The 72,089-nt window shown below is 32.5% G+C and overlaps 4 protein-coding genes across 5 annotated transcripts; 2 read left to right on the forward strand and 2 right to left on the reverse strand.

The window, feature by feature from the left end:
- The first annotated feature begins 11,261 nt into the window (after positions 1-11,261).
- Positions 11,262-11,825, forward strand: LOC112720948 (uncharacterized). Its single transcript, XM_025772041.1, has one exon. It carries the CDS (start codon positions 11,262-11,264, stop codon positions 11,823-11,825), a length of 564 nt encoding a protein of 187 aa, XP_025627826.1.
- A 22,494-nt stretch (positions 11,826-34,319) lies between these two features.
- Positions 34,320-36,764, forward strand: LOC112720183 (probable serine/threonine-protein kinase WNK11). The gene is made up of 3 exons (XM_025771031.3): positions 34,320-34,456; positions 35,493-35,996; positions 36,177-36,764. The coding sequence occupies exons 2-3, from the start codon at positions 35,493-35,495 to the stop codon at positions 36,573-36,575; spliced, it is 903 nt and encodes a 300-aa protein (XP_025626816.1). The 5' UTR covers positions 34,320-34,456; the 3' UTR covers positions 36,576-36,764.
- A 631-nt stretch (positions 36,765-37,395) lies between these two features.
- LOC112720184 (26S rRNA (cytosine-C(5))-methyltransferase NOP2B) lies at positions 37,396-46,079 on the reverse strand. 2 transcript variants are annotated; one of them, XM_072206445.1, is made up of 18 exons: positions 45,292-46,079; positions 44,665-44,959; positions 44,380-44,558; positions 44,185-44,248; positions 43,946-44,079; positions 43,774-43,857; positions 43,593-43,667; positions 43,430-43,501; positions 43,262-43,335; positions 42,226-42,278; positions 41,600-41,709; positions 41,165-41,233; positions 40,994-41,068; positions 39,108-39,200; positions 38,941-39,020; positions 38,767-38,866; positions 37,939-38,234; positions 37,396-37,796 (listed from the first exon to the last, which is right to left on the reverse strand). In XM_072206445.1, the coding sequence occupies exons 2-18, from the start codon at positions 44,954-44,956 to the stop codon at positions 37,730-37,732; spliced, it is 1,917 nt and encodes a 638-aa protein (XP_072062546.1). In that variant the 5' UTR covers positions 44,957-44,959; positions 45,292-46,079; the 3' UTR covers positions 37,396-37,729. The 2 variants fall into 2 exon arrangements, with proteins under 2 accessions (XP_072062546.1, XP_025626817.1); XM_025771032.2 differs by having other exon boundaries at positions 44,665-45,093; positions 45,292-45,793.
- Positions 46,080-52,664: 6,585 nt separating this feature from the next.
- Positions 52,665-53,382, reverse strand: LOC112720185 (probable serine/threonine-protein kinase WNK11). Its single transcript, XM_025771033.2, has one exon. It carries the CDS (start codon positions 53,343-53,345, stop codon positions 52,671-52,673), a length of 675 nt encoding a protein of 224 aa, XP_025626818.2. The 5' UTR covers positions 53,346-53,382; the 3' UTR covers positions 52,665-52,670.
- Between the last annotated feature and the right edge of the window lie 18,707 nt (positions 53,383-72,089).

Here is a 72,089-nt window from a genome sequence, read left to right on the forward strand (position 1 = left end):
TAATCTGCCCACTATTAATGAAGGAGAGTTATTTGGAAAAGTTAGTGAGAAAATCCAGATAACACAACTGAAAATTACTGCACCGAGGGATTTAATATGGGCTCCAAAAAATTTTAAAGGAAAGAGGGACAAATGGAACAAAGAAATTAAAATACATACCAATAAAACAGGTAATCGGTGTTTTGTAGAACTGACCCCAGAAGAAGAGAACAAGAGAGGCAATGGAATTGGAATTAACCAAATAATTCTATGTTTTGAATGCTTTGTCAAGCCCTATCTGTCGAAGTCTTCAGCACTATCAAGACATATTCTCCTTCATTCGAGAGAAAACGAATTCTTTGTCATTTTCTCTCATGTTTATTGGTTGAGATATTATCCTGTACTGGCATGAAAAGTTAGTTAAAATATCTGAGTGCATATCGTATTCTATCTCATTTCTATATGCTGTCAATTTATTTTCTACTTGATGATTCGCGTGAAATTCAATTACAAGTTCGAGAACTATGAACTTAGAGTACTTGTTACTTGTTTTTTAGGCAAGACCATTATTTAGAGAAAGGAGAAAATTCTCACAAATGGTCAATCCTTTACTTGAAGGTAAATACCCCGTGAGAGGTTTATACCAAGCTCTTGTTATCACGGCGATGTGTGTTCAAGAGCAGCCTAATATGCGGTCGATTATAGTTGACGTTATTATATCTCTGAGCTATCTCGCATCGTAGAAGTAAGATTCTCAAATTCATCCTGTACAGGGCTCTAGAAGAGGTACGAATTCTCCAAAAGCGAGAAGGGACGATGACGGTAATGAGAATGAGTCAGAGAAATATGTAAACTAGGAAAGGTAGGTTAGTTTGGTATATTTGTCTTTTTTCATAATGTGATTGTCGGAAAATCCTTGCACTTGACAGAACTAAGGGTGCTGGAGTGGAGTCTCTACTAGATGATCAAGACAGCAATGAAGGAGATGAGTCCATGAGAAAGAAGGAAGAGGTTTTGGTAGAGAAGCAAAGATGGGATATAATTTGATGAAAATAGGGGCAATACAATGTCGTCGTGCCGTGTTGATACTTAACTGTACATGTCAGCACTATGTTAACGGTCATCCAATTAAGGACTAATGGAGATTCACGTTTTGCAACTTGATCGATTTATTTGATCATTTTAAAATGTCAAGAATAAGCATGTTGGAATTTTCAAGGACTATTTTGGACATTACGCCATTATAAAAAGAATAAATGACCATTTGTACTCATAGAAGATGAAACGCTGACATATGTACCCACACTAGATTAAAACTAAACTTGTACTCACACAAGATGCCCTCCGTATGACAAAAGTACCTTGTCTTGTATCTGCACTTGGTTCGTGGTTATCCGACCCTACGTGGCACTCCAACCCTCTAAAACCCTATCTACATGGAAGTGAACGTTTGTTTTCACTATGGGTTTGGAAAAAGAAGTACATTTCTGTGCCCTAGCATAGGTTCATCGTCGCCGTCACTCCATGCCCAAATTGGAGAAGACGACCGGAGCACTCCGAATCGATCACCACCAACATGTAATACTCTCATCGTGCATAGATTAGCGAGCAGAGCCTCATACTAGGCGTTTTCTCGTTGACAGCGAAGATGTCACTCCCTTTCATTCGTGAAGAATAGAGATACATCGTTGCCACTTTTGATTAATTTCATATGTCATTGCCACTAGTTAGACAAATTCTGATACCTTATCAAATCTTGTGATTAATTTTATGTGTTTGAGCATTGTTAGAATAGTTGGTTGAGGGTTTGTGTTAGTTACAGTTACATAAAATATTTTCTTTGATTGTGTTGTTTAATTTTACTTCCAGAAATGACCACCATCCATATAACTCTGTCTATAATCATAGAGGACGGTTTGAGAGAGAGCCATGTGGAAAGGTTAGTTACATTAGTGAAAAAGTAACACAAATTGAGAGGGTTAACGTTGATACTCTGAATAATTTTTTCATATCTGATTTGTTGAAGGACATTGGATATATGTCTATTGCTGATTTTTAATGGCTAGAACTTGGGAAAGAGCTTGATGATGAGTTGAGGTTACTAAGGATTGATATGGACATAGTTAAAATGTATGAGGTAGCCGTGAAAAACGGTAACAAAATTAATGTCTATACAGAGCATCCGGTGGATCAACCTGTGCTAGTTGAGGAGAAGAATGTGACTCCATCAAATATGAGAACAAAGAGCTGTGCTAAAAGAGTTCCAACTCCAAAGAAAAGTCCAAGAAGAAGATTGATAGTAGTGGAAGATGATGACAATGCTGAAATAGTAGGGGATGTCCAAGTTGTGAAGGAGGCCCAAAAAAGGGGTAAGGCCCAGCCCAGAAAAAGGCCCATGAAGACAATAATCAGGCTGATGTTAAGGTCCAGAATGAGGACAGCGTCAGACTGCCCCAACACTTAGAAAATCCAGAATGAGGACAGTGTCATACTGCCCCAACACTTATTTTACTGTATACCTACAGGGGTTAATACCTGCCGTGTAAGAAATGCACCCAAATGCCAACCATAGATTCTGTGCCATGCATATATGGCAAAATTTTCGCAAGAAATAGAGTGACTTGTAGTTGAAAATATGTATGTGGTCTAGTGCTAAGGCAACACAACACAAGATTTCAATGCTGCCATGGATAGACCAAAAAAGATCAATGATGGGGCTTGAGAATATCTGGACAAGATTAGTCCAAAACAATGGAGCAGAACTCATTTTAGTGAATACCCTAAGATGGACTACTACACAAACAATAATTGCGAGGTGTTTAATGCCAAGGTGAAGAAGATGAGGGAGAAACCAATAATTACCATGTTGGAGGAAGTGAGGTGCTACGTAATGAGGATTATGGCAAGAAATAAAAAAGTTTTGGTTGGGTACAGCGGAAAGTTAGTCCCAACCCAACAGAGCAGATTAGAAAAGGAGAAGCGAGAGAGCAACAAATAGAGGCCTCTACCTACCGGAGATGACACGGAGAATGTGTATAAGGTGCAATGTCTGCCCATGAAGGTGAGTATGGATCTTAGCAAAGGTACATGCAGTTGTTGACTTTAGTAACTCACTGGGCTACCATGTAGACATGACTGTGCTGCTTTGGCTTACCAAAATAGAAAACTTGAAGAGTATGCACACAATTGACTCACCATGGGTGCATACAATGCAACGTATAACTTAGTGTAAAAGGTCTTTACCATTAAGGCATGATCATCAATTAATAATTGAACACTTTTGTTTATATAAAAACCAATTCTATTTTAGTGATATATAAATACATTATATCACAATATTTTATTTGTGTTTGTGTTATTAATTTAAACAAAGATTTTTATGTAGAATTAAATATTTGATAATTATATTATTTATAAAAAAATTGTGTTGTTTATATTGAATTTTTAATTTGTATGCTCATTAAGTTATATAATAATATTACATATTTGTGAAAACCTGCAAGTAAAATTGAATACCCATAAATTGGCTATAAGTAGAATTAAAGTTAAATTGTTCTCAATCTGCGAATAAAATAAAATTAAATTGGAGAATACTAGGTAAACAATGACTATCTTAAACAACATAAATAACAACCAATTAAATAAAAATATACTACATTTTAATTTAATGCTACTAATTAAATTTAAGATTAATTTATTTTTTTAACTCTATTAATTTATATTATTCATATATTATTTAAAAATATTATTAGTTACCTATATTTTTTTAATTAAATTTTAATAACAAATTCAATCTATAAGTAGAGTTAAGATTGAATTTAAATCCTACTATATTTTAGCCACTGTCCCCTTACATCCAACCATCAATTTGTTTGTGTATTACGTTAGTTGCAACTTGCAAAACGATAAGACACTAAAAGATGATTCACCATAAATATGAGTTCTTTTTCTTTCAGGTTACAGCTCAATTAACCAGTTTCCAAAGCAAGATGTGGGGTTTTGACTTTTTGGAGAGGCACAAGATGTGTCATTAATTAATACACACCTCCAACTAGTTATCTCCTAAAATATAAGTAATGACCAACTTGTCCACAAATTAAAGTTTAAATGAGGCAAATTGGATAATATATTATTCATTTATACGAAGCACGATCGCATGCGGGTGTGGCATTGCCGCATTGGTCTTTCGTTTGGAAGTAGTATTTTAGATTTTGTATAACAACCAGGTGTGGAAGTAGGCTTGGTTTCTCGTTGGGAGCTTGTGATTCAGTTTGTTTTGTTAAATAGGTTAAATTTAATTTTTTTTAAAAATTTATTAATTAAAAATATTAGGTCATAAATTTAAAAAAAAATTTACAAAATTTATTGAGTCAATTCGTTAAAATATTATTTTTATTAAAATAAATTATTTTTAATTTAAAATTTTAACTATTTATTTATATAAAACAAAACTAAAATAATCAATAATCAATAATCAATACTAATTAAGATTGTAGTTGTTTTTTTCAAAAAAAAATATTTATGATTATAAATTGTAAGTATAGTTATGATATATTATTAAGAATTAATTTATAAATGAATTATATTTTAAAAATAATGAATTATAAATTTTGAATATATTTAATGTTAATTTAGATTTCTTAAGTATATCGATTTGAGTTATAATTCAAGTAAACGGATTTTTCAAATAGACTTGTAGACTTATCAAATTTTTAAACAAGCTGGACTCGAGCCTGAAAAAAAAAGGGTTAATGTCAAATTAAAGATAAGATATTCTTTAAATTCGTCATTGAAAGATTTTTTCAATCAAATTGGTGAATTAAAGATTAAAATTTAATTATATTTGTCCTTCAGTTACTCTATTAACAATTTTCTTCAAAGATTGATGTTGTAAATCGTTAATAGATAACATATATAATACTTGACATGTCTAATTGGACATTAACTAATTATGTTTATGAAATTTTATTAATTTAGTCATTTTTCCAATTATAAAAACCTTATTCCCAATATAACCTAGCGACTAAATTGACAGATTTTCATAAACATATTTGGTCAGCGTCTAATTGAACATGTTATGTGTCATATACACTATTAGTTAACATTTTACATCATCAATCATTGACGAAAATTGTGAGTGGTGTCCTTAATTCGCAATTTTTGAAAGACCAGTTTGATTGATAAAATCTTTCAAGAATAAATTTGGAGAGTGTTTTATTTTCCAAAGACTAATTTGACTATTAATCAAAAAAAAAAAAAAACTATAAAAGAGTAACAAACTTAGACTTAGATCATTTATTTATAATATGGGCTACGTCTTTCTAAACCAAAATTCGACTCTCCTCGACTCATTTTCACTCCTAATAGCAATACAAAACATTTTGAAAAAAACAATGCATGAGTGGAATTGAACCATACAAGGGACGAGCATCTCGAAATTAAATTGTGTCAACTCTTCTTGTCCAACCATTTTAAGTTTTGTTTCACGATGTTTCACAAAAAGTAGGGGTTAATTTTTAGTTTTAAATCCGCTAGATAGACAATAAAAAATTTAAACAACGTGAACAATTGACTAAAAATTTGGCCCAATAAAATTAAAAAAATACTCCGCCTGAATTACCCAACTAAAAAATCTCATTCAGTAATTCAAAAATTTTAACTATTCATTATAGTCTAATTTACCAAAGCATCAGCTTCTCCCCCAAATCCTTTGTCATCGTCACCGTCGCTTGGTCGCCAACCAACCCCATCATCGTCGTCGGGATCCTCCTCGCTGCTGGTTCGTCAACAAGGACCTTCCTCGACACTTAAGGATAACTATCCACTTAAGGATAAAAATAATCATCCGCATACCTAGTGAATTGAACATCCAGCATATCTTAATTGTATCTAACTAAACTCATTCCAATCAAATAACCATTCACATAAAAATTAAAACAACCATCTGCATACCTACTAAAATGACCATTCGTCATATTATGGGTTGACTACAACAAGGTGAAAACGGGAGAGAGGGAAGGAGTTGCGGTGATCAGCGGCGCTGCGATTGGCGAGGGGAGATGTGGTACGGTGGTCGGGTTACGCTGCTACAAATCACGAGGGAGAGATCGCTGCGGTGGTCGGGCGGCACAGCTGTCAACGCGAGGAAGAGGGGCTACGGTGATCGTCTTTGCTGCTGCAAATTGCGAAGTGAAGAAGGACTACAATGGTCGGGCGATGCTACTATATATGAATTGCAAAGTGGGGTGGGCTGCGCTGTGCGAGGAGGAAGCCGCGATGGTGGACAGCGTTTAGCGGCGGTGCCCCTTGCGGTGGTTGAAGTTACGGCGACATTTCCGTCGCAGCGTAGTGAAGGAGAAAACGTGAGTTGGAGGAGGGGAAGGGTTGAGAATTTGAGATGGAATGGAAACGTGATGTAATAGAGGAGGTTACGTTGCTTAATAATTTAAATTCAAAAATTAATTATTCTAATAAATTGAGAATCTAATTTTAATAATTAATTTAACCTTTTTTTTAAACCGTTGTTTACATTGTTCAATATTTATATTATTTATCTATACTTTTTCTTTTAATTTTTGAAAGTAAACAAATTATAAACTGACATGTTTTAGGGACACAAATTAAAGTTATTATTAGTTAAAATTTGTAAATTTTTATTTTAATAAAGGAATAACAAGCTTATTAAAATTTTAAATTTTATACCTTTTTTATATAAACTTTTATAATTAGTAACTTTAATTTATGTCTTTAAAATACAAATGAGCTAAACCTAACATCTAATAGCACAGGTTGGGTGATTAAGTTTTTTTTTTTTTTTTTTTTAAATCAAACTCAACCAAATTCTTTATAGATGTGATTAAAGAGATAGGATTTTATTTTTACTCTGAGTCATTCTAAACTAAAATCTAATTTAGGTCATCTTTTTATAGGGAGGACTCGAAAATCATGTGTATATATATATATATATATATTAGAAAAGATGACAATGTCCTTTTTAAATTGGCTATGAAAAATTATAGCAACAATAAAACTGTAACCATGAATGATGTCTTCCACTTGTCAAGTGACCAATCGTTAGCTGGGGTTAGACGCCGTGAGTAATTTTTTTTTTGGTTTACCCAAACAGTATTTCCAATTCGACAAGTTAAGGACTAATTTGTCGTGAATCTGAGCTCCATTTAAATGGCATTGTATGATGTGAAAATTGGAGCAAGGAATTAAGAAAGGAAAATGTTTGGTAACCAAAGAAAATCAGCCAAAAACAACCATAACTTACTTTATTTAGCATTTATTAATTGTTGCGACAATTAATTAATGCTAAATAAGGCAAGTTCTGGCTGTTTTTTTTTGTCTACCTAGCATTATCCATTGAAAATAATAGTCTTAATCCTATGTTTGTTTTTGAGAATAAAATAAGACAAAATACTAATAATAAGATACAAACAATAAAGACACAATTTTATTTTTTTTATATTTTATTTAATAATAAATTAAAATAAATTATGAAAATTTAATTTATTTTTATATTTTTTCATTCAAAAAATTTGAGAAGAAAAATATAATAATAAAAAATTAATAAGAATAATAAAAAAAATAAAAAATAAGTTATATTCTTTGTTAGTATCTTTGTATTTTTTCTGTCAAAATGAACACAAAATACACTAATTTAGTATTTTTAGACACAATATCTCTGTCCATATCTCATATGTCAAACACAATTGTTCTTGCTGAGGTTGACCGGTGTATAGCTCGTCCGTCGATGAATGTCTTCAAGCTTCTCGTCGGGATGAGTTATACGTCGGCAATGAGAGAACAAGGGGGTGGGTACCTGCAAAAGACACTCCGACGCTCAAGTCAGTAAGTGTTTAAGAGGTATAAGAATAATTCTATGAATATAGAATGTAAGACATGAAATAGAAGTGATCATGTGTTGTATATTATAATAATTCTATGAATATAGAATGTATATAGAATCTATCTAGAATATCTCTAGAATGTATAGTGTATATAGAGATTGGTGCCTTTTATAGGCATAAAGTTGATGAATAGAGTTGATGGTATGACCTGATCATTAAGTCAGAATAATGGTCATTAAGTCGGTAATGAAGGTGTCAGTTATAAAATGAATGATAATTAAGGCCGAGTTATAACTCATAATGCACAATAAAGACCGAGTTATAAGGTGACGGATCATAGTCCCCAAGCTTTGTCTGCCGATCATATGATCCAGGTTAAGCTTAGAAAATAAAATGATTTATAACTCGGTTAAAAGATAAGTGAATAATGATATGGTGAGCCCCCAAGCTTAGTCGGGTTATTATGTCGGCACTTATTCAAAAAATAATTGAATGATAAGAGTCATTCAATCAAGATAGTTGTGTGGGGGATACTTTTCCGCTTAAGAACAATTTTAACATTTGATTGTATGTGAACTGAAAAGTTCAGAGATAGATATCCATTGACGGAATCGATTGTATAATCCGAGGATATAATGGTTAATTGTCTTGGGAATTTTTCCGACCCACAATAATTTATTGATAAATTTCTCTCTTAAAGCAATTAGTTATTGAATATTTACAATTTACAATGAAGATCTGACATGAATAAGATAAATTGAGAAAATAAATATGTCTAAAATTGCAACATATATTGAATAATATATATTGTAAAAGTAAGAGTTTAAAGTAGAAAAATATACCTTGAAAGTTGATAATTGTAGAGAAGAAGACGACATATATGAATGTCATACATGCCAAATGTGAATATTTTAATTTTGTTTTGTAGGACATGCTTTAATTTGATAATAAAGTAATAAGATAACAGTTATTGAATTATACATTTAGTATAATGTTTCTAGCAGTTACAATATGACGAGGGATATTCTTCGTGCAATAATAGTAAATTGCTTGTTTAATTTTTTATATTAAACAAATAGTAACATAAAATTTAATAGCATAAAGTGAATAGTGTAACAGTTATATACAATTGATATATAATTAATTTTTTATGGAATCCAATTTTAAGATTTGAACGCATCATTATTGTCATTTAATTGTATAAATGAAATCATTAAATAATAAGAATATAGCACATAATGAAATAAAAATTCAATTGACATGATTGTTATATGTCATTATTGTATAAAACATATATTGAGGTTTGAATATAACTAATAAATCAGTAAATATTAGTTACACAAAATATAAATGCAAAAATATGTGTGAATAAAATAAATAATGTTATTTGTGTAAGTAGAGAACTTTGAAAAAGTTAGCAAAATTGATAGGTGAGTTTGTACTTTGATTGATTGAAAATCGAGTTTTTTTTTTATTGGTTGAAAGCCGAGTTTATTCTTGGATTGATTCATTGATCGATTATGACATGTGAAATATTATGATACGTTAGATTAAAATTTGATAAAATGTATTAAATAAAATCTTAAACAAGATTGTTGAAATTGGTTCAAAAATTTGAATGTAATTCAAGTTTTATGAACTTGAGGGGAGTAAGAATTATTTTACTTGCTCCCCACAGACGGCGCCAATTGTTCTTGCTGAGTTTGGCCTGTTTATAGCTCGCCCGTCGATGTATGTCTTCAAGCTTCTCGTCGGGATGAGTTATACGTCGGCAATGAGAGAACAAAGGGTGGGTACATGCAAAAGACACTCCGACGCTCAAGTCAGTAAGTGTTTAAGAGGTATAAGAATAATTCTATGAATATAGAATGTAAGACATGAAATAGAAGTCATCATATGTTGTATATTATAATAATTCTATGAATATAGAATATATCTAGAATGTCTCTAGAATATATAATAATTCTATGAATATAGAATGTATATAGAATCTATCTAGAATATCTCTAGAATGTATAGTGTATATAGAGATTGGTGCCTTTTATAGGCATAAAGTTGATTAATAGAGTTGATGGTATGACCTGATCATTAAGTCAGAATAATGGTCATTAAGTCGGTAATGAAAATGTCAGTTACAAAATGAATGATAATTAAAGCCGAGATATAACTCATAATGCACAATAAAAACCGAATTATAAGATGACAGATCAACAATTTTATTAGAAGATAATTTATTTGTTGTCTTCTCTAGAAGGAATCTTTGAGATTAATTTATTATGCTTATGGGTTTGAATTTTTTTGACAGCTAAGTATTCTTTCAACTCAATCTGACTTGTAGCGATGATGAGACTGTTCCTGGATTACATTAGGCAAAATATGAGTCTAATAAAAAAAAAACAGAAGAGGAAGAGAGCGATGCAGAATAAGGAATCAGAACAATCTTATAAGGATTGAGTGAGAGTTCAACAAACGAAAATGGTGGTGTTAGTTTTATTAGTGTCTTTGATATGGAGTCTTGGTGTTTTGTTTGTTTAATATTGATATTCTAATTTTCATGATAGTGAATCCGCAGGACATCTGGATTTGACTTTGTTTGGTTAGGGGTGTTTTGCTTTTGCTTTGTTTGTGGCGATTTATTAGCTTTGCATGTCTTTTGTAAAGTTAGTGATGCTGTTTTATGGGCGTAATTTGACTTGTATCACCCAGCATTTGAATTCTCCTCATTGTGGTTGAATGTTTAACCAAGTATAAAAAAAATGATTAAACTATTCAGGTGGATTACACCTAATTACTATTTAAAAAATAATGTGACAAGATTAATTATTTTATTGTCAATTTAAAAAATAAAATAATCAAATATTATCTCTCTTTTATAAAAAGAAATACAAATAAAAATAAAAACATTGATTAAAAATTTTAAGTAGTTAATTTTTTTTTGACAAAAAAAAAACCGTTACCACCTAACTCTATGTGGTAGAATAGCAATCATCTTATAAAATGTGGTGATGATTTGTATTAATATTGTGTAAAAATAAATTAATGATTAGATGAAAGGAATATAGACTTAACTGTTTGTATTTAATTTTGCAAACGCTAATAAAAATACTCATTAAATAAAAAAATTTATGTTATACTTATAAAAAATGATTTCGTGTGATAATAATATCTAAATTCTATATATAGCACAACTATGAGAGAAGGTGCGAGCGAGATTGTCTGGACGTCGATGCAAGGAGGGAGTGGAGTTGAAGGGTTAAGAGAATAAGGAAAGATCAGAATGTATTGAAAGGTCCTTCGGAGGGAGGAAAAGAGGTTAAGAGTGATGCTCATGGACATGTTGATTAGGATTGTAGTAGTAGTTTTGGATATAAATGAATGAAAATTTCTTTCTGGGATAAGGTGGTTAGAGGTGTGGCACGAAAATTGATGATTGTAGATGACTCTCTTGATGGAGATCGTCTCGCGGTGGTTACAAGAAGAGACAGTGGGGCGTCCCGACCAAAGGTTATATTCATTGATGAAGAAAAAAAAGTCTTGTCTGAGTCGTACATTGATTCTATTGTTATCAAAGTCTTGGGTAAGCGTGTGAATTACACAGCTATCGTCCATAAATTTAAGTTCATATGGAGACTGAAGGGAGGATATGAGGTTCTCAATGTCGGTTTTGAATACTTTCTTGTAAAGTGTGATTTGAAAGAGGATCGAGAGAAGATTTTGCTTAGGGGGTTATGGATGATTGATGGTCATTATTTGGCCGTCAAGCCATGGACTATCTCTTTTCGACCCGCAGAAGAATCTTTTGGAACCAATTTGGTTTGGATTCACATTATTGGGCTAAATATCCATTATTATCAGAAGAAAGCCATGCGTAGAATTGCAACTGCGATGGGAGACCCCATCAAAGTTGACGTTGCCACTAAAGAGGCAGAGAGAGGTAAATTTACAAAAGCTTGCGTTTTTATTGATCTAGGATTTTCAGTCATCGACTAGATTGAGATGGACGATCTTGTGTATAAGGTTGAGTATGAGCGTTTGGCCTTAATTTGTGAGAAATATAGATGTTATGGACATTTTGCGGTGGATTGCGGAAGCAAAGTAGGAGTGTCTACGATGGTGGAGGTTGGGAGTGCATAGGAGGGGGAGCAAAAGGGATATATGGCGAAGAAAGACAGTGGACCTGCTACGTTTGTTTTCGGCGAGAATGTCGCAGCTAGGGAGGAGAATCTGAAGACTGCGGATATTGCGGCAGACAAGGAGCAAAGAAAGGAGATATCTAAGGAGATATCAAAGCCGATAACGTTGCATGACTTTTCCGAAACTCATGCAATTGGAAAGGGGATGCTAATGAAGGGTGGACACAAGTAGTGTCAAAAAAAGAAAAAAGAAAGTAGAGAAGGAGAGTGTGAAGAAGGCTTTTGGGTCTCAGCAGAAAAAGCCCATTAAAAAAATTATGGGTCTTCTTCCGAAAAACAAAAGTGGGCCAAGTGTGAATATGGATCAGTTAACTAATCAAGCTTGGAACAAATATGCAAAAGCTTCATATGCAATGAAGCTTGTGATTTCACCTTCGTTGGGTTCTATTAAAAAAGATGGGAATAATGTCACACCAACAAACATATCGGCGAGAAAGAGAGTTTGGCCAAACTCGTTACAAAATTCATCGCAAGATGGAAGGCTTCAAGTTCATTTTGATAAATCAGAGGATTCCGCGGCCAAGGAAATCAGTAGGGGAAAGGAGGTCGTGGGTGAGAAGCAGGGCACGCTATGAGATAAGTATTGGTTGGTGCCTTCCCTTTATCTGCTTATTATTTTTTTATGGATTTTAGCATTTTATCTTGGAATGTTAGAGGGACTTCTAATAAATTAGCCTAGGTTCACTGCAAGGAAATCGTTAGGAAGTTTCATCCCACAATTTTTATTCTTGTTGAAACCCATATTTGCTTTGAGAGGATGAAATCCTTTTGGGGTAATTTTGGCTACTGTGAGATTGGTATTTCAGAGGCTAGAGGGTAAAATGGAGGTATTTGGGTGTTGGCTGAAAAAATATTGGGGTCAGTGTAGAGTCCTGGATGTTAACAACCATTATATCACCTTTGAAGTTATTGATGGTTCTTCTCAGTGGATGTGCAGTGCAGTGTATGCTCCTCCACAAGTATATTTTCGTGATGAGACTTGAGATTATCTTAGTGGTATTGTTGATTATTTGCACAGCCATTGGATAGTTCTTGGGGATTTTAATGAAGTATTTTATTCTACTGAAGTCAAGGGGAGTATTTTTAACAAAAAAAGTTGAGGCTTTTGGGACTGCAATGGACACTTGTGGATTAATGGACATGGAAACTAAAGGAAGAAAATTTTCTTAGTTTAGAAAAGTTCAGGAAGGAACAAATGTCTCAAAAAAGCTGGATAGTGCTTTTGTTTGTAAGGACTTGCACTTGCTTTTTTTCGAAGCTTTTTGTGAGATTTTGGTGAGATTTCACTCAGACCACTCGCCCATTTTGGTTTGTTGTAGGCCGCTCAATCATAATAAGAAGAATAAATGTCGTCTCTTCAGATTTCAAGCAGCTTGCATTACTCATCCTCAGTTTCGTGATGTTGTTCATAAAGCGTGAAATTCTGTAACTTCGGATATCACTAAAAGCCTTTTTTGCTATTCAGAGAGATGCTCAGAAGTTTAATTTTGATATCTTTGAAAATATCTTTGTTAAGAAAAGAGAGTTAGAGATCCTCATTAACAGGGTGCAAAGTCTTTTGGAGCAGTCGGATGATGTTTTATCAAGGGAGGAAGATAAAGGCCTTCAAAATGAGTTTAATATTATTCTTTTGAGAGAAGAGCTATTGTGGTTCTAGAAATCAAGAGATCAGTGGGTCAAATTTGGGGACAGAAATACTAGTTTTTTCCATCTTCAAACAATTGTGAAGAGAAAGAAGAATAAGATTCATAGTCTGATGCTTGAAAACAGCACTTTGTCAGAAGATGAGAGTGTCCTTAAAGCGTAAGCTAACATGTATTTCCAGCGGTTGTTCTATTCCAAAGAGGAGGTGAGGATTAATGGTTTGAAGGATATCCCACTTCCACACCTTAGTTAAGATGCGTGCTTTAGATTACAAGAGGATGTCATGTTTGAAGAAGTTAGAAAAGTAGTCGTGGAGATAAGTTCGTTTAAAGCTCCTAGCCGGGATGGTTTTCAAGTGATCTTTTTCGAAGAATATTGGGATGTAGTGGGGACAGATGTGTGGAAGATTGTTAGACAAGCTTTTATAGGGAGTTGTATTGATGATAATTTCTGAGGCATTGATTGTTCTTATTTCAAAGGTGGATAATTCAACGAATATGAAGAAATTTAGACCGATTACAATGTTATCTATAAAATTGTCAGTTTGTCACTAAGATTCTAGTGTTGAGGTGATTGGCCCGTTGCAAGGAAGATTTATTCCTGGAAGAGGAATCTGTGAGAACATTATTATTGCTCAAGAAATTCTTCATTTCATGCGGAAGACAAAGTCCAAGAAAGTAACAATTGCTTTTAAGATTGATCTTGAAAAGGCTTACGACAGAGTTGATTGGCATTTTTTGGACCATTCGTAGAAGAGTTTCGGATTCTCAGCTACAACTGTCAAACTTATTATGCGTTGTGTGTACTCTTCTTCCTTATCCATTTTATGGAATGGGAAAATGCTTCAAAGTTTTAAGCCTCTAAGGGGTCTAAGACAAGGAGATCCAATATCACCATACATTTTTGTTATTTGCGGAAAGACTTGCTTGCCTTATTTTTCACCTTGCCTCTAGTGGTTCTTGGATTCCGGTGGCTGTTTCTAGAGAAGAGCCTAGAGTCTCTCATCTTATATTTGCTGATGATTTGTTTCTCTTTTGTAAGGCTACCAAGAATCAAGTTGAAATAGTCATGGAAGCTTTGGACATCTTTACAAAGGCATCTGGGCTTAAGGTGAATTTATGCAAGTCGAAAGCTCAATGTTCTAAAAATATTTCTCAGAGAAGGAAGGATATCTTATCTGGTGTTTCTATCATTCAATTCACTCAACATTTGGGAAGATATTTGGGAGGAGGGGGGGTGAATATTGATCATGATAGAGCTGCACAAAAGATAATTCAAGAGGTGATTGAGAAAATTTGTGTTAGATTGGCCAGTTGGAAAGGGCGCATGCTAAATAAGGCCAGAAGATTGTGTTTGGTAAAATTGGTTCTATCTTCAATTCCGGTTTATCAAATGCAAACTTTTCTTTTTCCTTCTTATACTCATGATAAGATTGACTCCATGGTACGTCAATTCTTGTAGAAAGGTAATGCGGATGGTAGAGGTCTTCCATTAGTAAAATGAGAGAAAGTTATGGCTCCTAAGAATCTACGAGGGCTTGGAGTTAGAGATTCGCAGTGTGCTAATATGATGCTTATTGGTAAATTGGTTTGGCAAATGTTGAAGGATAAGGATCGGTTGTGGGTGCAACTTCTTTCTCATAAATATTTGAAGCAAAATCGGGATTGGGGATCGGCTAAATATGGTTCTTTTGTGTGAAAAAGCATCTCCAAAGTCTATATGACCATCAAAAAAGGTCTTGGGTGGCATACAGGGAGTTCCCTTCAATCCTCGTGGTATGATCCTTGGAGTCCTTTAGGTATTTTTGTATATTCTCTCCCATTTGTTCATGTTTCTAATTGATTGCTCAAGTTGGATGATGTTTACTATGATGGGATTTGAAAATTTGGAAACTTTTCCACCCCATTCCCGAGGATATTGAATCCTTTGTGGGGTTATTCCTCCTCCTGAAAAGAACACGAATAAACCGGGTTGGATTTGAAAACCGATTGCTTCGAAAGGGATATACTACCAAAAGCGGGTACAATTGGCTTGCACATATGAAATTTGAATGGAGAGATGACGGGAAGCTTTTCATTTTAGAAACGGTCAGATTTTTTTTTTTGGCTTGCACTTCATAATGTCATTCCCACTAATGTCTTCAGTTATAAAAGGGGTTTAGCGGTGAGTGACCTTTGTAATAAATGTGAAAATGATTCTGAATCTGTGTTACATTACTTTCGAAATTGTTTCACTGTTCATGATGTATGAAATTCTTTAGATCCTTCTATTGTTGACCGTGCTAATGCTTTTGATTTTCAATCCTGGATTACTAGCGTTATTAATGGTAAAGAGGAAGTAGTGACTGCTGAGATTTGATAGATTTAGCGAAATACATGTAATGATTTCTTCAACCCGAATGAACCATGGCCTTGGAGGAAAATTTTTGCCTTGCGAGAACCTTGGCGAATGAGTTGAAAAGGGTGAAGAAGGATAGAAATTTTTGAGATTATGTAGTCCAAAAATTTTTGTGGCAACCCCCCCCCCCAAAATGTTGTTAAAGTCAACTGTGATGCTAGTGTTTTTTCAGACTTTCTTGTAGCAGGCTTTGGGTGCATTATCCGTGATCATTATGGCACATGGGTTCTAGGTAACTTGGGACATCTGCCATTTGATGGCATTCTAGAATGATCTTATGATTACGCAAGAAGTTGGTTGTGATTCGTTGATTTGTGAAACTGATTCTGTGGAAGTGTATCTTTGGCTGAACAATATTATCAATTATGTTGCAGGTGATAATATGGATATTATCGAAAAGATTATGGAATTGTTAAGTAAAAACTGGGAGGTGTCATTCATTTGGGTTAGAAAAGAAGCTAATGTTGCTACTGATTGTCTGGCTAAGATAGGGACTAAGAGTGTTTATTCTCAATTAGTGTGGATTCAGCTAAGTGATAATTTCAATCAGATTTTGTTGAAGGATTCTGCTATGTATTTTTTTGGTGTTGTGTTTCTGCTTGTTTTAGTTTTTGTTATAGGCACCAAAAAAATATCTAAGTTCTAAATTTTTGTTAATTTTTGAATAAAATTTTTAAATTATTACCACTCTTTATCTTCAACTTCAACTCCATCACCATTTCTTCTTCTCCAAATCTTAAACTTTCACATTCTTTTATTACCACCATCTCTCAAAACACCAAAAAAGCTGTCCCCATCACCATTTTTCCGTCACTCCCCACCACACCACCTCTACATTAATCACAAAATTGTACTTCACTATCCACCGCACCACCTCACCACTGTCACATCTCACATACATTCACTAACAACAATAATAGAGATAAAAGAGACAAAAAAAATTGAAGTTAGAAATAGATCAAATTAAAAGAAAAAATAAAAACAAGTATAGAGGTTGAGAGAGAGAGAGAGAGAGAGAGAGAGAAGAAAAAATAAAAACAAGTATAGAGGTTGAGAGAGAGAGAGAGAGAGAGAGAGAGTACACTAGAGGAGGAGGGAGGATGAGGTGGCAGTGGTAGTCACCCATCACCCCATCCTTTGTCACTATTCTTGTCTCCTGCGACACAATCAGCGTCGATTTCTCCTCTGTTAATGCCAACATCGTCAGGGGTGCCACCTTGTTTAAAGTACCCAAGATTCCTCGATCTTTTTCCATCATCCTTTCCTTGATCTTTTTTGTTTTTCTAAAAAAAAATGTAAATACTTTTATGGTTTAATTGCTCAGAATTGTTGTTATTGTTGTTGTTAAAGGATGATGTGATTATGGCTGTGAAAGTGGAGAAGGAAGAAAGTGGGTTGATGGGGTGGAAGGGTTGAGGTAGTTAATGTTGGGGTCATCATAGTGGTGGTGGTGGCAACAGTGGCGGTGGTAGAGTAATAAGGAAGAGAGAAGGTGATTAAAGTGATGGTTATGAAAAATTATAAAAATTTATGATCTCGAAAAGAAGAGATAGAAGTAGAGTTGATGTTGAAGATAAAGAGTGGGATAATTTAGAAATTTTATTAAAAAGTCAAAAAAATTTAAAATTTAAGTATTTTTGTCACACGAAACCCATTTTTTATGGGTAAATACCCAACCCAGCCCTGATAATTTTTTCAAATGACTACGAGGCCAAAAAAAAAAATACCCTTTTCAACTCTTGATATTTAACTTCGTGAGACTAGTTAGCCCATCTGTCAATGATTTCTCTTCAAAATATACTTATATGACACATTAATCACTAATATATCCTCTATTTAATTTTATAAGTAAAAAAAATTTAAAATTCATTAATATTTCTTAGTTTTACACAACAAATTTAGTTAATGTATTTGAAATAAATAATAAAAAAATAAAAATAAAAACTAAACGCCCTTGGCAATTATCCTTAAAAGACAATGAGACTCTCAACAAAAAAAAGTTGTTAATCCTAGTTGATTTTTAATAGATAAATCAACAGTTTAACATATTATGTAAGCTTATTTCGTTAATACAGAAAAAAAATATTGACAGAGAGGCTAATTAGTCTCATAAAAGTAAAGATTAAGAGTCGAAAAGAGTTTTTTTTTTTGTTGAGAGTCTCGTTGTCTTTCGAGATAATTGTCAGGGGTATTTAAAATTTTTTTCCGAGTATAACATTAATTTTTTTCTTTAATGAGTACTTTTGTCAACATTCATAAAATTTATAGATATAAATAGTTATTTTTTTCTTACATTAATTAAATCTTTTCTAAATTTTGGCACAATTTTATTTGTTATTTATTCTCTTAATAACATAATAACTTAAATTATTATACAAAATTATTTTATATCCTCGCTTTGTTTTCTCTTATTTTATTTCTTTAATAAATCTGGGCTATAATAGGCCTTTTTTTTTACATGGCTTCGTCAGGTCTCTAATTAATAATAAAATATATTACAGTAAATAATTAAATTTATTTCTAAAAGATCAATAATTCTTTAAATTAGTTTTAAAATATTTTTTTAATTAAATTTATCATTCAAATATTTTAAATTAATTACATTAGTTCTTTTGTCATTTTTTTTATTGATGGTATCAAAATTTGTTAATGTGACATGTTAAGTAACACCACAACACACACCTATGAATTTTAATTGACTATTAAGATAATAAATTTATTGAATTAAATCAAATCAAAATCTAATTAAAAAGAGAACTTGAAGCATTGGAATATCTCAATTCAGAGTTTATTTGATCTAATTTTATAAATTTATTATTTTAATCATCAATTAAGACTATTAGATATGTATTATGATGTTTTTTTTTTTTTTTTTTACCAAAGATAGGAGATTCGAACCCACAACCTCTTAATTGAGTATGGAGAGACTATGCCATTTGAGCTATTACTCATTGGCATATTATGATGTTACTTAATATATTATATTAACAAATTCTGATATAATTAACAATAAAAATGACAAAAAAATTAACATGATTAACTTAATATTTTTAAAAGATAAATTTAATTAAAACAATTTAAAAAATAAATTTAAAAAACAAATAATCACTAAAAACTAATTTAACCGTCTACTCAAATATATCCATAAGAAAGTATATAACAAATGCTAATGTCCTACCGTAGTAAGTGCAATGAGGCCGTTATATGAAAAACTGAAATTAAAACAGGATAAAGTTGTATATTTAATACAATATTATTTAAAAATATTTAACATTTATTTTTATGGTAATTTAAAATATATAATAGGAATAGCTAACCAAATTTTCCCAGTTAATAATAACTGTAATTACTTAACCTGCCATTAAAACGACTTATTATTAAGATTTGTATTTGAGAAAGAATTTATTTATGATGTGTCCTAAAAATTTAAGATTATAAAATAAAAAATTTAAGTTTTTCATGTATTTATTTTATATTTATTAAATAAAAATATTTAAAATTATTTACTAGTGATAAATTTATTATGTGCTTTAATAACATATATTAGCTAAATTCTTTGAAATAGAGTAGTTGACTTAACTAAATAATAAAAATATTATATAAAAGAGAAAAATGTTATATATTAATCATAGTCATAAGAATTGGATTGGATCGACCAATTCGACTAAAAAATCAGTGAATTAAATTCTCAATTGATTTGGTCTAATTTTAAGACCGCTTAAAAATAAGAACCGATCAAAGTCAATAAAAATCATAAAAAATCGATCTAATCAAACTGTTCGAAAAAAAATTTTACAATTAATGAAAAATGTGGTTCAAATTTGGATCTTCTTTACAATTGCAGGCTTTTTTTGCCACTAAACGATATTATTACTTATTCTTTTATATTTAATTATTAATTATATAATAAAAATATATAATAATTTTTTTAAATATTATTTTAATTTTATACTCAATTAGATTTAAATTAATATTTTTTATTATTCTTAATTATTAATATAAATATTATTAAAATATATAAACAAAATATCAAATATTTTTATTAATTATAATATAATTAATATTTTATAATTATATGATATTTATTAATATTATTTTTTAATAAATATATATAATATATAATAATATAATAAATATAAACTAATTAATTAATTATTAAAATAAAAAATAGTTACTTTAATATAAAAACAAATTTAAAAAATTTTTATAATAAAAAAATACTAAATTTTATATACTTATTGAATAATAACTAAATTATAACTTGTTGATTATAATTTATTGAAAATTGATTATTTTTAAAATATTAGTGAAAATATGTATTCATACCCTGATTCAAAACTTAAAGTCAGTCCCATTAAAGAGTGAAAGACCCAACCCAAAAAATATTGGCCATCACGCCTATCCGACCTCTTCAAAGAGGTCGGGCACCACTAAGAAAGCCCAACTTACTTGCCTAAAGCAAGTAACTACCCCAAGATTCTCTTCACTTCATTTATAAGAGAGATATTAACAAACTCACAAGATAAAGGGAACTAATATGCTAAAAACCTACCTAAAGTCCTTGCTAACTCAAGTATCGGAGTCTCTTACAGGTATCACCTTCCACCTCTTCACAAAAAACTCAGATAGCGAACCGAAACACCTCAGAACGAGATCAAGTCAGACGTAGTCCTATAAAAAATCTGGACCTCACGTTCAGGGTTAAATTAGAGTTTTAGGTAACTCTCAGAACAACATGTATTTTAAATTTTAATTTTTTTATTTACATAGAACCAATTTTACCTGTTTAACTAATGGCTCATCGGTTAAACCAATAAATTAGTAAATTAATAGTCTAATTAATTTGATTATCGATTCGATTTTGACAATTATAATATTAATTTAAGTCAGTATTAATAAAAAATATATAATAAAATTGAATCAAAATCTAAAAAATAAAAATAAAACAGTGGATCTATATTTCTTTTATTCAACCATCAATTTATTTATGTATTAATGTTAGTTGCAAAACGACAAGAAATTAAAAAAAAGATTCTCAATAAATATGAGTGAGTTTCATGTTACCATTCACACGCAATATTACGAATGGATATTCTCAATTATTAAAAAAATTAAAAGTATAAAGTGTGATATCTAAATCTCTAACTTTTTATTGTTCTTTTTTATATTTATTTTTAATTTTATTTATAAAATTAATGGTGAGAGATTATATTTTATTTTTTCAATTATTAAAAAAATTGAGAAAATTCATTTCCCACGTTACTAAAAGGGTTCATGTTCAATTATTCCCAGTTTTTTTTTTTTTTTGGTCATGCAATTATTCCCAGTTGAATTAACGAGTTTTCGAAGCAAGATGTGGGTTTTGACTTTTGACTTTTTGGAGAGGCACAAGATGGGCCATTAATACACACCTCCAACTAGTTATAAAATATGAGTGATGACTACTAATAGTCCGCTCATTCTAAGGGCCGTCTCCCCAATGCCGTCTGACTCTGACATCTCCCTGCCACCCTGTTCTAACTTGAGAATGAATATTTTCGTTTTTTTTTTTTAATTGATAGTATAAATGATGTTTTTATTTTTATTTTTTTTCATATTGTTTTTATAATTGATTTTGTTCTACCTATAAAATGTATAATAAAAAATTACATTTTACATCCTCAAATGAGAAAAAAGAATTGAGAAAATCTAGTTTTCTCCAACTTCACACCATACATGGCCAAATCGCAATTACTATCAGTATCTTATAATTGCCCTCAATAATATCTATTCATAATAAAACAAAGGTAAATACTATGTTATAGAAATAAAAAAATTTCTAGACTTATAAAATATTCGTGTCATATTTTAAGGATGGCATGTGGCGGATTGAACAATTCTAAAATTTTAGAATTGATGTAGACAAATATAGTTTATAAATATTTTCATTTTTTGCAGGTAGAATAACAGCTCCATTAGAAAACAAGTATGATAATATTTTATAATAATTTATTATGTGTTGGACTTACTACATTAGATTAATATGTTGCTTCATATAGTTATGGGTTTATAAAAAAAATAAATATAAAATTAATTTTTTATTATTGTCCAAAAAAAAGTTATCATCAATTCTAATTCACTTTTTTTTGGCTTTTGTAGCTCTTTTATTAATGTGCTATTTTTTAAAAAAATTATTTTTAAAATATTATTTTTAAATTAATTATTTAAATAGTACTCTTTTATTAAGGTGGCAACAGATTTATTATTTATTTTTAGTTATAATTAATTATCATAATATAGAAAATGACATCTGAATAATTAATTTAAAAAAAAGTGACATTTTGATACTAAATTTTGAAATAGACGCACAGCAATAAATTATAAAATTGTCGGTCTTTGTTACATAAGTATATAAGAGTAAAAAAACTAATTAACTTAGCTGGGTATTTTAATTTGTCTAGCACAATCTATAAATTAACCACAACGATAAACTGGGTAAGATCGAATCAATATTAAATCATTTTTTTTTTATTTTTTTCAAAAAAAAAAAAAAATCAACAATCTCATATCTAAAATCATAAAAATATTCGTATGTTGTTGAACATCAATTTTGTTGGCTTTTATTTATTTTCCATTATGGTCAATTGAACCATGTTCTAAATAATTGGTGCTTGAAATAGAGCAATATTAAAAAAACAAAAATGATTCTAAAAATTCTTTATTTGTGGTTATATAAAAAAAACATAAAGTATGCATTAATAAAACTGTTCTCTTCAATTTTTCATGTCACCGTTTTTACCAATCCAATAATATTCATACATATTTTAGAAGATTTTACAAGGAATAGGTTATTAATTATAAATAAGTGACTTGAAATTACAAATTCTAATGTGAGATTAAATTATATTTAGGGTAAAAAACACAAATAAACCAAGAGGGGAAATTTGTTACATAAATAAGCCAAATGAAAAAGAGATCCACGAATCAGCCAAACCCTATTTATATACAATTTGAACCTAATTAGTTCGAACCCTATTTACCCATAAATCGAACCTAATAGGTTCGAACTTCAACTTTATAATTCGAACCTAATTGGTTCGAATTATTACCGATTTTGTCCCTCAAGTAATTCGAACCTAATTGGTTCGAACTACGTTCAATGCAATTTGAAGCTAGATGGTTCGAATTAGTAAGGAACGAAGCTGCATATGTTACGTGCATGGGATCGGAATTTATGAATACGTTTTGTTTAGGTAGTATTAAACGAAATGTATGCTGAACACGCATGAGAATAAATTAGTGTACGAGTTACATTATGAAGACATGATGCGGCAATTAAATAACATCAAAATGCAAAGTACAAATGTTTTCTCTCTAACACAGACATACATCTAAAGGTGGATACAAAGTAACACTGGTAACAAAATACATAGACGAACATGGGTAACATACAACTAGGCACATAAATCATCTAAAAAGGTGCGACCCCGTGAAGCAACGACGTGGAACCCGTGTCCTCTGACCTCTCCGGATAAACGGCTCCTGATCCTCGATCTCCTCGTCCTCGTCCTCGTCCTGCGGGGCTGGCTGTGCAGGCGTCCTAGGCTGGACATGTACCGGTCGGGATGAGGACGGCCCGACAACTGAATGTGACCCAGCAGTATGTGCCGACGCTGGGGTACCACCCAAAGCGAAATACTCAGGAAGAGGAACGGAGGGCGGCTCATTCAGATCGACATCTAACGGTGCCTGTGTCCCCGTCGTCTGACTCCGCCCAGGGACAGCCTCATCATCATGCATGATGGCACTGATGTCATCAAAGAAGGGGGATCCAAGATCCCCGTCAAACCCAACACCGGCAAGTAGGTCTGAAAACGTGCTGCCTGGACTCACCCATGGCCTACTCTCCTGAGGTGTGGGGTCGTAAGGTGGAACTCCAACTAAGTAATCTCCCAGCGGCACCTCCCCAAGTCCAGCCTCAGCATGGGGAGCAGGATCTCTGGTGGCGTACCCCTGTCCACCAAGGCCACCAGCCTTACGACCGTCCTGGCCCTCGACGGGTGCCCTCCGTCTGCCTCCACGCCCTCGTCCTCGACGACCACCCCTACCTGCCTCATCAGCCTCGTCGATAGCCCGCTCCAGCCACCTCCACTGACGCTGGCTCCGTCGTGTCCTGACACGAGCTCTCCTCTCAACCCGACGCCTATCAGGGACGTCGTCGACTCGATCCATGTCAGGAACTCGACCAGGACCCCTCTGTGACGCCTCGACAGGAATAGGAATGCCCCTCGGATCCCCCAGATGAATATCGGGTGACAAGAACCTCTTCCCATGCTGGCTCCACCAGTCTAGATAGGCGTGCGAAGGTCCAGGATCGGCAACAACATCGAACCGGAGGACGTGGTCCGCACGGGTCTCCCAATGAATATGCCAATCCGGTAAGGCAGACGGGAACCAACGATCACCGCCTCTCCCGTCCTTCGACATCAGAAAGTCGATGTTCAGGGCGGGACGCGGGAGGGGCTGCACACCACCGAACTGCGGTAGCACCCTGTCTACCTGATGCCACTCTACGACGGCAAAGTATATCAGCGACGTGACAGAACGCCACACTGCCATGTGTCGAGGCTCCAACACCTCCGGATGCACAACCTGAAGTACCTTGGGGGAGCTATAAGGCATCCAGATAAACTGCACAAATAAATACCGATGTTGTCACGCCAACTGGCTATACAGAAACATTCGATGTCTACTTATTTAAATAAAAGTAACAGGAAGAACACTCACATCCCTGGCCTGTAACCTGTCTATCTCCAGTCTCGTGCTCTGCAGTTGAGGACCCTTCTGGCTGTAGGAAGGGCTGTAACCTGACCACCTGCAGGGCACATGGGTGTTACATTTATTCAGAATTATGACAGATTTGTAATACTCACAGCAGCTATCACAACTTGAAATAGAAAAGCCTGACTAGCGTACCTCGATGCCAAAGGCCAGCTGGACGTATCATACCCAGCAGGCCTAAACCTGGGAAAGCGCCAGAATATCCAGGACTGAAGTAGCTGAAGTGGGCCGGCTAGCTTGACCACATGTCTGTTTGCCACTCGACACATGCACCGGTACAACCACGCCAATGCTGCAGACCCCCAACTGTAAGAACCCATCTCCTCAATCCTAGCTACGTACGGAAGCCATCTGATGTGAATGCGGTTGCCGGACTTGTCGGCAAACAGCTGAGTGGCCAACAACATCATGATATAGGCACGAGCGAAGCGCCGCACAGTGTCCTAATCGGCTCCCTCGGGGCACTGTCCGAAAGTCTCCTGGAACCAGGTGCAGTTTACTGCGAACTTCTGAACCTGGCTCGGAGGAGGTATCACTCCAAGCAACTCCTCAAACCACACCCAAGCTGGACGTCCACCCTCGATATACAGATGGAAGTCTGTAAGGCAACCGCTGACATAACACCCGTCCACTGCCAACCCCAACTGGTATGCCACGTCCTGAAGCGTGATCGTGCACTCTCCGAAGGGCATGTGGAAGGTATGCGTCTCAGGACGCCACCTCTCGACGAAGGCGCTGACAAGGAGCTCGTCTAACCGGAACCATCTATCGTTCAGTCTAGCCAGATGGTATAACCCGGCCATCTGCAGGTACGGAACATAACGCTCATCGAGTGGCATGCCTTGTTGCCGCCACATGCTCCTGATGCATCGCTGTGGCTGCGCATTAAATGGACCACATTATTAAACCACGTACAATAAACCACTTACCCTAAACCACCAACTAAACCGCATGCAAAACCACTAAATTAAACCATTTGCAATACCACTACAACAAACCACTAACAAAACCACCTAACATAAACCACTTACATAAACTATTCACAGAAGCGCATATAAAACCACTTACAAAAACCCACTTACCAAAAACCGCCCCCTAAACCGCATGCAATAACCTCTAAGCTAAACCATTTGCAATGCCACCCCGATAAACCACTCACATATAGAACCGCTAAAACCACATGCAAAACCACTAACTCAAATAAACCGTGTGCAGAAACTTTTCTATGTACTAACCTCGTCGTTGATGACCCCGACTATATGAGCAACCCCATCCAACCGGTACAGCCTTGCAAGATCGTCCCCCATCAGCTGAGTCTTCGGTTCTACTATTTCTCGGATCGAATCTGAGTCGTTTTCTCTGGGATTTGGTGGCGTATGGAAAATGATAAGTGATTCGAATCTGCTTGATTCGAACTCCTTATATAGCACAATCACTCATAATTCGAACCAATTAGGTTCGAATTATTTGATGCACGTAATTGAACGTAGTTCGAACCAATTAGGTTCGAATTATAAAGTTGAAGTTCGAACCTATTAGGTTCGAATTATGGGTAAATAGGGTTCGAACCAATTAGGTTCGAATTGTATATAAATAGGGTTTGGCTGATTCGTGGATCTCTTTTTCGTTTGGCTTATTCATGTAACAAGTTTCCCCCATTGGTTTATCTGTGTTTTTTACCCTTATATTTACTTGTAAATTATTCTTTTTCTTTTTTTCTAATAGTAATTATATAAATAAGCAATATATAAATAAATTACTATTATTAAAACCACTACAACAATATAGATTATTTTTTAGGGTTATATATATCAAAAAGAATTAAAATTTGTCAAAAAAAATAAATATTGACACTATTTTAACTATAAAAATATGTTAATAAAAGTTTTATCAAAAATAGTATTTTTAACATATAAGTAATGGTGAAAAAAGTTTAAATCTTATTTTGATAAATATCGGCTGTCAAAATAATTTATTAAAAAAATTTGAGAATATATTTTTTGTAATACTTATTAACCGTCAAAAATATTATTTATTTTGACACTTATTGACCATAAAAAATTCTCAACAAAAATTTTTAACAAAGAATGAGATGAGATCTTGAAACTGAAGAATAATTTTGAAGACAAAGAATGAGTAGTATAATCCCAAACTGAGAGCAGTGTGATGCCAAAATTGACGTAAATTGAAAATAAATAAATGTCAAAATTGAAGAGTAATTTTCTACGGTCAAATTATTCATCAAGAAAATATAGAGAATTTGATATTTGTGATATTTGTCAAAAATATATATTAATTTTTACACTTAATTATGACTGTTAAAAAAAATGTTAAAATAACTCTCTTTTCTTGTAGTGATTTTGTTGTTTGTGTTCTTTTAATTTTAACAAAAAAGAACTTGATCATAGATTAATGATTATATTATTTATAATAATTATAACGTAAATTTTATTATTATTTTGTTGCTTTCAATTTTAATATAAACTTGATTTTGTATTTTTTATTTTATTAATCTGTTTATAAAATATAAAATTATTAGTATGTTTATGAAATATAAAATTATTTATTTATTTTACTAACCTAAAATTTTTTTATTTTTTAGTAAAAATATATTAATTTTTTTCAAAAATAGAATAAATCGTTCCAATCTAAATCGCAATAATTTGGATCGAATTAGATTGAATTTAAAAACAAAATCAAATTGATCTAATATAAACCACAACAAATTATATATTTCAAATCGAAATAATTTTTTCTTCAAAACCGATATAAATCGCACCGCAGACACCCTCTATTTGCATAAGAATAATGTTTCTGGAAATGCTTGGGTAATAAGTGTTTTTAATAACAAAGTTTAATTAAGTATCATTGTAATTAAGGTTCTAAAAATTGAATCGTTCAATAAACTGCTATATTACTGGTAAAATGGTTTAGAATTTCAATAGTGATTCAACTAAAATAGTTAAATTATATATAATAAAATAACGTATAAATTAAAAGTATAGTATCAATCAAAATCTTATAATCTCATGCAAATATAACATGAGTCAAAACAAAAAAAATTGCCAAATATAAAAAATCCAAATTTATATAAGTATAAAATTTTTGATATTTTATAGAATAATAAAAAATAACTATACAAAAATAGAGGCCAAACCTCAATTTTAAAGATCAAAATGAATATTAACTAGACTTTTAGAAAAGTTTTTATGTTAGTCACTTTAGCTCATAGGAAGGATTAAATTTATACTTCTGAAAAAAAAAAATCGTTAGAAATCAATCTGAGAGTTACATGCATGATATACTACATGATGAATGACCCTAACACAAACGAATAATCAATGTAACCAACAACCGATAAGGAATACGCATTTTCCTTTGAGATTGAAATTTCAAAGCAGAAAGGACACAAAGTCACATTATTCTTACACACACAAAAACATTTGGTGGAAAAGGCATTGAAAAGATACTAAATAATTCAATATGTCAACATGTGACCTAATCTTCACATGAATTACCCCAAAACAATTTTCAGGCGAGATATTTTTTTATCATAAATAATAGCAACAAAAACTCAAACTCTGAAGCTTGCTTATACCATTGTTCTCATGAAAAGATGAGTATTAGCAATAGCCAATAGGGAAAGCCGTGTGCTGAAACCACCAATGGCAAGGATTTCACATGTTCCACATATTTATATGTTTTTTTGTTACATTACATATTGCACATATATGCATGCTTAATTGCAGAAGCCAACTTGTTCATATTCACATGTTTTTTCTTGTATCTATGTCCTTTGATTCCATGCATGGAACCTAGGTTCACGTGATAGACCGGGCTATGAACTAAACTAGGTAAGGATCCACATCTTTTATAATTAATGTTTTACAGTACATACACACACGAGGTTTTTTTCTTTTTTTTTTGGGTTAACTAAAAAGATTAAAAGACAAAGAAACAAAACACAAGCTAAGCCAAACTAGCTAGAACCAATAATCTCTTATACCAATTAGCGACACTGTTCGCTTCTGATCCTCATTTATTTTATGGTTGGTTATGTTACTTAACATAAGATAAGCATCAAGCGAGTTTGTCTCACAAATAACACACATGCAATCAAATTTTCAGGCTAACATTAGTCTCTGCCAAGATGCCAATAGCTCACAACGATAAATAGACCAGAAAGAAAGAGCACATGAACGGCCTAGCACCTATCTCCCTCTATCATCCCTCAAAACACAACCAAAATCAGCTCGCTAGACTCCCTAAAAAATACTAGCATCACGGTAGACCTTGAAAGTGTCGTTGGGTGGAGGTTCTCACTTAAATTTTCGCTCAATATCTGAATAGATAAATTGATTGCAATGAAGGTTTCTAAGATTAAAACTCATATTTCTAGCTAGCATCGCCACTTTCTTATCGGATCAAGCTTCATCCGAGTTAAAAACCTCATGACATCGATGCCTCCATATCCACCATATTCTTGATGCGAAGAGGCAGTCCTTACTCGATATGCCCTGTTTGAGCCAAGGAGATAAATCGGATGATCCTCTAGTCTCAATGAACATAGGGTCGAGGATATTCCAAACTGTTTTGCCCCTATCGCAATCTCTAAAAAAGTACAGAATTAATTCAGAATGGACACCACGCCTCTTACAAATATCACTGGATGTTAATTTGCGCTTGAATCGGAATGCGTCAATAAGGACAGCATTGTGAAGAGAAAGCCAGAACAAGAACTTGATCTTCTTCGAGATGAAAGTCTTCCATAACCAATTACAGGCTTCACTTTCATCCCATTGAAATTTTCTTTTCACCAGTCAAATATATCCACTTCTAGAAGAGTACTCCTTTGTTGAGGCAGCAGCCCAAACCCACCCTGGGCCATAATGAATGTTACCAGGAGCAGGCAACTCAATCAGGGATGAATGGATGTGATGAGGAAGAGGAGAATAGAGCTTACTAAGATCCCATCGACCATTGCAAATAATGTCATCAAGAGAAAGGTGGAGGTCAGTTATATGAACATAAGGAATTAAGTCCGCAAACTTACCTAAAGAAAATCATTGGTCAAACCACAAGGATTGATCCGAAGTACCATAGCATCATGCAAAGCCCTCTTTCAAGCTATTGAACGCCTTTATCACACTTTTCCAAACATAAAAATTCCCAATAATATCCACAAAACCTTTTCCAGCTGACAGATACTTGTTAGTTAGGAGTTGTACCCATAGTTTCTTTTTGTAGTGAAGAAGTTGCCAAACAAACTTTTTCATAAGGGCAATGTTAACACACCTAGAGTCTCTCACCCCTAGGCCTCCATATTTTCTCGGAGCCACAACCTTAGTCTAATTCACAAGGGTAGTTCCCTCCCATCAATCTGACCCTTCCAAAAGAATTGCTGTATCATCAAATCAATTTTTTCACAAGCATAAGAGGGAAAGAAGGTCACTTACATATTATACACTGGAACGAAAGTCAACACTGACTTAACCAAACATAACCTTCCTGCCTTGTTAAGCAGCCTACCTTTCTAGCTATCTAACCTCCCTTGGACCTTATCAATAACCTCCTGCACCATCTTTTTTGCCGCTCTATCATGGTCAATGTTCACCCCCAAATATCTGCCCAGGTTCTGAGTTAAGTGAACCTGAGAAACTCTTGACAAGACCTCCTTCCTCCACTGTGTAATATTCTTAGAGTATTGAGCCTTAGACTTAGCCAGATTAACTTTTAATCCAGAGACCTCTGTAAAGAGATCAAGAACCTGCATGACCATTACAATCTACGACCTTGTTGCTTTGCAGAAAAGAAAAAAATCGTCAACAAACATAAGATGTGAAATCCTATGTCCCCTTTTGGAGATGGCAATAGGGACCCAAAATCCATTAGAAACATAATGAGAGATAAGGCACGCCAATTGTTCCATACACATAAAGAAAAGGTAAGTAGACAGAGGGTCACCTTGCCTCAGTTCTCTATGAGGATCAAAGTTCTGTAATCTCTCACCATTCTATAGGATTAAAAGAGAAAAAGAGCATACGCACTTCATGATCAGGCTAGTTATGTTCTAAGAAAAGACAAAATCTATAAGAGTATATGGGAGAAATCTCCAATCCACCCTATCATATGTCTTCTCTAAGTCAATTTTGAAAGCAATACTGCCTTTCTTGAACTTGGTCTTGCACATAAAATTAAAAATCACTTGAAGGGGACCAATTACCTCCATAAGAAAGGGCAGAAACGATTAACAAGGACCTTAGTTAAAATTTTGTATATGACATTACATAGATTTATAGGCCTAAATTCTTTTATGACCGTCGGCCTGTCCACTTTCGGGATTAGAACAATAAGGGTCTCAAAAAAAAATCTTCTAATACTTCTCCTGCAAAAGTTTTATACACAATTTTTCAAACATCCTTTTCAACTACGTCCCAGTAATCCTTAAAGAAAATAGCTTGGAAGCCATCTGGTCCAGGTGCTTTGAAAGAGTTTATCTCCATAACAGTCTTCCTCACCTCCTCAATCGAAGCTGGTTCAGAGAGAAATTTGCAGGCCTCTTGACTAAGCTGCAGCAGGAGAACCCTGTCAAGACTGCCGAAATCCACTTCCTCTCTAGAACAAAAACATCTTTGAAAAAGATTATTAGCTTCCTCTTTTAGGAAAATCTTATTATTTGACCAAGTTCCATCTTCTAACATAAGGTTGTGGATCTTATTTCTTTTCCTTCTGACAATGGTTTGGAGGTGAAAGAAGCTTGTATTTCTGCCTCTAAACTTGACCAATTTTTTCCTAGATTTTTGGTATCAGTAAATCTCCTCTCTTAAGATGATAGAATTTAGCTCTTATTGAAGTCGTTTTTCTTCTTCCCTCAAACTTCCCTCAAACGAGGGTCATCATAAGACTCCAAAAAAATTTGGACTCTGTTAATATTCTGCTCTAGCTCCCTTTTTGTAACAAAGATGTTGCAAAAAATTTCTGAATTAAATTTTTGAACATCTCTTTTCACAGTAGTCAGGCTTTTGAATACATTCGAAGACCTAGAGTCTCAGACCTTGTAAACCACTTCACGAAAAAGGGGATGGGGTGGTCCACGCCGCTTGTTTGATCTATATTTTATATACTTGAAAATCAACCTAATATATTTGTTCAAATATATATACATCAAAGTAAAGGCCTAATATAATCTCGGTCAGTTTTTACGAAAGACAATGTGTTTTCTTATAAAAAAAAAGAAAAAAAAAGAAACTTCAACCTTTAACATTATTATTTTGAGATAATATGAAATCTCCGTAAAAGAAATCCATCAAATAGTAATGTAAATTAATTTTGAAGTGTTCTATTTATAATCAGTGGGTTTTAAACTCCAGAAACTATTAATAAGTTTATTATTTAAAAAAAAAAAATTTATCGCTAGTAGTTAAATGGAGAAGAACTATTGTCACAAATGATGTCATAAGAAGAAAAAGTAATTACAGTATAAAAATTTTTTAAATAAAAAATATAGCATCACATACAAAATGAAAAGAAAATGATAATGTTAATAGTGTTAATATTGATGTTACTAGTGATAATAGTAAAGGAGGTCAAATAATAATAGTGTTGTATAGTAGAAATAATAGAGATAAAATTATAATGATGAAGAGAAAAATAGTAATAGTAAAAGTAATAATTGGTCCTATTATTTGAATGAATTTTGTGAGAGTTAAGATCCCACTGTTACAAATAAAACTTTTAAAAAATTAATTTTTGTTACTATTTGATGAATTTTTTTTTAACGAGAATTCATATCGTATCAAAATAATATTGTCAGGGGACCAAAATATTTTATTTTATAAGGAATGCCCTTATCTTTTACAAAAATAGAATAAAATTAAAGTGGGTCTTTACTCTATACATAAACATTTTTCAATTACATACTTATTGATGTTTAATTTTATTGATAAAACTTGATATGGATAATATTCATCATAATTTATTGTGATTCAATTAAATTGATAATTGTTTGGTAAGTCGGTTACCGGATAATTCGGGTTTGAATTTTCGGGAAGTGGTAGGGGCTCGTCAGGTCGTGGACTGTCGGGCTGGTGTGTGCGAGGTCTCGAGTACTTCGTGTGAAGGAGGGTGCCACCTGCAAAGACACTCCGACGCTCTTGTCAGTAATGTGCAGGCGATGATGTGATATATGACGTACCTTGGGGGAAGAGTAAACCTTCCCCTTATATACTGTCAGAGGTGGGCCCAATGAGGACAGGCCCACTTTCTCAGTGACATTATTCCACAGCCGTGCATGAGCTGTCCGGGACGCGTGTCCGGATTGGTTGCGGGGCGCGTGTCCGGGTCGGGTAGCGCTCGGGTCGGCCGAACTGTAAGGGGTTTGGGCCAGGCCGTAACAATAATATTCATCATGTTATTGGTTAACCGTTAAAATATAAGGCGGTTCAACTAATTTGTCGATTTTTTATTGGTTCGTTAACAAACTATTTTTGTCTTGAACCGAACTTATTTGCTGACTAGTTTTCTACTAATCCGTTTGTTTGAGTAGTGAAGAAATGGGGTGTAATATGCCATGGCAAACCATGGAAATATGGCTAGGTGTAATGGAGGAGGAGGTACTTCCATAGCTGCCATTCACGTGTGTGCGTGTGTTTATGCTCTATGATGAGTAGTTTTAATGATGTCTTTTTCTTCTATTTCAATTAAATTGCAATGACTCTTCCTTGTTTATTTCATAAAACGTAAATCGTAGTAACTTACTGTAATTTACTTTTTAATTTGTATATGATTCTGGGTTTAGTGATTTTTAGAAGAATAGTGTTATTCTCTTAATTTTTTATTAATATATGACCGTTAAAGATTTATTTTTATTTTTGATATTAAATTTATAGTGATGTTTTTTTATGTTGTAAGTTGTTGAAGTGTTAATTTTAAATGTGAAAATCATTTAAGTTAAGGTACTGAAATTGAACCCTCCAATTTTAATTCAATAAATTTAAAAAAGTTTAAAACATACAAATTGGATGGTCTAATTTATTTTTATTCAATATTTTTGTGAAACTCACTTCTCAACTCATGCCTCTATCATTTTCTCCTCTCAATGTCATAATAAAAAAAATTAATCTTAAATATCACATATCATAAATTAATAGTGATACATAAATTAACAGAAATACTAATTTAACTCATATTGATACCTTTCAAAAATTAAATTGGGACGTTGAATTATTCAGTTATCAAATTGACACAATCTTTTAAAGATTATTGTGAACAATACTTTTTTCATTGATAACAAATTTGAATTTTGAAACAACTTTTTCTAAGGACATTGTGAAAATATCAAAACCAAAGCTACAAAAAGTGCAACAATAAATATTGAGTGTGACAACTGATAACCACCCTTTATAAAACCGTTAAACTTTCGAATCTAAGTAAATTACTGTTTTAACCCACCCTTTGATTTATACAGATATATAGGTGCCCCTTTTCCTTGATTTGTGTCTCATGATTCAGTAGCGGCTTCTTAGGCTTCTCTGTTTCTTCAGAGGAAGCAATTGTTTTCTCCTCCCGGTAAAGATCATTATCTTGTTTTATTCTGCATTATATTCTATACAAAAAATTTCGAAAAACAAAATTTTTTAGTCAAAAATCGCTAAAATTTATTATTTTTTATTTTATTTAATGTATATTATAATAAATAAGTTTGGACGGATTTTTTTTCTAGTATTACCGAGAACAATTGATTGTTAATGTTCATGAAGTATGAATGCAAGTATCGTTTTAGGATATTTATCATGATGTGGAAGATATTAAAAGCATATCAAAACATATATTTATACAATATCACTTAAATTTGTTTTTTTTTTTTTATCATCACGCGACTTCATAAGTGAGTATGAAGAAATTATGTCTTTGAATTATAACTCGTTGGCATATCACTTAAATTTGTTTCAACAATGTTTTTGTTAGGATATATTAAAATTTTATTTAAATAGTATAGACACATCATGTAATGATTTTATCTTGATTCAATTTGATATTACAGATCATTTTTTATTTCCACGCTATCATTAAATTATTTTCTTAATTATCATCAAAATAGGAACTTCTGTTTTGGTACATACTTAAATCATATTAGTCTCATTCTCTTGTCAATTTCTTATACTATATTATTTTTTTCAATTCTGCTACGTTACCAACAACATTTCTGCCAACTTCTACCAACTCTTATTTATAACTGTGTTTAATAGAAGTGTCTTTATGGATGTGTCTAATAAAAATGTCTTTTTTATGATTGTGTTTAATAGAATGTCTTTATAGATATATTTTTTGAATGTGTCTCTTTATATATGTATTTAAAATATAATAATTAATTATTATTGACAATAAGTTGGCAGATAATATGTTGGTACCCTACACTTTTTCTATTTTTTTACAATCATGCTACGTCACACTAAAAATAAGTTGCCAAATCAACCACTCCTATAAAATGAATTAAACAACACATATATTTATACAAAAATGTTTGTATATATAACATTTTTATTTCCTTATGGATGTTATTAGTTCTAATTTTGATTCATAATATAATATGTTTTGGTCGTAGATGCCAATTATAAACACCGGTCCCTCAGACAAAGAACCATTTGTTGAAGTTGATCCAACTGGAAGATATGGCAGATACAGTGAGACACTAGGAATAAGCGGTGCTTCCAAAATTGTGTACAGAGCATTTGATAAAGAAGAGGGAAGAGAAGTGGCTTGGAACCAAGTGAAGCTTGGGAACTTGAGTGATGATGATCCTTCCATGGTGGATAGGCTTTACTCTGAAGTCACATTGCTCAAAAGCATTTCCAATGAACATATCATTTCGCTTTTTGCCTTCTGGGAGGATGACATGAACAACACACTCAATTTCATCACTGAGGTATGTAGCAGTGGCAATCTGAGGGAATACAGGAGGAGGCACAAACATGTTTCCTTGAAGGCTCTCAAGAAATGGTCTAAGCAGATTCTTGAAGGTTTGAATTATTTGCATACTCATCATCCTTGCATCATCCATAGAGACCTCAACTGCAGTAATGTCTTTGTCAATGGAAATACTGGCCAGGTATGTTATTCAAAAACGCTAAAAATATTACTACTCACGTTTTGATTGACACTATTATCATGTCAATTCGCAAGTCTAATAAATAGTCTCTCTTTTAGATATTATTTTAATATTTTTACAAGAGATAGAAAATTGTAGTGTAAAAATTTTAATATTTTTGCTGTAATGTGTATGAATCAGGTTAAGATTGGTGACTTGGGGTTGGCAACAATTGTGGGGAGGAGCCACTCGGCGCATTCGGTTCTTGGGACGCCGGAATTCATGGCGCCGGAGTTATACGAGGAGAAGTACACGGAAACGGTGGACATATACTCATTTGGGATGTGTGTGTTAGAAATGGTGACAATAGAGATTCCATATAGTGAGTGTGACAATGTTGTGAAGGTGTACAAGAAAGTGTGTTCAGGTGTGAGGCCTCGGTCACTGAACAAGATTAAGGATGCACAAGTTAAGGCATTCATTGAGAGGTGCATTGCTAAGCCAAGGGCAAGACCTTCTGCTGCTCAGCTTCTCAAGGATCCTTTCTTTCATGACCTTAATTCTGAAGACTCAGATTTCAAAGTTCTTGTTATGGTGTGATCGACTACACAGTTTAGCAGTTAGTCTATTGTGTGTCTTATTTGAGTTTGGAATTCATATTCGCATGTTATTTTCAGGAAATACTTCTTAATTGCATTATCTTTTTTTTCTTTTCTTTTTTTGTTGTAGAAAATCACATGATAAAACTTATCTATATTTAGTTATACAATTAGAATGATGTTTGGCTAATATGGTAGTGCTACACTGTGATTTGAGTTTAAGAGATAATGTGTTTAGGACTTTAGGTGTTAACATTAGGTCTTCTTGGAAATATTATTTTTGAATAATAAAGAAAATAGAAAATAAAAGCGACTTAAGAGAAAATTAATAAAGATAACTGAAATGTAATTAGTTTCTAAAACTTTTTTTTTATTTCTAACCTAATTTCTTAATCTAAATAAAAATGCCCATTCTGGAGATTTATTGGCGATTATGAGTTTGACGTACTTAGTACCATTAACAGAAAAATTAGCGTTTAATTCATTCATCACTACAAATTAGCAAACAAAATTGATATGGTGGGCGAATAAAAAATTAATTTAAATTTAAAAAATTTTAGAGAATTTCCAAATGAGTTTTAATTCATTCATACAAAATTTTTATTTCATCACGAAAAATTTAAATAAGAGAAAAAATAGAGTAAGTTGAGAAACTTAAGCATATGTTGTGGAAAAAATGATTCTAAACAAATAAAACAGTTAAACAAATTCATGAAATTTCTAAATCAAATCAATTCTTTCTTCTCTATACATCAAATAAATCCTAATTTTGAGAAAGTTCCTCACACACCCCACCAAGGGGAACACTAACAACAAAATACTTGATCGCCAACACATAAATTAAAGGTATAACTATGAAAACATTATCAATATTATAACATTTGGCTAGTGTCTTAAAAAGGATAACTAGCACAGTACAATGGATATGATGACAGTATTTAGAATCAAATCTCAAGATTAATTCAAAAAGGTACACATTTCTTTTCTGGTTTCTAGCTATGTTTAGATGCTACCTTAAATAACTAAAACCAAACAAAATTGCACTGTGTGATTACCGCATAGAACTGATTCCAGGACAGACTTTTTATAGCAGGCAATCACTACAGCTCTTCCATTTCATTAAGTGTGAGTCAGTTTGATGCCAATGGTCATTCCTCATTTTTGGCTCTGTCGCTTACCGGTTTTGCGCTTGTTTTCTCTCAACGCGCGTCTCTTCTCCTCCCTGCAGGCATCACCAAAAGCTTAGGATTCCAGCGGAAGACAATCATATTACTAAAGTGTCGCATTCATATTCAAGATACAGCTATATTAGTAGGATTGATATGGAAGGAAGAGAGAAATCAAGCATGGAGAAAACTTTTAACCTTGAATTTGAAATTTCCTCCTTAGACGGAAATTTCCTTTTCTGCCTCTTTATCAGTCCAGATCCAGAAGTTACTTTCCCATTTTCTTTTATGCCGTTAATTGGTTTAGATGGAAACTTCCTTTTCTTTGTCTTTTTGGATTTAGATTCAGAAGATTCTTTGCCATTTTCTCTAACATCATCATTACTCGGCTTCTCATCCTCCACTTCTTCCTTCTCAAGCTTGGATTGTTCTTCCTCCTTTTCAGATGGTTCTGATGGTTTTGAACCTGGCTTTCTGCTGCTCATTTTTTTCAACTGCAAGATGCATATTTAGAGAAAATAAAAAACACACGACATAACAAAGCTCAAGGGAATAAATGCATGTCTGTATCTAATTTTTAATCTTAATTTAGCACAACAAATGGTTGGAAATGAAGTAAGGTGAGAAAAAGAATTGTACATTTTAACAACAGCAGCTCCACACTCCCATAGGTAAAGTTTAAAATTAAAGTACAAATATTATTTTAAAAATGTTCAACTCAATAAGTTCCATGGTCAACTGATTCTAGAAAAAACATAAACAAGCATTTAAGTATCAATCAAAATATTCACCAATCAAATTAAACAAGCATAAATAATCAACAATTTTTATTAATAGTAAGAACTCCACAATTTGTCAACATATTGTATAATGTGCCAAGGATATCATCAATCTATAAACTTTCTGCAATTTTGTAACACCAAAATGCCCGACAATTTTATGGCAGAAAGATTTGTACAAATACAATTTGTTGGATGTGTAAATGGACTTTAAAGCAATTTCTAAAGATAGCAACAACCTATATACCTTTGCAACAAAGAACCCATCCATATTGTGTACATGAGGATAGAACCGCCTTGTCTTTTCTAAAGAAGGGTGAAACCGTTGCTCCCTGAATCTTATGAATCTGATGGAAAGCAAAGGTCACAAAACACAATTTTTTATAGTCAAACCTACAGAGATAAGGAACATAATCATTACCCTGGGCGCCCAAAGTCAAGTCCACAGGGAACCAGCTTAACATCCCTCTTCTTGAGTGCATAGTCAATAACTGCTTCATTCTGAAGATTTACCAAGAGAACTTTCAGAAATATATAGAACAGGAAACACTAGCACAGAAAGTTACTATTTGCAAATGAAAAACTAACCTCGGCAACCATGATCGAACAAGTGGAATAAACAATGTATCCCCCAGATTTTGAATTAGCATCCACCATATCAATGGCAGCAAGAATGAGTTCCTAAAAAACAAAGGAATCTATTCAATAATGATTAAAAAAGTATAATATTACAATGTGTAGAATTACTTAATAGTGACCAAAAATGAAGAAATATTTGACGCTTTAAGTTTAATAGTGCCAGTCTATTTCATTTAATTTCAACTATTTCTATCCAAAAGACAAAAATCAACTTCAAAGTATAGGGGAGAAGTAATCATTCATAGTGATCACAGTTTGACACATGCACCATCTGAATCTTTCAATCCAAAATTAAGTAGAAAAGTGAAGAAAAAGGAAGACTGTTAAAAACATTAGTTATTGATGTAATGAGAATGTGGGATAGACCATTTCTCTCACACTATTCACAATTCATGAATCTCTGTAACAAAAAAATCTTTAGGGGGTATTTGTGTGTTCTGAATTTTGAGGTGTAATGTGAAGTCCATCTTAGGTTTAATTACTTTGTTAGTCCCTATAATTTCGTCAAATTTTCAATTAGCTCCCTATACTTTTTTTCTTTTCAATTGGGTCCCTGAACCATTTATTTATTTTTAATTAAATCCCTACCGAGACAAAAACATTTGATTTAACAGAATATTCCGTTCTGAAAAAGAAGATACCCTAATTTTTTTCTTAATCCTTAATTGTCTCTCCCCTTCTTTCTTCATAAAGACAAAATTAGCCTCCTTCTCACCGATCTCCCACTCAGACACAACTCGTTTCCTTCACTCCCTCCATTGTCACTTTGTGCACTGAACTCATCACCGAACCCAGCCACCATCCCACTTCAAACTCATTGCCAAACTCTTCTCCTCGGGTAGAGGGCGCTGTCGTCGCCCACGGAGACAAACTGTGGGTGCCGTCGTCACCTGCGGAAGGTCCTCGACCCTCTTCATCGTTCTTCTTTTAGAAAACCCTAAACCCACCCTCACCCATATTAGCATGCCATACATTGACTAATCAGTTTCATTCACTTTTGACTCTTATCGGCGCGCCTCAGATCTGTTGCGGACTTCTCCTTCCCTGCTGCTCGCGCTAGTTATTTTTTTGCCGGCGCTGCATCGCGGTTCTCTTCCTGCATCATTGATGTTCGTCCTCTCCTCGACGTCTCTCTCTGTTCAAGCTCTCTATCTCCAAGCTCACTCCTTCTCACCGCCGATAAACCTCCATCCCTCCACTGCTTCTTCAGTTTTATTTTTGTGAGCTAATTATTGTTTTTTCTTGATTGTTGATTCTTGTTTTTCTGAGTTAATTGTTTTTTGAGTTAATTTTTTGGATTGTTTATTGTTGTTAACATGGGTGGATTGTTGTTGTTTTTATTCTGAGTTAATTATTGTTGACAACTATAACTGAAGCAAAGCTTTAATTCATCAAGAGCACCTGTTACAAACAATCTCTCAGCAATTGCTATCTCAGTCACACTCTGATAAAACAATGAATAATTCATCGTTGAAAATTCTAGAAAATAAGGTTCACATTTTGGAAATAACAGAATTGGTTAGATCCTTGGTTAGATCTCTACTGAGTATGAGAGATTTAAAGTGTAAAGGATAGGTATAATAGTAAATTTATTCTTTCTTAATGTTTTTTAACGTTTGCTGTCAAGGGAGACCTAATTGAAAAATAAATAAATAGTTGAGGGACTCAATTGAAAAGATAAAAAGTATAGGGATCTAATTGAAAATTTGGTGAAACTACAAGGACTAACAGAATAATTAAACCTCCATTTTATTCTTCAAAACCTTCTTTTCATCCCTTTCCCTCTGAAAAAGAGGAAGACGAAGAAGGGGAAAGGGGTAAAGAAGAAAAGTTACCTTCTGCAGATGCGCGCATTTCTGTATGTCTTCCAAGCTTTTGGAGGTTTTAACCGATTCATCCTTGGATATAACCTGTCGGCAGAAAATATTCCAATTCCATTTCTAGTTTCTAGAGGAAAAAAGACAAGCACACGAAGAAATCACTTAAATAAATCCCCAGCTTCTTACCCCAGTTCCACTGCAAGGAGCATCCAATAATACTCTGTCAACAGCATTGACACCCAACACCTTTGGAAGCTGAAATAAACAATAGAAATGCAGAATAGATGTTAGCATGCATGGTTGAAATGATGATTATACATGAAATCATTCATTCTCCTCTTTGGAAGAGTTTGATCAAGACAGACATCTACGATAAAAGGAAAATGAACAGCAACAACTATAACAGAAAGTACGTATTGCTTTATATTGAACAAAACTCCATAGCCAATATACAATATTTTCCAAAATACTAAATTATGCATGCCATCACACAAGCCAGATGCAGTATAAAAAAAAAATGCAAAACCAAACAAGACAATTTAGTAGCAGTGAAGACATCAAACTTCAAAATCTTTTGGTAAGAAATTATAAACAATAATTGATTAGAGAGAAGATGCTAACCTCTCTTCCATCGTAATTGCAGACTACAGTGTTTGACACACCCATTCGGTGCAAGTTTGCAGTAAGTGACTTAAGCCGCGGTACCTTCATTTCATTTGCAAAAACAATTCCTGTAATAAAAAAAATATTATGACCAAAAAATAATTTGAAACCAGAAATTAGAGGATCTAACATAATACAAGCATGGTCAATTTTATTCAGTTATTCAAATTACTAGATAAAACAAACTAAGGGATACCAACTCAAAAACAACGGAAAGAGCATACATACATGCATAAACATTCAACAAATTAACACCTCATGATGTTTAGTGTCAACTTGTTAGGGAAGTTCATTATCGATGCAGTAAGTTCTCTAATGCTTAATGAGCCGGCAAATAGCAGCCTTAGTGGAGCATAAGCAACTCAACCACTTTAAATTTTCTAAAAATATATGGTTCCTCTTTCTTGGTCATTACTTAATATTGCAAATAGTCAGATCATCCCAACTAGGTTTAACACACATAGAGAAAATACCAATACATGAAGAAACAAGTTACTTGTTTAATGCCAAAAAAAAAATTACACAGCCCAAAATGCACAGGAATTAGAAAACTACAAAAAATATTCATGATTTTTAATAGACACCTGTATTCTTCATAAGAGCAGCGACATAAGTCGTTTTACCTCCAGGTGCAGCCCTGCATAGAGCATAAACTGGCTTCAGAATTATCACATAAGTATTGCAAGCAAAGTGGGTTATGCATTGCTATTGAAATCAAGAAGTGCTTATATTCAGGCTTTCAAGTATATCATTTTTCAAAAATCTATTTGAAAATACAATCATGCTACATGTTCACCACTAATCAGCCGCTGCATATAGAAACATGTATTTGGCATCTCATAAAAAAATATTATACTACTATAAACAAGCTCGATTATTCGTCTATTACAGATTTGATTATTGAACTTTGACAGGTTTGTTTTTCCTAGTAGCTGATTATTCAATTGGAAAAATGTGTAAATCAATATGTATAAATATAGCTATAGGTAAAGCACTCAATCTTGTAATTTAGCTATTAAAAGTGGCACATAGCAATTCTAAGGCATCCATAAGAATTTTCCTGGTCCTAGTTGCTCATTCTTAAGACAGAATATAGCAATAGGACCATAACAACAGATAAGTGTCATCTTCAATTCTTCATACTGAGAAATAACAACAATGAGGATCCAAAACAAAGTCAACAATTGAGGCAAAGATATATCATTGCAACACAGATATGCTTTCAATTGTACAGTTTAAAATTTAGAAATGTATGGCATTACCAAAATTTTTTTTGTTTCCTCCATTTTGTCTGACATAATGTAAATAGAGTGAAAATTTGAGCTAACATAAGTATTTCTGTACTTGGAGATAGATGTTCATCATGTGTATATTTGCACAACAATCACATCAATGCAATTTCCGCTTTGGAATTTTATGTTATAACAAATAAAGGTAAAACAATGAATATACAAATCGGAAATAAACCATGTCTTTCATTTCAGCTCTATTTGTCTAAGAACATGTGGTTGAAACATTTGCACAAGTTTCAGAATTAATGTAAGTTGTCAATATAGTACCCTACTAACATTTTTCATACAAAGATTTTATATAATGTGTACACCAATAATTATTACTTACGCCATATCAACAACCCTTTCCTTCTCTTGAGGAGCTAAGGCCATCACAGGTAGAAAAGAGCTTGCACTTTGAAGCTGCAAACAATTTAATAACTTGACCTAAGTATGCACATCATGCAATGGTAAATTAAACGCAAAAAGGGAAAATGGTAATAGGAAAACTACGCACCATGTAGAAACCAGCCATATACTCCGGAGTGGCACCAATTGGTACTTGAGAATCATACACAACAAGTCCAACCTGTCATAAATTTAGATTGTTACTTGTATTTTCTTCACCAAAAGAGGAGTACGAGAAACATTAAGTCATAAATTAAAACAAGAATTCATACCTTTGACCACTTGCTTAAAGGATCTAGATTTACTCCTCTATTTATTAAAACATCTGCCAAATCCCGTCTGCGCGTCTGATTGTACAGAGGAGCACAAAAAATACATAAACTCAATCAATAAGAAACATGGATAATTCAATAATAACATTTAAACATAGAACATTGGGAGTGAATATGTTACCTTCAAAGTGTTAGTCCTCAGACAAATGGGCCTGGGCTTTTCAAAGGCTTCAATTAGTTCCATAAGTTCAACAGCGGGAAACATCTGAGAAAAACAAAATTATAATTTCTCATGCTAACCCTTCACAAATGCAGCAGTATTGTCTAAGAATAATATAGAAATTCGTCCCAACCTCCACTAAAGCACCAATTAGAAACTCATTGTAGCCATAGTATGAACATATATCTTTCTTAAGCTGTTCAACATAATCCTTCCTCGTTGACCCTTCTTGCTTCAAGGCCTTAAAATTTGAAAGAACACGAACAACTAGGAAAACAAACATCCAACACAATCACAACACTAACCAAACAAGGTAGCGCATTGAATGAATCATGAAGACAGTCAAGCATAGTCCAATGGAAGTCAACTCACTCTCTTTAATCCTCCTCTGTAGATTGGAAAGATCAGGCGGACGTAGATTCTCCTCCTCAAGTTCCTAAAAGTACCAAAGAACTAAAATAACTACTTTGACCAGAACTACCACCAATTAATTTAGAAAGCTAAGCATAACTGCCAAGGGATCAATAAAATTTCAAATAATAATAATAAAGAAACCAACAAACCAACCTCTTGGGTTGGTAATCTAAACTCATCAGACTCCTCTTTGATGTTGAGTTGCATTTCAGCCTCGGCATCTTCTTCTTCCTTCTTCCTTTCCTCATCAATGATTCTTGACTTCTCTTCAATGTCATAGTCATCCGAGTCAACATCCAAACCCGAACCTGAATCAGAAGCGGAGTCTTTCTCTGCGTAACAAACAACAAACAAATAACAAACAACAAACCAAAAGGAAAAAAAAGTTTAAAAACAAGACATAAACAACAAAAAACGCAAACGCAAATAAACTAACACCTTCGGCTTCGTCATCAGATCCTTGGAGGAAATCATCAACTAAGGGATCATCACCATCACTATCGGAAGATAGCTCCGATTCAGAACCCGAATCAACGTCAAAGTCACCAGGTGCTTCATCTTTATTCTGTGGCTGCTGCAGAATCTCTTCTTCTTCATATTCGGATTCTGAAGCACTGGAATCATGCTTGGGGGTTAAAAGCTTGCTCTTCTTTTTCATGGCTTCTTTTGGTGGCTTTGCATTGCTCTGCTTCTTCGAAACTTTCTTCTTTGTTGCAGTTGCCGGAGCCATAATCTACGTATGCAGAGTGTATCAGAGATTCTGATTCGGAGGTTGAGAATGTTTTCTCTTCTTCGCCGATAAAAAAATTAAACTAGGCTAAGGTTTAGGGTTTAGCAGAAAGACAGAATGCAGTAGTTTGAAAAGACCTATGCATTAGGATATATCATCAGTAAAATTGAACATAGCAGCCTTAAATAAAATTAAAAGGCTAGCCTAATTTGATCAACCATCTGCAAAGTAACACAGTGATAGTAGAATTTCACTTATAGCAGAAGCAACATTAGCATTTAACGAACAGCGAGAATAAGAGGAGGGGGAAGCAGAGGCGGAGAGGTGGAGCATACCAGCGGAGTCGAGGAGGCAGCAGAGCAGAGGCGCTAAAAGGAGGCGTTGGAGCAGAAGCACAAGCAGAGCACTCAGAAGTTAGAGAACCGAGCCAGCAAAGAAGAACAAAGGGATGCAACGCTGAAGTGACGGCAGGCCGGAGAACAGGTCAAGAATGAGGGGTTTAGGGGTGACTGGTGAGGGTGTGCGTCGTTGCTAGTGGGAATGGGTAAGTGGACTCAACATGCTAGGGTTGTGTGTTTATTTGTTTTTACTTTATATACATCTATTTAATATATTAATCTATTTAAGTCAAATATTAGGGGGGTGTGGAAAATTTTAATTTCTGCGATTTTTGTTCTTTAGCAAATATGATAATTGGAAATAAAGAAGAAGCAAAAAGTAGGTTTATTTTCCGTCGAATCTGAGAATGATCAGTTACCTTACCTCCCATAGCTTGAGCTCTATGAAATTATCTAGATGCCATTTCAAAGAGTGGCGAAAGGATATTTAGGTGAAAATGGGGGTAAATTGATATTTTCTCTTTTTTAAAGGTTTTCAAGGGAAAAAAAGAAACTCGCTACATTTTTCCGGAATAGAATATGGTCAATAGGGAAAAAAATGTTGCTATTTGAATTTTTGATGCCTTTCCACAATTTATCATATTCTGTTCGGTTTCCACTTTCCAATGAGTTACGGGAGCATGGCAGGCGCAGATGAAGCCTTTCGTTTGTCTTCATCGGTTAGCTGTGTAAGGAGTAGAAGCTTGCCGAAAAACCTACAAAATTTGTAGTTAGTTAAATAGATAAAAGAGTCCCATAAGGAGTTCATCACTAATGTTCACTCTTCCTCCTCTTTTTTTTTTTTTAATAGATTTTTTCTAGTAAAAAAAAAAATAGATGGTATACATTATTTAATTTAATCATTTATTATTTTTTTTTTATTTATTTTTTATCCTACTTATAAAATTAAAGGTGAGAGATCACATTGTATTCTGTTAAGTGTTAAAAAAACTGAAAAAGATTCATTTTCCTTCTTTCTTTCACCAATTGTAGTCTTATTTTTTCTTGAACTAAGCTTTTATTTTTGGCCTCAAAAAAGCATATAATTGAAAACAGAATCCTACACCTTGCTAAACTTATGGTAAGTTTTTTAAATTTCTGAAGTCTTTTACATTTTTTAACAGTGTTTATTACATGTATTCTTATGAAATTGTGTATTTATATTCTTATTAAACTTTAAGTTTTATTGTTCATAGCGACGAACAAAGGACAGAGCATAGTTCTAAGAAATTATGTTTTGCTTTTTTTATTAGATATTTTTCCACAGCTAAATATTTTTTCTTTATTTTTCAGAATAAAAAAAAATGAAATATTTTAATAGTTATATTGAGTTCAGCTATTTCTTTAACTGCAGGTCTTCTTGCAGAAGAAAAAAAGAGTCGGTCAAGGCAAAGAAGCATGGACCCTCAGTAGATATACTTTTTCTTTGAGAAATTATTTTTGGCAAAAGAATGTATTATTTCTTTCAAAAATGGTATAGGTACAGCAGAATGTAATATTTTTTTTATTTGATGAATACCTTTTTGTCTTCATATTTCTATATTTGCACAGGTGTTTTTAATCTTTGAATATTTTGGTATATCTGTTGATGCATAACTAGCAATATAGTTAGTATTTTTTTGATGTTGAAATAAAATTTTAGAGAAGAGAACTAATTGAACAGGTGAGACATAGTGATCTTCAACATTATATTCTGTTGTTGAGTTACTTCCAATAAATTGTTGAAGAGCAGAAAAGTAGATTATGTTATTGAAGAGCTGGAAAAAATTGTTATGATGAATGTGTTTATTTTGTTATTAACTATGCTTTTTTTTGGGACTAATATTTTCAGTCTTAGGCTTTTATGTGGTTTGAATTATTATATAATATTAATTATTTTTTGTTGATATTTAGTCTTTCATGTGTTGATTTAGCTCAAAGTATTGCTTTTGAATTATTTTCTGTTGATTAAAACAATTATCATATTAAACAATCATAGATTTAAAACCATTAACATACTAAAATCCACCATGTCTTCTCTTTTTAATTCCTCTAAAGTTGACCCTTCTTAAGATTTAGAGCTCGTTTGAAAAGTAGTAAAAGTTATTTTTTTTTTTTTTTGGATTATGAAAAGTTTTTGACACCATTTTAAAAAAAGCTTTTAACTTTATTCTGAAAAGTTAATTTGCAGTTTTTTGAAAAAGTAGAAATATATGACTTCTCTACTTCTCGATAAGTCATTCTACCACTTACTTAAAAAAAATTAATTTCAAAACAAAAAATCTACTTTCCTTCTTGACTCTGTGAAAAATACTGAACCCTTCACCACCATTTTCACGGTCTGCTAGAAGCACTGACCTTCCACCATCACTCTCACGCAATGCTCCAAACCTCACCATTTTCACGTAATGATTCATCTGATGGAAGTATTGATCCTCCACCACCATTTTCAGACAATATTGCATTTGAACAACCTACTGCATATATTTTTTCTAAGTATTTTTTTATCATTTTATTACTCTATTTTTTATTATTAAATTTGTATTTAACTGTAATATGAAATTTCAGTTTTAATTTTATTTTTTTCATATGTGATTTTATAGCTTGCTATTATTTTTATAGTTAATTATAGCAAGTTCTTGACCTCAACAAAGGAGAAGAGAGTTCTAATAAGTGTAAAAAAAAAAAATAAAAAACACCAACAAAATATACATTGACACACATTTTATATTTATTTTTTATTTTCACCTACCATATCATACACCATATTAGTGATTAGGTTATGTAAAATTAACATTTAATATTGGAAAGTATTTGTTATCATCGTTATTTTAATATTTATTCTCTTCTGTAAAAAAATTTATTTTTTGAGTTATTTATCCAAACGTTACAACTTTAAAATAAGTAATTTTATAACTAAAAATCCAAACACAAAATAACTTATTTATAAACTGCTATTAATAAAAATTCTTATGTTTTAAGCTCTTTTTCCAAAAGAACTTATTTAAGTTATTTACTCAAACTGGCCTTAATTGTATACAACTTTTGATGGGATGGGTGTTTATTGGCTTGAACTCTTCCTAATTTCTTGGCTAGCAATGATTATGAATTAATTTTGTGTCAATTTTATCTTTTGGTTACTTTATTTGAAATTTTTTTTTTGTGTTAGTTCATTGGAATTAAGAGGTAACCCTGTTTTATTACCATGTGGTCTGTTAAATTTGAAGTGTCTATTAATGTTTCAAACCAATTTATGAGATTTGGCAATGATATGTAACTATCTTTTTGTTATTCGACTATATCCAAATTCTTTTTGTAAGTTACTATATGTTGTTATTATTAAAAATTATCATACCCTTTTGAACTTATTCAGTTCATAAACGAATGGCTATAGCTTTGATGAAATAATTTGTTTGACAGTTTTTGAATGGTATTCATCATGCCTCGATCCCAAAAAAGCTATATTCAGGTGAGTTTTTATAAATTTTTTTCCTCTATTTTCATTTTAAAAGCTTATATAATTGCTTATATCTCCAATTGGTATTGGTTAAAAATATTCTATTGTGTATTATGCAAGTTGACATGATTTTTGTGTCATTTTTCTGATATAAATGCTTTAAAATTACAAGACTACCTTTGTGAGAAACGAAAAATTTACTGCTTATCCATTTTTAGAAATAGTCTTTATGCCATTATTATTTACTTAGAAGTGTCTTTATTAGAATTGATTATGCTGATTCACTTCATGTTTTGCCTACTTTAGTTGTTTGATCTTTATTCCTATTTTATTTTAGTTATTGTGTTGTTATTGTATTTTTATCATCATTAAAAATTTAATTAACTCTCCATTTAACTTCATAGAAGTTATATAAAATTAGCCACAACACAATCTTTATATTTACCAAACTTGAATGGAAGGTTTTATTTATTTATTTATTTAAGAATTAAGGTAAGAGATATTCTCCATATCTAAGCAATTATGGCATCCAAGCTCATTCAAGCAATTTTAGGTCACGCGTTTTTTTTGTTTTTCTTCTAACTATCGTTTACGCACGGAACGTCTTCTTCTTCTTCACGTTCCTCCAACTCCTCCTCCTCATTCTCTCTTCCTTCTTTTTCGCGTTCCTTCTTCTTTACGTGTTTTTTCTTTTCGTCATTCTTTTGTTGTTGCTGCTGTTATATTTTTTTGTATTTTCTTCCTTCTCTCCCTGGTGAAGAAGTAATAGAAGGTGATGAGGAAGAGTTTTTAATTGTTCAGAACATAAGTGAACCGAACATGTTATTATGGTGAAACAATTATATAATACTAAATGAATGGAACATTATCCATTATATAAATTCAAATTCGAACAGCTTTCTGCATAATGAACTGAACACGTACTCATGGTGAAACAATTGTATAATACTAAATAAACGAAACATAATCCATTATATAAATTCAAATTCAAATAGCTTTTTGCATAATGAACCGAACACAGTACTCATGGTGAAACAATTGTACAGTACTAAGTGAACAAAACATAATTCATTATATAAAATTAAATTCAAAATACCTCTATCTACAATTTAGAGATTATCAATTCAATTCAATTCAAATTCAGAATTTCTGCGCCATTCAATTCAATTTAGCAATTGCATTCCATTCAATTCAATTGAAAAAATAATGTTTGTGTTGTTGGTGATGACGATAACAAATGAGGAGGAGGAGGAGGAGGAGGAGGAGGAGGAGGAGGAGGAGGAGGAGGTATACGTGTATTTGAAAGAAGAAGAAGAAGCGCAGGGGAGAAGAAGAAGAAAAAGCGCGGGGGAGGAGAAGAAGATAAATTGCGTGTAATGACACTCTTTTAATGAGAGTGGTTTTTGTTGGTGTTAGACCTAATTGGATAAAATTTAGATGAAAAAATACTTGGATGTGTAGCATATCCCTTAAGGTAATAGTTTTCTCTCCTAAAAACTTGCATGATCTTGCACATCTCCAATTTTTATATGTAATATTCATTTCACGTGGGACCATTGTGAATGTTTAAGGAATCAGTGATGCTTGATTTTAGTTTTAAAACATGGAAAGAACGTAGTAGGCTTATATATACTTATATGATTCTGTTATGCATGTGTAAATCAATCAATTCTTATGTGTGTAATTTTTCTAGTGAGAGTAAAATGTGATTTTTTTATTTTATTTTCTTTTTTAATGTAGAAAGTAGAGATCTATTTCATATGATTTATAAAAATTAGACTAATTATTGCACCAGATGAAAATGGGGTGAACAAGTATATATGTTGTGATAAAAGTGACGTTCTTTATCTTAATTAACTCATAATTTGAAGGCAAACATTAAAAGAGTTTGCAATTAAATGGTTCCTTTCATTTAAACTCTGATGGAAATAGCTTCCATAAGTATCATAGAATTCCTAATTCTAATAATTTACTTGATAATTTTATTTTTATTTCTTCAATTACAAGAGCAGAAGAAAGATTTAGCTTTTTCCATTTGAGAATAACTATTACATGACTACAATTTAAGTGATAGATTGTTAACTAATATTAGAGCAAGGAATGCCTTTATTTTGACCATAGCAGTTAGTTGTTCACTGGAGTCCCATTTTTCTTCTTCTTCATATTGGTTTATAGTTTTATTGGATTAGTAATTGAAATTGGCCAAACTTATAACGTATATTACTATATGCTTTTTTTTAATATAATCTGAATTCACCAATTTAGTCAGTGTTTGGTTCTAAGTTTAGAGGGAGAAAACATTCAGTCAAGGCAGAAGAAGAAGGGACAATAGTTAGAAGTTGGCTGGTGACTCAAAGGTTAATCCATATTTTTATTTTCATTTTTTCAATTGCAAAAGGAGTAAAAAAAATTTAGCCTTTTCCACTTCAAAATAACTATTGCATGACTATAATTCAAGTGATAGATTGCTGACTAATATAAGAGCAAGCCAGCAGAAATGCCTTTATCTTGATTGTAGCAATTAGTTGAACATGGATCCCCTTTTTTCTTCTTTTTTATATTGATTTATAGCTTTATTGGATCAGTAATTGAAATTGGTCAGAACTTATAATTAATGTATATTACCATCTTCTTTTTTAATATAATCTGAATCACTAATTTAGATTAGCGTTTGGTTCTGAGTTCAACTGCTTCTTCAATTGCAGGTCTTCTTGCAAAAGGCAAAACGGATCGGCGAAAGTGGAGGAAGAAGGGGCGACAGTTGGAAATTGGCTGGTGACTCTTCAAAGGTTAGTCCAAATTAGAATCTCCAATACATGATTATTTTGCGCACCCGTGATTTCAAATTCCAAAACTTTTCTACACCCAACTATTGAAAATTCTATTCTTCTCTCTTTCCTTCTTTAATCAAATTATCTATTTTATCTCTAAATCTTTGTGATTGTTTTAGTGACTGAAAGAGAATCAGAAGCAAAAGAAGAAGAAATAGTCTTGTAGAGAAGAAAAAGTTATTATTGCACTTATTATTCAATGATATTTTTAAGGAAAAGTATAGATAGTTAATGTAATTGGTATACAATATGTATAATGGGTAATTTTTATTTTTAACTCATTGGGCCAAATAAACAACCCATTGTACATATTGTATAGTATTCACCGACTCCCTAGCGTAATTCTTTTATATATTATTAGTTTATTACACAAGGCTACCAAGTACCAACTAACTAAAAGTCTAAAACAAAAACAAAAGAACAAATAGAAGAATATAGGAACTGTGCCAATCATGAGGGGGCGAATTTCCAAGTCAAAGTATAACTCTATCAAGAGAAAACACAAAACACGATTACACGAGACAGTTGACTCCACAAAAGTCTCCTAACAAAACAGAGACTGATTGCACGACCACTCTTTCCCTATTAACCTTAGCTCTACTTCAAGAGCCACATTATTTGCCCAATTTTCATTCCTCCAAGCTGGTTTGGGAAACTTATATCATGTTGCTCAAATCTTAATGAAACTTTTGACTACATTTTTTCTTTTTCTCAAATAGGATGAGCAGATTTTACGTTTTAATATTTCCATTTGTTTTGAGGAGAATAATCCACTAGTAGAAAAAAAATCCTTTCCATTCACAAGAAAGATCATTAAATAATAAAAAAAAATGCTCTGTATTTCACCTATCTTGAGCCCCTATGTTACAAGTTTACAACCTCAGAAAGAGGGTAAAAGAATCAAAACAATTTACATGTTGTAGCCTATGACTGATTGACTTATCAACCTAAAAGAAAAGGGACTAATAAAACCAACCTTTCAAGACACCAACGATGTTATGATAGAAAGAAAAGAACACATATAATACATGTAGGACATGAATAAGCAGAGTTAGCATTTTAAATGTTGGTCATGACTCATGAAGGTCATGAAAGAAAGGGTCGCGAAGAAGCTGAGCAGCAGAAGGTCTAGCAGAGGGCGGGTGAGCGATGCACTTGTGAATGAACGACTTCAGCTCGGAATTATTAATCTTATTCAGCGACTGCGGCCTCACGCCTGACGTCACCTTCTTGTATATCTTCACAACACTCTCACACTCGCTGTACGGTATCTCTCTCGTCACCATCTCCAACACACACATCCCAAACGAGTATATGTCCACCTTCTCCGTGTACTTCTCCGAGTACAACTCCGGCGCCATGAACTCCGGCGTCCCCAGAACCGAATGTGCCGAGTGGCTCCTCCCCACAACCGCCGCCAAGCCCAAGTCACCGATCTTAACCTGGCCGGTGTTTCCATTGACAAACACATTACTGCAGTTGAGGTCTCTGTGGATGATGCAGGGATCGTGTGTGTGCAAATAATTCAAACCTTCTAGAATCTGCTTTGACCATTTCTTGACGGCCTTCATGGAGACATTCTTGTGCCTCTTCCTGTACTCCCTCATACTGCCGCTGCTGCACACTTCCGTGATGAAATTCAAAGTGTTGCTGACGTCATCCTTCCAGGATGCGAATAGCGAAATGATGTGGTCGTTGGAGAAGCCTTTTAGCAACATGATTTCGGAGTGAAGCCTATGAAGCATGACAGGGTCATCCTTGAAGTTCTTCAGTCTCACTTGGTTCCAGGCCACTTCTATTCCCTCTTCTTTGTCAAATGCTCTGTACACTCTCTTCACTGAACCTGATCCTAGAAGCTCAGGGTACCTCACGTATCTTCCCGTCGGATCCACCTCAATGAATGTCTCCGACTCTGTGTATGATGGATGAACTTTAACGCCAGGCATCTACCACCGAAACATGGATGGCAAACATCATCAAAATGAAATCAAATTGAAATAAGATAAAATATTCTTTCTGGAAATAAAAGGCTAGCAATTCATCATCATTTCATACAAAGATTCTACATTTTTTTAAAAAATAAAAAAAAGTTCAACAAACAAAGTAGAAAATATTACTGTCTAAAGAAACAAAGACACAAAGTATTTAAACAAGATATACTCAAACAAATAAAACATACTCAACTCCTGCATTGTCTCTACATTTTTATTTTCCTTCATTTCTTTTGGTTAAGAAATTAAGACAGAAGAAATGGCGGCATGCATGGTATTTGTGATCTAACATATGAGGCAAATTGATTAGCATAGATAATTCAATTCAAGTTGTATGCATTTTTTTTTTAGTGTTGGAACATTTTAAGTATATGAACCCCACACTGATTGTTACCATGAAAATCCAATTGCTTTCTCTGCAGAAAGAATGAAGGTGCCAAGTGAAGAGTAGAATGAGATATTTGTGACAAAAGCTCAATAAAAAAGGGGCTACGTGAATTGAGTATTTATATTGAAATCAAAAGCATAAGTTAAAATGGTAGTAGTACTTTATTTAATATTGAATGGAACTCTATATGGATTTGCACATATTCAATTCAACTTTTTCCTTGGATTTGAACATACTTTTTTATATTTTGACTCTTATGGTAAAACTTTCTTGAGCTTGACCCAAAGAACAATTTTAACCCTCAACCAATGAGTGCAAGAAAAGAATGCGTTATCTATTAAAGTATCTTATTAAAAACAAAAATTCTCATACCTATTGGTCATGCATAGTATTATTATTAATTAATAGTTATTCTATTAACCGCTTAAGCGTGATAAATTTAGCTTGTCGTAGAAAATAGTTTATACTTAATAGGCTAATTTTAACCTTTCCTTCATGAATAATTTTACAATTGTATACTAAAATCATCTATTAAAATTAATTACTACTAATATAAAATATATATTAAAAATTAATTAAACAAAATATATATTTATACATGTATATAATGACTGATTTTAATGGCTAATTTTAATGTATAAATAATATTTTTTATTATTATATGTTAATTTAATTATTCTATCGTCTTTATAGTTTTAGCAAATTTTCAATTAAGTCCTTATATTTTTTCTTAAATTGGATTTCTATACCATTTCAGATTTTATAATTAAGTCCATATTGCGACAAAAACGTTAAAATAACAGAATATTTTGTTAAACAAAACAGAATATTCAGTCAAGTATTATGCATATTTGTTAAATGATTAAGTCATATATAGTTAAATATGTCAATCCATCTAAATGATCATCACGTGATCTTTATATGAAGACATCATCGTTGAAGTATCCACCAAATTATTTTAGAAAGAAAAAGTATCTTCTTTGAAATTATATGGAAACTGACATTTAACGACTAAAATTCTACTAATTGTCAACCATGTTAATAGATCTAATTTATATCTTTTTTTTATTATGTATCAACCTTAATTAATAAAATATAAATTTACACATGCATCCCATGACGTATCACCATATCAGCAAAAATAACTATCTTTTTCAATTGATTGCGTAAATAGTCATCCAAAAGAATAGATATGATTAAACGGTTATGCAAAATATTTTATATTTTCATTGTATCAAAATTAAACTCAAAAAACATATCCATCTCCTTCTTTATTTAGTAATTAGTCAAATGTTCATTAAGAAATAAAACCTACAAACAATAATGCACACATCAAATATATGAATCATAATTATGTTGATTTTTATCATTGATAGGGAGCTAGCTAAAATTTGCTTGTTTTGGTTGAATCTCTATCAAATTTCAAATATTCCTTGAAATTGTATTTTTTTAAAAAAATTATGAAAATATTTATAATTAATTTATAATTATAAAAATATGTTTATAATTACATATTAAGTAATTGATTGTATACGAAATATAAATGTTTTAATTGTAGTGTGAACTGTCAGCTCATTCGTCTGTTTAAACAAGTGTTGAGGGGTTTAAATTCCGTCTTGTGCATGCAGCAACCCATTAGCCAGCTGCAGACCCTTAAATGAAGCTCAGATCTGTAACAGATTAGTCATTGACCTGTTGAGCTCGGAAATATTGTGGATAACGACAAAAAAGTATTTAGTAATTAAAAGAAGGGCTATGCTATACATCTAAGTATTTTTTTTATCCAAGTAGGTCCAACACCAACAAAAACCACTCTCATTAAAAGAGCATCATTACACGCGCTTTATCTTCTTCTCCTCCCCCGCTTCTTCTCCCATGCGCTTCTTCTTCTTCTTCCAAATACACGCATACATCATCTTTTTCTTCTTTCAAATTCACGTATACCTCCTCCTCCTCCTCTTTCGCGCACGTAGATTCATCTTCTTCTCCTCCTCCTCCTCCTCCTCCTCCTCCTTCTCTTTATCTTCTTCTCCTCCCCCGCTCTTCTTCTTCTTCTCCCATGCGCTTCTTCTTCTTCTTCCAAATACACGCATACATCATCTTTTTCTTCTTTCAAATTCACGTATACCTCCTCCTCCTCCTCTTTCGCGCACGTAGATTCTTCTTCTTCTCCTCCTCCTCCTCCTCCTCCTTCTCTTCTTCTTCTTCTCTTTCATTATCGTCATTACCAACAATACCAATATTTTGCTAATGGATTACTTTTTAAATCGAATTGAATCGAATGCAATTGCTAAATTGAATTGAATTGAATTGAATGGACGCAAGTAATTGATGATCTCTAAATTATAGACAAAGGTGTTTTGAATTTGATTTTATATAATGGATTATGTTTTGTTCATTCATTACTATACAATTATTTCACCATGAGTACGTGTTCGGTTCATTATGCAGAAAGCTGTTTGAATTTAATTTTATATAATGGATTATGTTTCGTTCACTCAGTACTATACAATTTTTTCACCATGAGTACGTGTTTGGTTCATTATTCAGAAAGCTGTTTGAATTTGATTTTATATAATGGATTATATTTCATTCACTCAGTACTATACAATTGTTTCACCATGAGTACGTGTTCGGTTCATTATGCAGAAAGCTATTTGAATTTGATTTTATATAATGGATTATGTTTCGTTCACTCATTACTATACAATTATTTTACCATGAGTACGTGTTCAGTTCATTATGCAGAAAGCTATATAATGGATAATGTTCAATTTATTTAGTACTATACAATTATTTCACTATAATAACATGTTTGGTTCATTTCTGTTTTGTACAATTCAAAACTCTTCCTCCTCACTTTCTACTACTTCTTTACCAGTGAGAGAAGGAGGAGAAGACAAAAAATACAGCAGCAACAACAACAACAAAAGAATGACGATAAGGAGAAAATACGTGAAGAAGAAGGAACGCGAAAAAGAAGGAGGAGAATGAGGAGGAGGAGGAATGCGAAAAAGAAGACAAAGAAAAAAAAGACGCTCCGTGCGTAAACGAGCGTGAGAAGAAGCGCGGGGAAAAGAGAAGAAGCATAAGGAAAGAAGAAAGCAGAAAAAGCGCGTGACCTAAAATTGTTTGGATGAACTTGAATGCCAAAATTGCTTAGATGTAAAAAATATCTCTTAAAAGAAATAATAAACATTCATTAAATTTCCGTGAATCATATTTTAGTAAAAATAGACAATTAATATTTTCGTGATTCAAGTTTTGGACATTTAATAAAAATAATAGACATCTAATAAGATTTACCTTAATAATGTTGTGACAATTAATATTTCCGTGAATCATGTTTTGGACATTTAATAGAAATAATAGATATCTAATAAGATTTATATTAATAATAATTTATGCAACGCAATTCCTATTTATTATGTGAAACATTATTAAAATTGAAGGAAAAATTGACGATTTTGCCGTCGATAATATTAAAAATTGACAATAAAATTAACGGCGTGACATGTAACTTTTAAACGTGTCGCTTTTTCAAAAATTTAATAGACGGATTTGCACATATTGAATTCAACTTTTCCCTTAGGTTTGAACATACTTTTTTATATTTTGACTCTTATGGTAAAACTTTCTTGAACTTGACCCAAAGAACAATTTTAACCCTCAACCAACGAGTGCAAGAAAAGAATGCGTTATCTATTACAGTATCTTATTAAAAACAAGAATTCTCATACCTATTGGTCATGCATAGTATTATTATTAATTATTGGTTATTCTATTAACCCGCTTTAGCGTGATAAATTTAGTTTGTCGTAGCCATATCTTTTTGTTGAACCTACCAATTTAATCCGTTATCTTTCGCGACAAACTTCTCAAGACATTCATATATCATTCGTATTCAATTTTGTTTGGACTATAAGCAGCATTTATGAGATATCGCTTACCCTCGACAGACTTAAAACGAGACATAAAGCTTGCCGCCATGTGCTTGACACAATAAGTATGGAACGCTCTGTGAGGCTGCCAACTACTATTATCGACTCTCAGTGCAGTTTTGATCGCCTGGAATCTATCAGAAATAATCAATAAGCCTTTTTGTGGGGTTAGATGTCGTCTCAAATTGGTAAGAAAGAAAGACCAGGACTCTATGATTTTAGACTCAACAATTACAACAGGACCGATATTGTTGTTACCATCTTGTGCCACTGCAATAAACAAAACACTGCCATATTTACCATACAAATGCATGTCATTGACAAAGACGAATGACATGCAATGCTTGAAAGCCTCCACATAGGCAAGAAAGACCTAGAATACCTTATCAAACATACTACAGTCATGCACCATAAGGTGCCCATCATAGTACGGTATGACCCTTAACTCACTATTGTTCCGGGACAACAACTCTGTAGTGCTTGCATCAACTTCGACACCTTATTGTATGACTTCTCTCAATTATCGTATATTTGCGCAATTGCCTTTTGCTTCACCATCCAGATCTTTCTGTACGAGGGTTTGAAGTGATAACTTTGCCTAACTGCACCTTGTAGAGCAGGAATGCTGATGGATGGGCTGGACTATATCAATGATAGGATGACACTACAGATGAGACTGTTGTCCAACTGTCAATGGTTCTGAGACATGGTGGGTGCTAAATACGTGTGCGCTCCTCCAACCCTACGCACCTCTCTAACGAAATAACATATAGATGGTTGGCATTTACACAAAATATAATAATCATAAATGAGAAAATACACTATAGTTAAACTTGACCTCACAATATCCGAGATTCTGTCGGAGGGCAACACATCCTGTTACATATTACCGGCAATGCACATGGTACTTTAATCAATCCGACTCTACAACTTGATACTCAACACTTCTGCAAATGTTATAATTCTTCACATCCTGCATTATTGCATCTCTGCTCTTGAATTTTTGACCAACCCAAAACTCCACATCTCCATCTAAGTTGTAATCATCTTCACCTGTGTTAAAAAATGGAATTTTCTCGTGCATCGCATCTAGATCCAATGTATGATAATGACTGGGTACAATTGATAAGGCCGGAATTGGGTGCGGGACAAGTAGAAGATACTGAATTGATGCCTCGACCGACGTCTCTGGTACGAACTCATCCTCCTCATCATCTTCAGAAGAACTACTATCGTTGCTATCCACAACATACTCCTCGTTGGAGTCCTTACCATCCACGTCCATGTCTTCCACTGGACTAGCAACATGTAGTGATGGTGGTGCGAGGGGTGGGTCATCTTGCACAAAATCCAAATGCCCAGATCCACCGCTACCAAAATCACCTACCTCCGTATAAAACTCCATCACTTGTTCCGCCATGATTCTCCCATGGATGTCAAACATGAAGCGCACATACTCCTTGCCATGGAGCCAAAACAAATGAAATTGAAAAACTCCATTATCCATTAGTGTTAGCAATCTATACCCCACCCTTTCGATATCTTTTCTCCCGCTACTACAAATGCTACTCAATATCAGACTCTTCAATTCGGACAAAGAACTTACTCGTTAAGTGCACAACAGAATGGGATTATCGCACTCAAATATCACTCCAGTGTCACTGTTTCTCATATGAAAATTAGGATACACACTTACAAGTTCACTACTACTAGACATTTTGGCTTATTTTTCGGAAGAAAAACGGAAAAGAAGAAGTGAAATATTTGTGAAGAATACAAAAGATTGCAATCCTTTTATAACTGCTGAAAATTTGTCATAACGTATCTCGTTACACGTCTCCCTTCTCGTGTCTTATCTCATTTACCGATACGTGCATTTTTATTTTGTTTATACAGTAAATGAGATAAGAAATAAGATAAATTTTTGTAAAAATCTTATAAATGGTATATTTTGATAAATAAAATATTTTTTTATTTATTTAAAAAAAATCGGTGGGCATATGCTTATTTGGGATGTATATGTGTATTAGAAATGGCGACAAGAGAGATTCAATTTGATGAGTAAGACATTGTTGTTAAGGTATGCACGCTACCTTCAAAGCTTCAAGATATTGACAGGGAGACGGAGGAAGCGGCCTAACGTATCTAGTGTTAATAATAATCTTTTCCAGTGACTTGTTTAGTAATTAAAATTATCTTTTTTTTTTTGGTGATTAGCAGTTAAAAACTTAAAATTCTTTAAAACTATTATTTCTTTTCAAAATTCATTAGTAACTTAATTGATTTTTTATTAGAAAATATATTATGTGGTACAAAGAAACTTCTCACTCTTGTCTAAGTTTTTCTAGGTAAAAGCTTTCACGTGTTAATTTAAGTGTCATTGTGGTTTGTGAATACAGATTTGTTCATTTCTATTTTTGTCCTCCTGTATCTTCTTGTGGAAATAGAAAACTATGCTAGCATTCATTTTATTTGAATTTACTAATCAACGATGAAAGTGTAGTCAGCTTCATTGAGCTTTGATGAGAAGCATTATTATACGAGTTTACCATGAAGCCAGCGTAGAAGTAGAAGTAAAAACGTTTTCAATTAAAAGTTTAAAACTGATATATCAAACTATGAAATTTGGTCAAATGGCTTTTGATTTTTGAAGCAGAGCTAAGGTTAATGACGAAAGAGTGGTCCTCTCAATTTTGTTGAGAAATTGTAGTAAATGGTCTCTGGTTTCCCTCAACAAGTAAAGGGGAAGTTAGATTATTGACTTGAAAACTTGTCATATCTTAATTTAATTTGTTTTCTTCTATTTGTTTTTGGTGGGAAGATATATTTTTAAAATGAATTGGTAGATACTTCAAGGATAATGTCTTTGCATAAAGATCACATTATATAAATAATTAGATAAATTAATATATTTAACTGAATATTACTTATTCATCTAATAATTCATAATATAGTTTTTGTGTGAAAACATAATCATTAAAATATTCACCAAGGAACGAAAACCATGATATATGAATATTATATTGGAATATGACATGACCACATATTTACATTTACCATGACTTTTATAAACAACTCAAACATTATAAATAATATAGAGTGAACACACATTCTAATCTCTAATTATTGGTTACCTTTTAATTATTCTAAAATATTACATCAGTTTTCAAGATTTTTTATTTAAATAAATTAAATAAATAATTATAAAAATTAAAAATACTATTTATACACCAGTGATATATGAAATTTAAAAAAATAGATATATTTCGTTTATAGTGTAAACGAGATATGTGTATTTATAAATAAAAAAATATAATTTTAAAAATAATAAAAATATTAATAATTTAACTCTTAAAAATAAAACATTTCAAATAATAAAAAAGATGAATCATTTCAAATAATAAAAAAAATAAATAATTTTAAAATAACAGAAAAATAGACAATTTTAAACTGACTGATTAATAAACAACTGAATATATCACGTAATGTCCATTTAAAATCAAATTCATTTAAATTAACAGCATAATCGCTCTAGGAAAGCAATTTCATCGCAAACCACCTGAGAAAGTGCCATGGTCATCGTGAACACTAAATACGATAGGATAAAAATACACACAATATGTTATTTTAAATTTTTGTTCATGATATATATCTAAAATATAAACAATTTTACATATAAAATATATAATATTTTAATTTTTATAATAATTTTTAATTATTTTTATATTTATAATTAATAATTCATATTATACTAAAACTCATTTTAATAAAATACTTCGAAAGTAAAATTTAACACTTTGACATACTATCATATTCATATGTAGATCAACTATGTTAAGTATATTATTTAATACTTTTTAATTTTTTTTATGTTTTTTATTTTTTTTTATTATTAATTTTAATGAGTTGATTTCTAAAAAAATAATGTACTGCTTTTAAATAGGCAGTTTCAAATTACGTGATATTTGCCCATTAATCATTTAGTTAAAACAGCCTATCTCCTATTATTTTATTTGAAACCGTCAATCTTCGGTCTTTCCTATTTTTTGAAACCGCTAATGCTGGAAGTGAGTCAAACCAGCTCATGAGCCAGTTCGAACTCGACCCATTAATAGCTCGATAGGTTGAACTCGTGAACTGGTGAGCCGAGTTTGAACTTGAATTTGAGCTCATAAATTAAATGAGTCGAGTTTGAATTTGGATAAGCTCAGCTCATTAGCTCGTAAGCTGGCTCGATTATATATATAACATTAAAAGTATAGATAAAATGCATATAGGATATGCTAATTAATAATTTAATATATATATATATATATATATAAAATAGTAATATATAATTTTACCTATATATTAGTGTTTTTAATTGTTTAAAATTTTATAATTATTTTTTATATATAATTTTGATGTAGGATATAAATAAAAAATTTATAATTGATAGATATACAATATATTAAATTTAATTTTTTAATATTTTTAATATATATAAGTTATAATTTATTGATATAATTATAGATTATGTTTCTATTATTTGAGCCAGCTCGTGAGTTTTCGTTGAGTCGAGCTTGAATAGGCTCGATTGTTAATGAGTCGAGTCGTGAGCCAAGCTTAATTTCCGTGAGCCGAGCTTGAGCTTAGTCTAGCTCGGCTCAGCTCGGCTCACTTCAAGCCCTAGAAACCACCCATCTTCTCTACTATTTGAAACGTTCAATTTTTAAGAGTTTAGTCTAATTTAAATTATTAATACCTTTTATTATTTTTAAAAACTATATTTTTATATTTATAAATACACATATCTCATTTACACACACTTTCATAATTATCTTGTTTATAGTATAAAGTATAAACGAGATAAGAGTGGAAGACGTATTTTCGTAATAATTGTTTAATTATTTATTTCAGTAAATAAAATATTTATTTAATTTATTTAAATAAAAAATTTGAATCTATCAAAATAATTGTTCAAAATATCCCTTAGTCGGTTGCGAAACGATAACTATGCTTACATATAAATGATTTCTGAAATAATAAAGCTCTACATTCAAATAACTTAACCAACCAAGTCTTTTAGATTTACGCGATTCTTTTTCATGCTTTCTTCTTCTTCTTCTTTCAAATTTACGCACGCACATTCTTCTTCACCTCTAATGCTACGTCTTCTTCTTCTTCTTCTTCTTCTCCTTTTTCATTATTTTTTCAATTTCTTTACCCTCCTCCTCCTCCTCCTCCTCCTCCTCCTCCTCCTCTTTTTCTTATTGGAATTTCTTCTCTTCCTTCCTTTTCATCCTTTTCCTCCATCATCATCATCATGATCATTATCGTTATCGTCGTTATCTTTTTCTAATGTGTATCGTCGTTATTGTTATCGTTATCATTAGATTTTTGCCATATTGATGACATTATCTGATGTAAAATTGATTTGAATGTATTTTTGTTCAAAATTGACTTGGTCTCTACTTGTTTTGAAATGAGTTTGTTAGTGTATCGTCATCATTAAGTAATTTTGATTCATTCGAATTTAATTTTTGGTTCATTTGTGAATTAATTGAAGTTCACTTGATGCTGCTGTTAAGTATTGACCAAATTTTTTATTACTTAAGAAATTTCGTGTTTCGGTTCATTTCTTAGTTTAATTTAGGTTCATATGGTTTCGTTTCGCTTGAATTTGCGAAACTTGTTCATATGTAGTTGTTTAGTTAGTTTTTTTGTTCAAATCTGAACTAATTTCGGTTCATTTGTGAATTAACTAAGATTCACTCAATGCTGTTGTTAAGTATTGTCAAATTTTTTATTTCTTAAGAAATTTTGGTTCATTTCTTAGTTTAATTTATGTTTATTTGGATTCATTTCACTTAAATTTGTTGAACTTGTCATGTGTGGTTGTTTAGTTAGTTTTTGTTTAAATCTGAACTAATTTCGGTTCATTTGTGAATTAACTGAGATTTACTTGATACTACTGTTAAGTATTGACCAAATTTTTTATTCCTTAATAAATTTCGGTTCATTTCTTAGTTTAATTTAGGTTTATTTGGTTTCGTTTCACTTGAATGAACTTGTTCATGTGTGGTTGTTTAGTTAGTTTTTGTTCAAAAATCTGAACTAATTTCGGTTCATTTGTGAATTAGCTGAGATTCACTTAATGCTGCTGTTAAGTATTAACCAAATTTTTTGAGTTAATACTCAAAATGACTCCTGAAATTTGACCCCGACTTAATTTAGCCCTCGAATTACCAATTGACTCAAATTGTACCCTAAAATTTTAAGACGTGGCTCAAGTTAACCCTTCTGTCTATTTCCGTCACCGGAAAGCTGACGTGGCACATGTAATTGACACCTGACTACCTCAACGGTTGTCTGACGTGGCAAAATTATTGTAGGCATCAATTTAGCCCCCAATAATTTGAAAAAAAAAACTGCATAAGTCTTCTCGTCAGACTTCACCTCTTCCTTCATCATTTGCATAAACAAACTTAGAATATGACAATTAAATTTTTTCACAATAAATCTATGAATAATCTTATTCCAACAAGACAGAGGTCTAACATGCATATCTTCAAAAACCTTGACTGCACCTTTCGAATCACCAAATTTGATATACAAATCAATCAGCCGATCACACAACTCCTACTTTGAATAAAAAACCATCTTTAGAATCTTCCCGTGAAGCTTCAAACCATCAAAAAATGATCCATAATTAATGCATCCTTCTAACAACCATAGAAAGGTATGAGAATTTGCACGAAGGCTACGCTCTTCCATGAGATGCAAGAAGTCAAATCCCTCTGAACCCGCTTCTTCACCTTTCCTCTCAGGAAGTTTATCATAGCCATTCACATAGCTCACTGCAGTGTTGTTGAAGGCAGCTAAACTCACTGCTCCGCTTAGTAGCTATACATAGAAACTTAAAAGACATCAACTTTTCAACATAAAAGAGCATGATTATAACCAAGTGCAAAACTTTTTGGTTGAAATAGCATTACCTTACAGTTCTTTGAAATGGGGTTGGGACAAAATTGATGCATACATTTTCTCGGAAAAGAATAGGATTTGGGGCATGTGAAGAAGTGGAGGTAGACGGCCAACCTAAGCAGCGCGACTGCGACGGCGAAGAAGAACCAGAATACACAAAGCCAGAGCAGAGACAGATGCTGACCCACAATCGTGACAGCGACAATGACTCAGAGGCCGAACCAGAGGATGGCGAAGGCAAACGGAATAAGGAAACACGAGAAGAGCTAGAAGACGATGGCACACAAACAAGGGGGCAAATCCAGATGACACGATAGGAGGCCGAAAATCGGGGCCAAAAGCCACGATGAGACGCCAACGACGGAATTACTGGCATGTGTGTGGCAATCAGTGTGTGAGTGTGTTGGCTGTTGTGAGCGGGTTGTGTGAGTGCGAGACGAGAGAGTTGAGAGACTGAGGTGAGATTATGGAGAGTCTGAGGCTTAGCTGCTGGAGCTACCTAAGGCTTGGTTGCTGCTCCCTAACTCACCAGAAACGACTATGATTTGGGAGAAATGGGGGTTGCTAGGATTTTTTTTTTCAAATTATTAGGGGCTAAATTGATGTATACAAGAATTTCGCCATGTCAGACAACCGTTGAGGCTGCCAGGTGTCAACTACATGTGCCACGTCAGATTTTCAGTGACAGAAATAGACGGAAGGGCCAACTTGAGCCACGTCTTAAAATTTCAGGGTACAATTTGAGTCAATTGGCAATTCGAGGGCTAAATTAAGTCGGGGTCAAATTTCAGGGGTCATTTTGAGTATTAACTCTTATTTCTTAAGAAATTTCGATTCATTTCTCAGATTAATTTTGGTTTATTTATGAGTGAATTAAGGTGTATTTGGTCTCATTCTGCACAATTTAAAACTCTTCATTCTCATCTTCTACTGCTTTTTCTTCTTCTTTTTCATTTTTTTCTTCTTTATCTTCTTCTTATTTTATTTTATTATAATTCTTCTTGTTTCACTCTCTTGAGATGAATAAAACTAAGAAAAAGAGAAGAAAAATCAAATAAAGAAGAAGAAGAAATTCATAATGCTGCAAAATCACCAAGGAAAGGAGGAGGAAAAGAAAAAAAATATAACAATAACCGCAGCAATAAAAGAATGACGATGAGGAAAAAACGCACCAAGAAGAAGGAATACGGAGAAGGAGAAGGAGAAGAAGAAGGAGAAGGAAGAGGAGGAACACGAACAAGAAGAAGAAGAAGAAGACGACCACGACGATGATAATGTAAAGCCTCGTGGCTGAACGTAAATGACTTGGTTGGAAGAATGGCATGTGCGCGTATAATCACACTCTTTCAATGAGAGTGGTCTTAACTCTTAAGACAACTTGGTTGAACTTGGATGGCAATAATATTTGGATATGTAGCAGATCTCTTTTCGAAAATAAATAAGCCTCTAGGAGCAATTCTGATGAAATACTTTTTGGTATAACTTTTGACTTCTAGAATTAATTTAAAATCAAAATTTGTATTGGATATAATTTTTAAAATGATATTTGTATTAATAAAGAGAGATGGTATCATATTGAAGAAATATTAGCGAAATACTGCCACTTGTATAATCCATTAAACTCATTAAATAAATGTTGTAAAATTATGACAAAGACTCAATGAAAATATACTCAAATAAAAAAGATGTACTCAGTTGTTTCCCTGCATTTCATTATTCTATTTCTTTATTATTTTCTTATCAATTTGATAGAAAAATGGATCCAAATCAATTCAATGTGAGTTCTTTTCTAAATTATTTTCAAAATTTTAATTTTTCTCCCCATTCAAATGCATAAAGTTCTCCATCTTCACTCCACAAAATTCTAATTTATCACTTCTATTTCATTTTTTATCCTATTTAATCCAATAATTGAAAATAAATTTAAGTTTAGAGTTTTATTATGTTTAATATTAAGTTGTCTTTGTTATTATTTTATTTATGTAATATTTTAAATATGTAATATATTTTTTTTAAATTGTAATGTATTTTTTTAATATTGTTATGTTTAATTAGGTAATATTTAAAATTTTATTTTTATTAGTGTATAATTGAAGGATTACTATGTGTTCATAATACCAGCGAAAGAAAATAAAGTAATCCTAAAGATCTATTTTGTGTTTAAATTTTATTCTAGAAATAATACATAGATCAGATCTAGATACCTTTGGACACTTTAGTAAAAACTTTATTCTTCGATTGTACGAAGACTCTATGCGTATCCACACCGAGACCAACCTTTGCTGTCAACTCCTTGACCAACGGATATCTGATCTAAATTGAGAAACCTGTTGCAACTCTTTGCACGCCATAACATTTTTCTCCAAGAATTAGGCTCACATACATTTATAAACTCTTGTGTTTTATTCTTATTTTTTTCTCTACTCTTGGCATATATATATATATATATATATATATATATATATAGTATGAGATTTGTTACTGATTTTAAATTTGAATCTCAATTCAAATTTGAATCATATCTTATTATTTCTAAAATAATAATAAGAATTATTATTTGAGATTATAATTGTATGAGATACAATTTAATTATATTTATTTGGAATAAGAATGAGTAAAAACTTGACAACCAAGATACTCATTCACGATTCTAAATAATTTTGTCAGAAATATAGATTTCTTATTTACTTTCATATTTTAGATTTTTAAATATGTTCATCTTTCGTATGGCATACTTGAAAGTAATATATTGAATACAATTTGAGAATTGTATTTTTAAAATGTTATCATTGAGATGATAATCCTACTGAAATAACATCTTCCAATAAAATTGGTTATGAAATGGTTAGAACTTGTGAAGTATTTGGAATATTGTTTTATTGCAATATGGGGTGTTTTGGCATCTATGGGTTCTAATTTCAAAGGCATATACCTATTATTTATTACTAAACATCTTGAGAAGATGTATGATTCTCAAAACAAGATAGTACGATTATTAAAGATTTTATTTAAACTAGTGGGCGTATTGGACGATATATTTTGAATTAAACTTTAGAAGTTAGAATGCCATTAGGCAAATGGCTTTAGCAAGAATTGTTCTTGCAAGCATTTTTAGAGATTTATTTCATTACAAACAATTTATAATTGGCCTTAATATGATTAAGGTTTGTAGTCTTTTTGTAAAAGGTCAATATGTGTATGGAGGATGTGAATCAAAATTGCTCTTAAGGGTTGGTTTGACCAATAATAAAAATATTGAGTATTTTTATTATAAGAGTTTAAAGTAAAATCTCTAATATCTATTTGATATTATATTGAAGGGAGAATGAGATTCTCCCAATGCACAAATACTAGTACTCTATGTACTCCATCATGTTTAAAAAACAGGAAATTTGATTCAGTTCAGGATCACTATTTGTTAAATAGACTATATTTTAGAAATGTGGCTACATTAACAAATTTCTCACTAAATCGAGTTTGTAGATGTTTTATATGTGTTAAGAGATTGCACAACAATAAAATTAATATTAGGTCTGATAAATGAGATTTATTGGTTATCTTAAAGAAATAATGAGTATTATTTCTATCACCCTTCGTACGACAAAGTGTTTGTGATAAGAGGTTGAATTCTTTTTCAGAAAAAGAAATTCCCTCCCAAAGGAAGATAAGATGAACAAATAGAACTTGATAAAGTTAAAATAATCGAAAAGTTTGATCTGTACAATGTCAAGAAAAACTTTGTATCTACAAAGAAAGAGTGGGAGTATAATTACTTTTATTAGAATTGTATACCACTCAATAGAGGATATACTTTCTCTAGTAAAGTATAAAAAGTTTGATCGTCAAACTATTTCTTTTTTTAAGGTAGCCTATTTGTATAATGATACAATTCTATAAAGATAGATCTAATAGTTACTTAGATTTTTTTATAATCATGTTCAATAAGGATTGTCCTTAAAATAAAATTATGCACTATTGTAGTGAAAGATTTCATGTTTTGAGAAAATGTAATATTTATTATGCACTAGGTGTATTTTACAAAAAGGTCAAGCAAATATGCTAAAGAGCTAAGGTATTTAAGGTCAAAAGAGTTTTGATAAATACAAATGTGCATTGAAAAATTATACACATGATTGATTGGCTCTAGTGCAAGTGGAAGATTATTGAGATAATACATAATAGTATGCCCAAGATCCAATCTATCATGATTGGCTCTCGTGCAAGTGGGAGATTGTTAGAAATAAGTAGTATGACCACAATCCAATCAATCATGTGTCAAATAATTTGTTATTGTTATTATATTAAAATATTAATATAATAAAGTCCTTAGTTAAATTTAGGAATTTATCATTGTGATAGTGATCATAATATTGAGAGATAAATCTTTTATAATTTAATCTAAATTGTTCTTGGTCATAGGATTATTAAAAAAAGGACATCCAAAAAGATCAGTATATATATATAATGGTCTTCATTGGATGAAGATTAATAGATCTCATTTATTAAATTATATATATAGATGGTGCATATAGAGATATGACCATTGAACTGACTCACTTTGAGAATTCCCAATGTTTGTAGTTATTGCATATTTATCAATAAGATATTCTCAAGATGAACATGGTGTAAATGATCTTGCACCTATTGAGAAACAATACTGTTGCCGAAAAAGAGAGAATGATGCAGAGAAAGTAATGACCAAAATTGATTAAGATCTGAATGAGAAAAATGTGTTATTAGAGAGTTATTATACAAAGGCACTTAGCTCCTATTTTATAGCTTAATAAAAACTGTACTAACACCTTCTAACTACCTCTAACAGCCACTCTAACTGAATTCTTCTCATAACAAAATTTTACTGACTTTACGTAATTTGTTACTTAAGTTGTTACTTAAGTTTTGGCTTCTTCTCCTTTAACACCCCCTCAAGCTTAGTTGGGGCTTTGTTCCCAACCTAAGCTTGGACTTAAACCGTTCAAACAATTTACAAGACAAGGGTTTGGTCAATATATCTGCTATCTGATCTTGTGCAGGTATATTAACTACAAAAAGTTGCTTTCTATTAACTAGCTCTCTCAAAAAGTGTAGATCAGTTTCAAGATGCTTGCAACGGCTATGCATAACTGGGTTCACAGCTAGGTGACAAGTGCTCTGATTGTCACAGTAGATCATTGGTGTCACTTGTTGTGGAACTTGCAACTCTTGAAGAAGCTGCTGTATAGACATAACTTCCGTTTGAGCAGAGGCAACCACTCGATATTCAGTCTCGGTACTCGACCTGCTAACTTTTGATTGTTTTCCACACTTCCAAGCAATGAGGTTGCTTCCCAAGAACACCAAATAGCCACTGATCGACCCAGGGGCGGAGCTAGATTAACTTTTAGGGAGGGGCTAAAAAAAATTTTATAATTAACAAAAAATAAAATAAAAATTTTAAGGGGGGCTAAATTAAAATTTATGCATAATTTGTAAAGAAAACTTAATAGTTGGGGGAGGCCATTGCCCCCCTTGGCTTGTATGTGGCTCCGCCACTGGATCGACCTTCTATCATCCAAATCTGTCGTCCAATCTGCATCAGCAAAGGAAATAATTCTATAGTCAGTACATTTGTTAAACACTAAGCCTTGATTAGGGGTACCTTGTAAGTATCTCAAGATTCTCTTGACAGCCTTCCATTGTTCAATTGTTGGCTGATGCATGAACTGTGAGCACTTATTTACTGCAAAAGCAATATCCGGTCGTGTGATGGTCAAATATTATAGTGCTCCAACAATTGAACGATACTTCTTAGGGTCATCAAAAATTTCTGAGTCATTCTTGTGCAATCTTACTGAAGACACCATTGGTGTTGGCATTGATTTTGACTGGTTCATCCCTGCTCTAATTAACAGATCATGTACATATTTATATTGTGTTAATAATAGTTTATCATTTGCCAAAAATTGAGCCTCTAACTCCAAAAAATAATTGAATTTGCCTAAATCTTTTAGAGAGAAAATTGAATTCAAAGAAGTAATTAAATCATCAATTTCATTTGGGTTAGAGCCTGTAATCACTATATCATCAACATAAATGATCATGTATATAACAGAATTTTCAGATCTTCGAATGAATAAAGCTATATCGGAGGTTGAGTTAGAGAATCCAAACTGTTTTAGAGTGTGTGCTAGGGTCAGATACCACGCTCTGGGGGCTTGCTTAAGAACATAGAGGGCCTTGTGTAGCTTGCACACTCTTGTAGAATTCTGAGTTGTGTAGCCCGGAGGTTGCTGCATAAACACTTTATCTTCTAATTTGCAATTGAGAAAGGCATTATCAAAGTCGAATTGTCTCATAACCCAGCCTTGTGTTAATGCTATTGTTATGATTATTCGAATTGTGATAGGCCGTACAACAGGACTATAGACTTCCTCATAGTCAATGCCTTCAATTTGGTGAAATCCTTTGGCAACTAATCTAGCTTTGTACCTAAGGATTTCACCATGTTGATTTTTCTTTACTGGAAAAACCCACTTACAACCCACTATTGTTGCATTTGGTGGTGGATCTATTAGTGTCCAAGTATTACACTTGTAGAGAGCCTTGATTTCATTGTCCATGGCCTCCTTCTAATGAGGGCATTGTAATGCCTGTTGAACTGTAGTTGGGGTTTCTTTTGTTAAATCAATATTATTTACTATTTTGGCCAGAAAGGTTTTTGGCTTTGATATACCAGATTTCGATCTAGTGATCATTTGGTGGGTATTACGCTCTTTTGTGGTTGGTGGTGGTAATTGTAGAATGGGGGGAATGTTTATTTCAATTCCAGAGTTTGAAATTGTCGTGGACTGGTGGTGTGTTTGTTGATTAGCAGCAAAAGCTTGTGGATGTACAGTATTTAAATCAAAAATCATAGGTGGTGTATTTTGACTACTAGAAGTAATATCAGCACTGGTTGTAGGAGTTGTAGTATAGATGATATTGTTGGAATTAGTAGAAGTGCTCGATGAAGGTATTGTACTTCTTCTAAAGACAGGAAAGTATGAACTTGTAGCATTGTCAATGACATGCTTGGAAGGAGCTGTTGCATTTGAAAGATTAGTACTAATATTTGGAAACAAAGTGTGATAAGGGAAAAGAAACTCATTAAACACTACATTTCTTGCAAGATAGATTCTGCCTTCTTTAGATAAACATTTGTAACCACTATGATTAGAATCATAT

The sequence above is a fragment of the Arachis hypogaea genome, chromosome 11 (genome assembly GCF_003086295.3).
Source record: "Arachis hypogaea cultivar Tifrunner chromosome 11, arahy.Tifrunner.gnm2.J5K5, whole genome shotgun sequence".
Classification (NCBI taxonomy): Eukaryota; Viridiplantae; Streptophyta; class Magnoliopsida; order Fabales; family Fabaceae; genus Arachis; species Arachis hypogaea.

What these genes read in the sequence shown, in the direction of transcription:
- LOC112720948 (XM_025772041.1), top strand. Translation starts at nt 11,262, where the DNA reads ATGATTGTAGATGACTCTCTTGATGGAGATCGTCTCGCGGTGGTTACA.
- LOC112720183 (XM_025771031.3), top strand. Translation starts at nt 35,493, where the DNA reads ATGCCAATTATAAACACCGGTCCCTCAGACAAAGAACCATTTGTTGAA. An exon ending in TCAATGGAAATACTGGCCAG is followed by an intron (nt 35,997 to 36,176) that starts GTATGTTATTCA and finishes TGTATGAATCAG; the next exon opens with GTTAAGATTGGTGACTTGGG.
- LOC112720184 (XM_072206445.1), bottom strand. Translation starts at nt 44,956, where the DNA reads ATGGCTCCGGCAACTGCAACAAAGAAGAAAGTTTCGAAGAAGCAGAGC. An exon ending in TAATTGGTGCTTTAGTGGAG is followed by an intron (nt 43,858 to 43,945) that starts GTTGGGACGAAT and finishes TGTTTTTCTCAG; the next exon opens with ATGTTTCCCGCTGTTGAACT. An exon ending in GTTCGATCATGGTTGCCGAG is followed by an intron (nt 39,021 to 39,107) that starts GTTAGTTTTTCA and finishes GTAAATCTTCAG; the next exon opens with AATGAAGCAGTTATTGACTA.
- LOC112720185 (XM_025771033.2), bottom strand. Translation starts at nt 53,345, where the DNA reads ATGCTTCATAGGCTTCACTCCGAAATCATGTTGCTAAAAGGCTTCTCC.